This window comes from Pituophis catenifer, unplaced genomic scaffold, assembly GCF_029215685.1.
Source record: "Pituophis catenifer annectens isolate HBS135680 unplaced genomic scaffold, rPitCat1.0.hap2 SCAF_14, whole genome shotgun sequence".
Taxonomy (NCBI): domain Eukaryota; kingdom Metazoa; phylum Chordata; class Lepidosauria; order Squamata; family Colubridae; genus Pituophis; species Pituophis catenifer.
Window position 1 is genome coordinate 13,802,620 of NW_027256894.1, and position 70,481 is coordinate 13,873,100.

Here is a 70,481-nt window from a genome sequence, read left to right on the forward strand (position 1 = left end):
TATGACTGTAACCTTGTTGCTTGTATTCTTACGATTTATATTGATATTGTTTCTTGATTGCTTATTTGTACCCTATGACCATCATTAAGTGTTGTACCTTGTGATTCTTGACGAATGTATCTTTTCTTTTATGTACACTGAGAGTGTATGCACCAAAGACAAATTCCTTGTGTGTCCAATCACACTTGGCCAATAAAGAATTCTATTCTATTCTATATGATATATGAGATATGATATGATATGATATATGATGCAATGCAATGCAATATAATGATAGATGATATATAAAGAGGCTGGGTGGACACAACCACCATACTCAACCAAAAATCAAATTTTGCAAGGCTGGCTGAGGAGTTGAAGTGTCCACACGTCTTACAATTAGCCAGGTTGAGAAACATTGAAATAAGTAGAGCTTTGCGGCTCCTTTAAGAAAGAAAGAAGAGGGAGGGGGGAAACCTAGCGTCGAGTTCGTTCTTCCGCCTGCGAAGGCGCCTGCGCCAACGGCGGTAGCCAATCCGAAGATCAAGAGGGAGGAGTCCACCTGTCGAGCGGAGAGGGGCGGAGTTTGGGGGGAAAAAAAAACACACCAGGCACAGCCAATGAGGAGCGGGCCAGGCTTCCTCTCCCGAGCCAATGGGAAAGCAGAGCGCGAAAGGCGCCATCGGTTGGATGGGCTGGGGCGATGGCGGGCGTAATGGCGGCGGTTGGAGCGGCTCCCTCTGAGTAGCTGGCGGCTTCTCTCCGACGGGAGGGCTGCCCGAGAAGGACTGGAGACTGGGAGAACCCTCGGAGGGGTCAGGGACTCCTGAGAATTCCTCCCTTAACCCTCTTTCCTGTGGTTAAGATCTCGAAAGTACTGGGGAGGCAGGCAGGCAGGCATCGAGGTAACGGAGGGGGACATTTACCAAGACCACCGGACGGGCAGGAGGATAGTTAGTTACCAAGGCAACTGGGCGGGGGCAAGAGAGTAGTTATCAAGGTGGGGGGGTAGTTACCAGGGCAACCAGGGGGGCAGGAGAGTAAAGGTGGGGAGGGCAGAAGAGTAAAGGTAAGGGGGGGTAGTTACCAGGGCAACCAGGGGGGCAGGAGAGTAAAGGGGGGGCAGAAGAGTAAAGGTAAGGGGGGTAGTTACCAGGGCAACCAGGGGGGGTAGGAGAGTAAAGGGGGGGCAGAACAGTAAAGGTAAGGGAGGTAGTTTCCAGGGCAACCGGAGGGGCAAGAGAGTGAAGGTAAGGGGGGGAATAGTTACCAGGACAACCAGGGAGGGCAAGAGAGTAGTCTTCAAAGTAAGGGGGGTAGTTACCAGGGCAACGGGGGGGGGCAAGAGAGTGAAGGTAAGGGGGATAGTTACCAGGGCAACCCCGGGGGGAGGGCAGGAGAGAGAAGTTGGGTGGGCAGGAGAGTAAAGGTAAGGGAAGGTAGTTACCAGGGCAACTGGAGGGTGGGGCAGGAGAGTAAAGGTGGGCAAGAGAGTGAAGGTAAGTCGGGGTAGATAGCAGGGCAACAGGGGGGTGGGGGCAAGAGGGGAGTCATCAAGGTAATGAGATAGTTACCAGGGCAACCAAAGGAGCAGAGGAGTCATAGGTAAGGGGGGCTAGATACTAGGGCAGCCGAGGGGGTCAGGAAGATAGGCATCAAGGTAACAGGTGGGAGGGAATAGTTACCAGAGCGGTGGAGAGGGCAGAAGGGTAGTTATCAAGGTAAGAGAGAGGGGTAATTTCCAGGATAACTGGGGAGGAGGGCAGAAGGGTAGTCCCTCAGGGCAACTGGGAGCAGAGCCATGGTAGACCTTCCAGGTTGCGCCTCCATTTGCAAAAAGGTCCAGTGGCTAGAGTAATGGGGCTTGCTTGACTTTTTTTGCAAATGGGGAGAGGGCATCGCTTTTCTTTGAGAAGCTTTGGAGATGGACGGTGCTGCCCCATGCCTGTGAATGCCAGCAGAGGCTTAGGTTCCTCGGTTTGCAAGCCCTACTGTGAGCATGTTTGTTTGGAAGGGCGGCCCCAGTGACTGTAGAGCCCAGGGATCCATTTCTCATCTTTAAGCCTGCTCGGATCGGATTAGGATGCTGAAATAAGCGGGGCTCCACCTTTGGTTCTCGGTTCAGGCAGATGACCTCTCCTCGCGCTTGGGAGCTTCCAGGTTACCAGCGGCTGAAGCATCATGACCTGCTCTCACAATGTGGTTTTCCTCTTGGACACGGCGGATTCTGCCGAGAAAGATCACCTTCACCTGGCCGCCTTGAGGATCTTGAACTTCTTGGGTTGCAAGTTTGGTCTGGCTAAGGTCCGATGGGATTTCAAATTCTTTGACTCCATGAGAATCCGTGGCCGGGCTTCGCGAGTAGGCAGTTTCCGGGAGCTTGGGTCCCGCAGCTGGGAAGACTTTGAGGAAGAGCTGGAGGCCAGGTTCGGGAAGCAGCTCTGCCCTCCGTGCTCCCCTGGCCCGACACCACGATCCACCGTCACTCGGAACATTCTGAAAGAAACCCTGCTGGACTATCAGTGGGACCGCCCTGAAATAGTCTCTCCTACCAAACCAGTGCTGAGGAGCCAGAAAAACAAATTAACGGTGATTGTGGACAATCCTCCAGCGCAATCCACTCACACGGGCTTTGCTAATGCCATTTTCGTCTTATCTCCCTGCCCTCATTCCCAGAGGGAACTATGGCAATTTATATCTGGGATCTACGCTCCTTTGCCAGAAGAACTGCCTCCTTCGCATGACCTGGCTGAAAAATTCCTCCCTAAGGGGATCCAAGACATGATGGTCAGTCATAAGGTCACTCTGTATTGGATGGACACCACTGAATGGTCCAAGGTAAAAAAAAAAAAAAAAGTCTCAGATTATCATTCTGATTATCATTCAAACGAATGTTGGCTGCATTCGTTTTCCCTCCTTCGAAACTCATACGTTATTATTTTATTTGGTACTACCCGAGCTATAAAACTAATAGAGCAAATGGTTCCATGTTTATCTAGTGGGGTTTGATCTAGTGGGGTCATTCATTCATTTTTATTTATTAATTTTAAAAAAATATTTGCTGCCCATCTCATATTGAAACAACTGGAAGGTTCATGTAACGTGCAGGTGCCCAAGAAACCATATTGCAGCTCAGCATCATGGTCTGATTCAAAGGTCACAGCAAGTGAGTGGATAAGTTCCCACAACCTGCTGAGTCATAAATCGCGCAGCTCAATGTTAACCTAGTCTTGCATACTGTACTGTTCTTACCTGTGACGATCAGCCTTATTCCGGTCATCGTTGATTTGTCTCCTTTCAGCTTCTTGATCCCCCCGATCACGTTGGCTACCTCACGTTGCTTGAAGTGATGCACATTCTGGGAGGCACCATTTTGCCCTCGGAGGTCTTAACGCAGCATTTAGATCATCAGAAAAAAAGGACCATCCATTCATCTTCTGATCTTCCATCGTTCACTCCTTGGACTAAACTGCTGCCTTTGGATTCCGCTTTGAACGGCTTGTTTTCCTCACGTTCTTCTTTACAAACGTCCTTCCCAAATCTGGATGGAGTCCTGCTCCTGAAGGCGGATGGTAACGAAAAATAATATATATGGTTTGTGGGGGGGTTTACAGGTAGTCCTTGATTTAACAACAGTTCATTTAATGACTGTTCAAAGCAGGGGTGAAATGCTCCCGGTTCGCCCGATCTGGTAGCGATGGCGGTGGGTGGTTCGGAGAACCGGTAGCAAAAATCCCTGCGGTCTCCCCCCTCCCCCCCATTCCCAGCTGAGCCACGCGATCATCAGAGGCTTTTTAAATTATCTTTAAAAGCATTTTTTCTACAACCTTTTCTGCCGAAAAAATGCTTTTAAAAGTAAAAAAAAAAGTTTCTGATGATCACGTGGCTCAGCTGGGATCATCAGAGGCTTCTAAAAGCATTTTTTTCTTCAACCTCTTAAGGTTGTAGAAAAAATGCTTTTAAAAGTAAAAAAAAAAAGTTGGCCACACCCACCCAGTCACATTACCCCCCCACACCAAGCCACGCCCACAGACCCGGTAGTAACAAATTTTAGATTTTACCCCTGGTTCAAATTACAAAGACACTGAAAAAAGTGATTTATTATTTATTTATTTATTGAGTTTATATAGCCGCCTATTCACCCATGGTGGCTCACAGAATATAAAACCACATTTAAAACAATAAAAACTAACAATGAGAATCAAATAAATTAATATAGTACAATATAACAAAACCACCTCACACGAGCCATTGAATGGGGTCCATCCCACTTGGGCTTGTTATCAGGGGATGTCTTATTTTGGGGGAAACGGTCTCATTTTTTTAGCATTTTTCTCAGCTGTTATTCTTTATTCTTTTATTCATTACTGCATACAGAAATTCTAGAAAGAAAGTTTGCTTGCTTGATTAACCTTTCTGATCTTCAAAATGAGCAGGAAAAGAAGCAGCCTGGAGTTGCGCTGTGGTGCTGGAGCCCTTAACTTTGAACCAGAGGCACTTCGAAGGGACAGTCACGATACAACTTAAATGCACCATGACAGACTGGAAGTCAGCGCCCGTTAGAAATCTTCACACAGAGAGCTGGACCCTCCAGAGCAAGCCATTGGGACCTTCAGCTCGAGAGATTCGTTGGTTCCAGCAGTTTGTAAAATATATTCTGGCTCAAGAACTTCATATGGTAAGTCTCTCTTTTCATTCTGCAAAGCAAATCTACTGATAAGTTCTGTATGTTTTGGACTTTAAGATGCACCGTTTTTCCACCGAAAAGTGGGCGAAAATTTAGGTGCGTCTCATAGACCGAATACGGGCATTTTTGGCCTCCCGAACCCTCTGCGCGTCGCGTTTTACCCTCCCCGGCCCCCAGAAGCACTCTGCAGTGCTCCACATGGCCTCTTTTTGGCGAAAATGGGCTGTGTGGAGCACTGCAGAGTGCTTCTGGGGGCCAGGGAGGGTGGAAACGCAACGCGCGGAGGCCAAAAACAATTTTTTTCTTGTTTTCCTCCAGTAAGTTTAGGTGCATCTTATAGTCTGAAAAATACGGTAATTGATAAGCATGGTGATGTTGATTATGTTTCACAATCAGGTTGTCCTCTGCTTACGACCACAACTGAGCCCAAAATTTATGTTGTTAAGTGAGAAATTTGTTAAGTGAGTTGTGCCCCATTTTACGACTTTTCTTGTCGCCTTTGTTAAGGGGATCACTTCTGTTGTGAATCTGGTTTCCCCGTTGACTCTGCTCGTCAGAAGGTCACACGATCCCAGGAAACCGCAACGGTCATAAATATGAATCAGTTATCTAGTATCTGAATGTAAATCATGGGACACTAGGGATGCTACAACGGCCGCAAATGTAGAAAAACGGTCATAAGTCAAGTTTTTCGGTAATGTTGTAACTTTGAGCGATCTCTAAATGAACTGTTGTAAGTCGAGGACTACAACAGTATCTGGTAGGAGCTCTGGTAGGAAGAATGTCCAGTAGAGAGGTTTTTTCCAAGAGTTTGTTCACTCTGAGTAAACTTGCACTGTGCTTTCTATTAACATGGTGCAAACTGGTTTTTATTTTTGAAAAGGCAACTTGGTCTGGTTTTCTTTTGAGGAAGAAGATGTTTCGCTTCCTATTCTGGAAGCTTCATCAGTTGTATTGGATAGTGCGGGAGATGGAAGGACAGTTAGCGACAGTTGGGATTAGCTGGTGGGGGTGGGAAATGATAGGTTCTGACAGGAGGTTGGTGGGGTCGGAAATGGATGTTTCACCATTCTTGAAACCAAGGGTTATGCAAGCCGCTGAAAGTTTGAGAGGCAGCTCCCAGCTCTCCAAAGGCTGCCATCAACCTGTAATTCTCAAGAGAGAAGGAAACAATGGTGACATATGTTTGTTTATTTTATGTTTTATTAAATTTGTATACCGCCCTACTCCCGCAGGACTCAGGGCGGTGAACAGGCACAGGATAAAATACAGAAATAAAAAAATTAAAAACAATTTAAAACCAAATTAAATAATTTAGCCCACGACAATTAAAATCCCAATAAATTTAAAACAAATTAGAATTTCAATTTAAAATTTAAAAGAAAGGGGAGAAAAATTATTCCAGGCCGGCTTGCTGGAATAAGAGGGTCTTAAGAGCACGGCGGAAGGTGCGTAGATCCGGGATCCTCCATATCTCCGGGGGGAGCTCGTTCCAGATAGTGGATATATTGGGGGGAAACCAGGTCAGCCTTTAGGCCTCTTCAAAAACGACTTTGCTCCATGGAAAATGAAATATTTGCTGAGTCCGTAGCATCATTCACCTCACTGAAGTGCCTTCACAACGCCTTCTGGGGTCTTGTCCAACCAACAGCTTTATGGGACTCTAGACATTAAACGAAGCCACAGAGCAGCTTATCTGTTTCAAAGGATGCTTTGCTGAAAGGATGGTCGAAACAAAATCCCTCCTTCAAAGCATCTTTTTTTGTGTGTGTTTCTCAGGAAGGTTTGTGCCACCTCTCATTGTTCTCATGTTTCTCTTCTGTTGGAAAGGTCGCTGAAGTGACATTTTCATCCGGAGCTCATTCTCCTTGTACCGGAGTTTTCTCCCCCATCTCTGGCACCACCGCACTTCTTTCTCTGCTCTTTGCTGAAGAAGTGGCAGAAGATGAAGGGTCCCTCCTTCAACCCTCTCCTGTGGCAGAGAACTTTTCCAAGGAGGAGGACTTCTGTTTGCCAGAAGTCGTGAGCAGCGTGTTACGTCAAGTTATGGAGGACTCAGACGAAGACCACCAAGCAAGTCCTGGTAAGCCTGATCTTTTTTTTACCACTCTGGTTTTCAGATGTTCCAAGAAGTCCCACAATATTTTGTCCGAAAAGGAACTGTTTGCAGTGTCTCAGGCAGATTTTCTTGGCCAATGACCTGTTCGGAATTGTTGTGGCCTGTTGGCCGCCAGCCCTTCCAGCAGCTGAATCAGAGGAGGAAGAGGAGGCGTGGAAGTCAGGGCCAGCATCAAGGCATCCTGAGAGCTCCGAGGGGGAAGAGAAAATGGAGCTGTCAGAGATAGAGACAGGTGCCTGGACTGTCTGTCACCCTCAAATGGAGAGTCAACAGCCCCCAGGACTGGAGGTAGCTGATGAGGAAGAGGAGGAACAGCTGGGTCCAGCCTGATGCGCGGATGCGCAGAAGGCAGAGGAGAGGAGAGCAGTGGAAATCTATGGGCTGATCCTTGGGACGGAAGAGCCACCACTGCTAGCGAAGCCCCACCCTAGTTCTGGGGATAAAAGGCAGGGGGCGGAAAGAATAGGTGTTACAGACAACTATTCATCTCCTTGCTGGACAGACAGGATAGGATAGCCTTTATTGTCATTGTACATCATATATACAACGAAATTGGTTTAGCCTCTGGTGCAATCCATTACGGAAGATTATGGAGAAGGAGATTATCGATTTTATTACAAGCTCATCTATAATATCTAAAAGTGTTTCTTGCTCAGGGTTGGCTAAAATAGGTTCTATCTAGACATGTGTAGAGTTGATGCAGTTTCTTTCTAATAAAGTAGGATTTGTCTTTTTGTTTTTTTTAAAAAAAATGTTTCATCTATACATGTTATACAGAGAGTTTATGTCCAGGATGGGTCCAGCAGGAGCTTTTCTGTACTCAAACCTGGAGTCCTGCAGTCCTTGAGGATTGGTACAGTGTGTCAAATCTATGCGGTGCAAGCTCACGCTTGATGGAATCATTCAGGTAATTCCTCTTCCTTCCTTCCTTTTTTTTTTTTTTTTTGGCTTAATTTAGTTTAGCGTTAATTTGGCTTAATTTAGTTTAGAGAAGAGCAAACCCAGACACCAAATACTCCACAGTTACTACTGCTGCTATAACACAATTAAATTGGAATAAATTTCCTTCCCATAGACTCTTCCAAAGGGTTTAGTTTAGTTTAGTTTTAGTTTTATTAAATTTGTATACCGCCCTATTCCCGAAGGACTCAGGGCGGTGAACAGGCACAAGATAAAATACAGAAATACAAAAGTTAAAAACAATTTAAAACCAAATTAAATAATATTGGCCCACGACAATTAAAATCCCAATAAATTTAAAACAAATTAAAATTTCAATTTAAAATTTAAAAGAAAGGGTAAGCATTTGTGCTCAGTAATGTCATACCATATGTCTAGATAAAAAGAAGTGCATCTGGACAAAAAACCCTCATCTGGGTTTGTTTCGAATGTGCAACCTTTACAGATGTTTTTCATTCTGAGCGGAATAATTCGGGGTGAAAGGAATGTTTAACTGTTAGTTCGACCTGCGGAATTTTGCTAATTGTTAAACGCAGTGGAGAAGGGCCATTACTTTTTGGCTTTTATTCCATTTTCCTTGTTTGTTTGTTTTTCTTTCTCTCTGTATAGGATGCTGCAAGCAAGTTCTACTCAAAACGAAGAGGAACCCCCAAAATCAGAAGCAGAGCTGAGACAATCCCTAGCAGAATTTTACCAGAAAAAAAATTCTGAGCATAGAGTTTCATCTCACCCCCGAGATCAGAAAAAGAGATGTACGCAATTTATATATAAATTTATATATATTTTGCAATCATGCAGATGAAAGCACAGGAGAACACATCACCCTTACTTAAATATAGGCAGTCCTTGATTTATGACCACAATTAAGAACAGAATTTCCATTGCTAAGCAAAGCGGTTTGTTAAATGAACTTTACACCCAATTTTATGACTTTTTTTTTTTTTTTTGCCATGGTTGTTAAGTGAATCACTGCAGTCAAGTGACTCATGCAGTTGTTAAGCGAATCTGGCTTTTCCCGTTGACTTTGATTGATGTACGCCAGCAGGGAAGGCGACAAATGGCCATCCCATGACCCTGAGATTTTGCAACCATTGTAAATACTTGCCGGTCTCCATGTGCTTACATTTTGATCATGTGACACGGGATGCTGCAACAGTCATAAGTGCGAGGACCGGTAGTATGTCGCTCTTTTTATTGCTGCTATAACCTTGAATAGTCACTAAACTGATACAGATAGTTCTCAACTTACGACCACAATCGAGCCCACAATGTACGTTGCTAAGCGAGACATTTAAGTGCTTTTGGGAAAAGTGTATTTTTGAGGTTTGATGGCTAATAACACCACTTTTGTTTTGAGTTTCAAGATAATCCTATTCCACTGCTGGAATGGCCTGGGAATAGCCCAGACCTTAACCCAATTGAAAATCTATGGAGCCGACTAAAGAAACGTGTTAGTCAGAAGCAACCCAGCAATAAAACCCAGTTAATAGAAGCAATCCTTCAATCTTGGTTTCACATGATAACAGCTGCAGAACTAAAAGACTTGGTTCACTCCATAGGAAGAAGTTCTAAGGCCGTCATTCATGCTAAAGGTTACCCAACTAAGTATTAACTGACGTGGTGATCATTTTTGTATATCTCATTTTTTCTGTGTTTCACTTTTCTTCTTTATGCTGTAACAGCTATTCTAATAGCAAATCCTTCATAAAAGTTATTCCATTACATTCTTGACCATTCTTTCCATTGATATATAATTTTTTATGGTACTACTCCCCCCCCCCCCCAAAAAAAAGTGGTGTTATTACCTAGTTTCAGAAAATACACTTTTCCCAAAGGGTTTCCACAATTTTGGCCACTACTGTAGATTAAAAGAAGTTAAATGATTCCATACGTTCTATATCCATGGTTCTCAACCTGGTGGTCTGTGGACAGTTTCCACAATTTTGGCCACTATTGTAATGAACCAAGTTCACATTTCGCTTTTGTTTTCCTCTTGGACAGGCGCGGTTCCCCGGACACCCATTAGGCGGAAGATGAAAACCATGCCCCGTTCTCTTCAGATGCTGAACACTGCCATGTTCAACGTGAAAGCTCAGAAACACCAGCCGGAGGGAGAGCTGCCAGTGCATAAAAAGCCACGCCAAAGGCTGCTCTCCAGAAAATTGGATGGCAAAGGGGAAGGAAACGGAAGGAAACGGAAAAGCAAGATAAGTGCGTGGAAATCAGTTCTCTGTCATGTGTAGTAGGGAAACCAAAAGTCCTGTGTTTCAGAACAAAGAGTAGGAGTCAAAACTGGGTGTCTTGGTGCAGATTTAAGGGAGAATTGCAAACATTCTAGAACAGGGGTCTCCAACCCCCAGTCCACGGCCCGGTACTTGTCTATGGCCCGTTGGGAACCAGGCCACGCAAGCCGCAGATGGTGTGGTCTACCAGCAGCCTGTAGAGCTGGCAGCAGAGTCGGACAGTGAGGAGGCATGCCTACCAGAGCTGAGCTCGCGTGCCCACCAATATGGCTATGTGTGCCACCTGTGGCACATGTGCCATAGGTCCGCCATCATGGCCCTATACCATTCCTGACAGATGGCAGCCCGTCTGTCTTCTTAAAAGCCTCCAGTGATGAAGTTCCCACAACCTCCGAAGGGCAACTTCTGTTCCACTAGTTGATTGTTCTCACTGTCAGAAAATTTCTCCTTATTTCCAGGTTGAATCTCTCCTTGGTCAGTTTCCATCCATTATTCCTTGTCTGACCTTCAGGTGCTTGAATTATAAGAGGCTTCTTAGTCAGTGTACTAGGTTAGTCCGCATGGAGAGGTCTGGCTTGTTAACGGTGGAATTGTGAAGTTTGTGAGTGAATAGAAATGCGTTAACACTGGGGAGGAAAAACTCAACAAATGAAAAGAGGATTATTTGCCCCATCATTTGACCCTGGTCTTCGTACCTCAAGGTTTTCCTGATCCTCTTGCTGTAAATTCACTGTTATAACCTAAGCAATTATGTTAACATTCAACTGTGAGACATTTATATTCCAGCAAGATATTTCATGCTTCTGTGTGTTTTTGCAGACTTCAGTACTGAAGATGAAATGCTTTCTTATCTCAATGCAAACTACCAGAACGCTGTGATGGACGGAGAAAATTTGTTTGCACGTTCTCAAGATATGGTGACAGCTGTTAATACGTTTCAGAACTCCAGTGAGGTAGAGTCATTGCTTAGATACACTTCTCTTTGCCTCCCAGAGGTTTTTCAAAGGTCTTTATGGGTCAAAGGCAGAGGTGGTATTCAGCCGGTTTGGGCGAAGCAGTAATGGCGACCTGTGGGTGGGCCCGCGCGGGCGCAATCCTGTCCTATATCGCTGTGTTTTTGATGCTGCACACATGTGGACGGCATGCACGAGCGATTTGCCGTGTTGTTTGATGTTGCACGCATATGCGGATGGTGCGTGCGAGCGAATTGCTGTGTTTTGTGATGCCGTATGCATGCGCGGATGGCGCCCGCACACATTTCCGGTGCTGGGCGAACTGATTGCTACAGTATGTGAAACCCATCTCTGGTTAAAGGCACTGAAAGGAAGGCTAAAGAGAACAAGCTTACTGTATTTTCCGGAATATAAGATGCACCTTTTTCCCCCCTAAAAGAGGCTGAAAATTTGGGTGCATCTTATACTCCGAATGTAGCTTTTTCAAAGCTATTTTTTTTCAGCCCTAACGAGGCGCTAGCAAGTGAAGCAATCTTCCCAGCTTTGCCTGCTCCCTCGACTCTGACTCCTCCGCTGTGCTTTAACGAGGCGCTAGCGAGTGAAGCGATCTCTATGCTTTGCTCCGACTCTCAGCTGTTCTCTTTTTTTCAGCCCTAACTAGGCGCTAGCCGAGTGAAGCGATCTCCCCCTGCTTTGCCTGCTTTTCTCATTGCTTCTTCCTCTCAGCTGTGCCTTAGAAGCTGTTTTTTATCCCCAAGCAGGGGATAAAAAACCAGCAAATTAATGTGCTGAAGCTGACCAGACTAAGGACGCTAGCCAGATGAATACCTAGTAGGCAGATTTTTTTCCTATTTTCCCCCCCAAAAAACTAAGCTGCGTCTTATACTCCGAAAAATATGGTATATTTCTATATTACAGAAGCATAAATCCCCTGTCTACATGGTGAAATGACATTAGCAATCAAGAAAAAGTTTATACTGTATTTTACCATTCTTTTTGACTCCAGCTAATCGCCTGCCTGCCTATACACTAGCATTAAGGAACATCCTGCAAGGCAGCTATTGGTCATGGCCCTTTGTAAGATGGACAATCGAGTTTGTTTTTTTCTCTCCCAGATCTTTTCCACATTATATGCTTTTGGTTTAGAGACCACAAGAAAGCTGTAGATGCTAGGATAAGAGCTGAAATTCTTCCGTTCCAGAGGAGAATGCCTCCCCCCTCCATATATATATATATATGTATATATATATACTTTCTACTGCAGAAACAATAAACCTGATTGGATTAGAACAAGCCACCTCCAGCGAGACTTGACTTTGAAAACAGTCGTATCATGTTTTCAGCACAGCACAAATGACATTAAAAGTTACTGAAACAGAGCAATACAATTTTGTTCTGAAGCTTGAGAAGGACATCTTGACGGGAACATCCTGTGGGTATTCCCTTTTTCTATTCAAATGTCATCTTCCATATAAAGGAAGAAAAAAAGGATTTCATTCTGTCTCAATTCGTTTGCTCCTTAGTACAAGGCTCTTAAGATTTAGCAGTGGCATATAAATCTATTAAATAAGTGTCTCTTTGATATCTGCTTTGTTGTTCGCATTTAATTACCGTATTTTTCGGAGTATAAGATGCTCTGGACTATAAGATGCACCTACCTTTTTTGGGGAGGAAAACGAGGAAAAAATCTGCCTCTGCCTCCCAGGAATTTGCCTGCTTGCAGCAAACAGCCTGTTTTAGTTTATTTTCATTTTCAGCATAGCCTGATTAGCACAAGAAAAAAAATCTGCTCCCAACAATTTACCTCCTTGCAGCAAGCAGCAGAGGCCCGCGCAGCAATAGGCAATGGCAATCCCTGCAGCCTGAAACAGTTGAGAGTCAGGGCGGCCGATGCAACCGACAATCAACTGCTTGTGCTAATAAGGCTGTGCTGAAGCTGAAATGGGCTGTTTGCTGCAAGGAGGCAAATTGCTGGGAGGCAGAGGCAGATTTTTTTCCCTTGTTTTCCTCCCCAAAAAAGGGTGGGGGCCAGCGGATGGGCAGAGCTACATTCGGTGTATAAGACCGAATTTTCACCCTCGGGGGGGTGCGTCTTATACTCCGAAAAATATGGTAGGTAGCCTCTCTCTTTTTGTGCAGTTATTCCAATGGGCTATTTTTGTGATTGCCACTTGTATTCGGTGCATATCTGCAGTAACACCTTTGTGTCTGATGTTGTGTTCATAGGCAACTTGTCTAGACACGATCCAAAGACATCTCCTGAAGACCACCAACACTCTTCGTCAACAACTTGCCGCTGATCCTGATAAAGAAACCGGGATCAAAGAGTATGAAGCCTGATCTTTGCTTCTGAAATAATATGACTCAATTAATTTTTAGATGAAGGGATTCCTCTGTGTATAAGTGGAGGGATTTAGTTGAATGCTTGATGTCGTGTTGTCCTTGATTTAAATTTACTCCCTTTATGTTGTTGCATACCCATCCTGTAATTAGCCTTGGCAAAATGTACTATTTTGTACATATGGTATATGGATAAAACTGAATTATAGAGCCCTGGTGGCGCAATGGTTATAGAATGTAGGATTGCAGGCTAATTCTGCCGACTGCCAGCAGTTCGATCCTGACCAGCTCAAGATTGACTCAGCCATCCATTCTTCCAAGGTCGGGAAAATGAGGACCCAGATTGTTGTGGGCAAATAGGCTGACTCTAAACTGCTTGGAGAGGGCTGGAAACCTCCATGAAACGATATATAAGTCTAAATGCTATTGCTGCTATATATGTACATTTGTAGACTGGTTTTCCACTAGAATACTTGATAGTAATTGATTGATAAACAATTAAAATACCCTTAGTCCAAACTGCTACTGTAATTGGTATTAATTGAGAACATTTGCAACTTTGGGCACTGTGTGGAAAATTACTTTTCAGAGTAATTTCTTCTGCACCCCCTCCCCACAGTCCATTTTTATTGCTACAGTTGAAGGAGAAATAGAAACAAGGAATATTCTCAATCTGTCTTTTCCTTTTTTTTTTTTTTTTTTTTTTAAGGTGCCGACTTCAGGTGTATTTGCGCCTGGAGATGTGCCTGCAACATCCTTCTTTGCAAAATAACACAGACAGAATGGAGCAGCTTATGCAAGAGGTAAATAAAGTGTGTGTGTGTGTGTGTGTGTGTGAGAGAGAGAGAGAGACAGAGAGAGAGAGAGAGAGACATCTCTTGAGTCCTGGAAAGTAAGACTTCGTTTTTTACTTTGAGTATCATGGATTTGAAGACTTTTACTCTCTTGCAGATGACGGAGTTACTTAGGATGCTGTGCTTGAATAAAGACCCAGGATACCTCAGCAGTTTTTTGGAAGAAGTTGTAGATATGTAAGTGATCAAAAATCAGAGGCAATTGATTCGTATTTATGACTCTTGCGGTGCCCTAAGGTCTTGTGATCAACTTTTGCGATCTTCTGAAAAGCAAAGTCAACGGGGAAACCGGATTCTCTTAACAGCCGGGCTTCTAACTTATCAACTGCAGTGATTCACTTAACCAGTGGGACAACAAAAGTCTTAAAAGGGGGCAAAACTCACTCAACAAATGTCTCTCTTAAGAACAGAAATGTTGGGCTCCATTGTGGTCGGAAGTCGAGGACTACCTGTACGTAGTACATGAATATACATGAAATTCGCCAAGATTTAAATCCTGTGGTTTTGCGCTCTCCCTACAGATATCTGGAATCTATGCCCAAGACTCTTGGTGATTTGTACTACAGTCTGGGAACGGAGATTCCCGCTAAGTTAGCTTCCGTCCTCCCAACGGATTTCTTTAGCGATGATTCCATCGCTGAGGAGACACAGAGTGTGTCCCTTCCTGCTTCTGCCGCCTCCCTTCCACTTTCTAAAGCAGCTTCTTTAAGCGCTGAAGCAGACGAGCTGGAAGAACTGCGCACCCGATCTGCCAAGAAACGGTAGGTGTATGTGAGAAAAAGGGGATTGACAGTGTTGAGTTTAATTCAGGCTAAAACGTAGGAGCAACTTTGCAAGATCCTTGCAAAATGTTAGTTCTATCTCCTTTTTTTTTTTTCTTCCAGTGTTGCTTCTGCTTCTGTAATTGATTTCTATATAACCACAATATTGGTTGAATCCGTGATGGCAAACCTGTGGCATGCAGAGCCCTCTCTGTGGGCATGCATGCCAGCCAGCTGGTCTTTGTGCGAAGATCAGCTGGCTGGCGTGCGTGCGCGTGACGAAACCCAGAAGAGCAGCTGGCCGCCGTACACATGTGCACTGGCCAGCTGCTCTCTTCCGGGTTCTGGTGTGGGTACTCCTGCACACGCTCTCCAGTTTTCACGCCGAAAAGGTTAGCTGTCACTGGATTGGGTTATTGGGTGGAAAACAGAGTTGGGCTGTTAATCTGTTGGGTTTATTGTGTGGGAATATTCTGAAGTCAGTGTGTGAGAAACTCAAGTCTTGCTCACCTTAAAAACAGGCTTGATTCATATCAAGAAGGGAAGTAAACGTCCTACATCTTTAAAACAGTAGCTAGAATCTAAATGATTTTGCTTCCCTTGCTGAAAACGTTTGTCTTCTGCTTTCAGAAAGCATCCGTTAGCCAGACATAGGAGTATCACAGAAATGTCACAGAATTTACGCCAAATAGAAATTCCTCAAGCATCGTGGAACCACAGGAGAAAGGTGAATCTTCCAGTGGGGAACAAATAGCTTGCGACATTAAAGGGAGGGGAAACGTGCACAACGGTTAGAAAAGGCAACTCTGTTTTATAAAGAACTTAGTCCTTTGGAAAGTGTGATCATTTTTGTGCATAGAAGGGAGAGGCGTCCTTTTACTTTCTGTAGAACCTGGAATGAAGTACCGTATTTTTCGGAGTATAAGACGCACCTTTTTCCCCAAAAAAAGAGGGTGAAAATCTGGGTGCGTTTTATACTCCGAATGTAGCCCCGCCCAGTCTCTCAAACAGGTTTCAGAGGCTGAAAAAAGCATCAGAAAGAAGCTTCAGAAAAAAAGCCTCCAAACAGAGCTTCAGAAAAAAAGCCTCTGAAGTTTCAGAGGCTTTTTTTCTGAAGCTCTGTTTTGGAGGCTTTCAGAGGCAGAAAAACAAGGCGTAGAGCTCACAACCAACAAACCTGTTGCTAAAATTCACCTCTGGGAACAGCTGAGTGGGGGTATTCCGATCCACCCGCCAATCAGCTTTATTTTCGCCCCCAAAAACGAAGGTGCGTCTTAAATTCCGGTGCGTTTTATACTCTGAAAAATACGGTAGTTTTTATTCACCGATATTAGTTTTCTACTGACGCCTTGTAAATGATGTGAATTTTGAAGCCTTTCTAATGCCGTGTTCTAAATTTTCAGGACACCTCTCATGGGCCCCTGGATGCCAAACTAGCACCCATTTCCAAGAAAATGGGAGTACAAGGTAGGTCTTCTTTCCTAGGTTTCTCTCACCATGTACATGTATACATCCGAACTAGACTGTGTTGTTTTTCGTGTCATATAATATTTGTGGGTACATGCATAATTTTGTATTTATTTATTTTAAGTTGTAATGTTTATGTTTACATTAGAGCCCTTTGAGAGCTGTATGCAACGTAATTTCATTTTAATATAATGCCGATTAGCCGATTCAAAGTGACAATATTCTATTCTAAGCAGGAAGTGAGGTGATATTTCTCTCACATTGCAGGGAGCTAAGATGTTAGACAGCGACTGCGTGTCCTAAAAACGACATTCTCTCAGTGAATATGTTTTTTATTACAGTCGCCGATCAGCGTTGCAAACTAACAAACAAAAACCATTGAAAATAAAACAAAGCAAGATAAAACACTGCAGTTGGTGGCAGGTTCATCAGTGCATAATCGAAATCTGCCTAATTTTGCAAGCAGCATAACAAAATTGAGCTCCATGCAAGGGGGCTCAATCGTACTGATCTGATAACTGTACATAAAAAAGATTATTAAAAAGCAACCTCTCCACTCGGTCCACTTGCTACTTTCACTACTTCTTCGGCATAACTTAATGGCTAAACAGAGGAAATTTAGGCTAATTGGTAAAGTTAATCACTGCATAGCTAAAGAGATGACTCCTTCACAGCATATGTATTATATTTATAAACCGTTTTTAATCTTTATTTTTGAGCACCCTTAATTCTGCCCTTTGCTTCCATGTAATACGTACATCCACAAATTGTATCCGTTACCTCACTGACTTGACGAACTCGAGCAATTAGACGTTTGTCTTAAAAGATGTTTTACTGCTGTTTTTCTTAAATATTTTACTGATGATTGGTTTTGTCCAGTTTACGCTTGCACACCAGAAAACCTCTTGTTTTTGTTGCTTTCAGAAGTGACAAAGGTGAGAAGAAATCTTTTCAATGAAGAAACTCTACCTCTGGGGAAAAGTTCCTTACCAAAGATGGCTCGGAGCCAGTCAGTTTCCATTTTAGAAGATCTAAAACATAAACGCAGCAGATCTAAGGAAGATATTAGAGGTAAAGGGAATAATGGCTAGAATACTAAGAGCCTTGAATAAAGGTCAATTGGCATAAATCACTCCTATTCCATGAGTGACTTTTTATTTACAATGACTATATTACTTGCTGTTTATATGTACACTGAGCTTATGCACTGGCGATAAATCCCTTGTGTGTCCAATCACCCTTGGCCAATAAAGAATTTTGATTCGATTTCTAGTCTATTCTGGTATATGGAATTTATTTTCACAGCACTATATTCCCTAAGAGACGTGGTGGCTCAGTGACTAAGACGCTGAGCTTGTAAATCGAAAGGTCGGCAATTCAGCGGTTCGAATCTCTAGTGCCGCATAACGGGGTGAGCTCCTGTTACTTGTCCCAGCTTCTGCCAACCTAGCAGTTCGAAAGCACGTAAAAAATGCAAGTAGAAAAATAGGGACCACCTTTGGTGGGAAGGGAACAGTATTCTTTGTGCCTTTGGCATTTAGTCATGCCGGCCACATGACCACGGAGACGTTTTCGGACAGCGCTGGCTCTTCGGCTTTGAAACAGAGATGAGCACTGCCCCCTAGAGTTGGCAAACAACTAGACATATGTACGAGGAAAACCTTTACCTTATATTCCCTACATCTGATAAAGTGGAGTTCATCCACTATAGCTTATATGAGAAAATGTGATTGTGTTCAAGATGCTACAACATTTGTCATGATAACATGGGGGAGTAGCAGCTGCTTTCAATACAAATTCAGTCCTGAAAAAGAATCTCTGTCCTCGCTTCCCAAACAGGAAGCAAACAGATTGCTTGCTTAAGTGTGATCTTATTTCTCTACACAACTTAACTCTGTTTCAGCTCATCACAAGCTATTGACCAAAAGGGTGGCAGAAACCCCTCTGCACAAGCAGATGTCCAGGAGGCTGCTGCAGAGGCAGATTACAGGCCGGTGAGTGAAAGCTTCAGATTCGTTTAATAGCAATTTACCAATCTTACTTTGGAATAAAGTCAAAATTCCTTCCTTTCTTCCTTTCTTTACTTCTACACCTCTTACTGCTCCACTAAGTCTCAAACATTCTTTTCTTCAAAGGGGTTCAGATCCTGGGTCTGATGTTGGCATTGTAGAAGAATCTCCTGAAAAAACTATAACCTGTAAGTACCGATTGGCAGGCTCTTGCAAATCAAACTGACTCGAGGATTGAGAGATGCTGGTTACAGGAGTGCAATTAAAATTATCTTCATAGCAGAGCAAGAAGGAGAAGCGCTTCTTATGAATCTCTAACCTTGGCCTGTTATAGATTACTTTAGTTTATACACAGGATGTGGTCTGAACCCTCAACAAGAATTTGAGAAATAGCAGTAGCACTTAGATTTATATACCGCTTCATAGTGCTTTACAGCCTCTCTAAGCGGTTTACAGAGTCAGCCTATTGCCCCCCAACAATCTGGGTCCTCATTTTACCGACTTTGGAAGACTGAGTCAACCTTGAGCCGATCAGGATCGAACTGCTGGCAGTGGGCAGAATTAGCCTGCAGTACTACATTCTAACTGCTGCGCCACCCCAGCTCTTATGACTAAATTCTGGCTTTGGGTAAGAGCCATGTACCAGGTACAGCATTGTTATCTCAGCTACTTTCATCTTTTCAAAGCAGCCAAGTCACAGGATGAAATAGAGACTCAGCCTTTCTACTCTGGTGCAAAGTGGCTCCAATTTCATCTAGATCATGGGGAGGGGGGGTGTTGTGGTGGGTCTCAAAAATTTTTACTGGTTCTGTGGGTGTGGCTTGGTGGGCATGGCAGGGGAAGGATAGTGTAAAATCTCCATTCCCTCCCAATCAGCTGGGACTCGGGAGGCAGAGGTTCTCTGAACTATTCAAAATTTCCGCTACTGGTTCTCCAGAACTGGTCAGAACCGGCTGAAACCCACCTCGGGGGTGTGTGACTGTGAGAGAGCGAGAGAAAGGCAGTTTGAAGGACACGGACCGACGCTAACCGCAGCCCTTTGTAGTCACGTCTCCAAGTTTAGTGTTAATTCTGCCTCTTAGTGGTGGTGTCTAGAACCCTTATTTGCTAGAGGCAGAGACTAGCAGTCTTCCACCTTGCCAATTTATGCTTCTGAAAAATGATAGTATCCAAAGAATTTGTCATGAGCTTTGAAGTGTTGTTTCTTTTGATCAGTGGGGCTTCCAGTCCTCAGTATTTCTTTCCAAGGGTGACATACTCTATATCCATGATGGCGAACCTACGGCACGCGTGCCACAGGTGGCACGCTGAGTCATATCTGTGGGCACGCGAATGTTGCCCTAGCTCAGCTCCTGCATGCATGCGCACGCCAGCCAGCTGATTTTTGGGCCTTCCGGGCCCGGAAGTCGAGAAACGGGCTGTTTCTGGCCTCCAGAGGGCTTCTGGGGTGGTGGGGAAGGCCGTTTTCACCCTTCCCAAACTCCAAGAAAGCCTCTGGAACCTGGGGAGGGCGAAAAATGGGCCCACTGGGCCATCGCCTGCCAAAAGTGGGGGAGCAGGGCGCAGAGGGGTATTGAGTGTGGGCACGCGTACACATGAAACCCCCGCGCTCCTCCCGCTTTTGGCACGCAACAGCAAAAAGTTTAGCCATCACTGGTCTATATCAAGCATTAACGCTCCTTGATTCTCTCCCCTTTTGTTCTCTCTTCCTAAAAGATGGTTTAAGAAGAAGTCCGCGGATCAAGCAATTGATGCAGGATAAATTTCTCTCCAGCAACATCCGCTCCCTAGAGCCAAACCAGAAGAACACACCACAAGTGCATTCTGCACATCTGGAAGAACCAGGTAAGGAAGGAGATCTAATAGAGATGCAAGCAAGGGAGAGATTGAGTTTCCTCACTTGTATCAGTATTTATGTCTGTACTATTTAGAACAGGTTTCTTTTTGATCTCCAACTTAAATTGACATCAAAGCCTTTCCTATTTTCTAATAGAGTAAACAATGGCAATAGCACTTAGACTTATATACCGCTTTACAGTGCTTTACAGCCCTCTCTAAGTGGTTTACAGAGTCAGCACATGGCCCCCAACAATCTGGGTCCTCATTTTATCCACCTCAGAAGGATGGAAGGCTGAGTCGACCTTGAGCCTGGTGAGATTTGAACTGCCAAATTGCAGGCAGCCGGCAGGCAGCAGAAATAGCCTGCAGTACTGCACTCTAACTACTGTGCCACCGTGACTCAAACAACCCCAGCCTTCCAGATATTATTTCCTTGAAGTTCTCAGCATCCCTCACCAATGACTAGGCTGGCTAAATGATGCTAGGAGGTGTAGTTCAGTAGTATTTAGAAGGACATGGGGTTTTCATTTTGATTTATATCAATAATAGGTAGAGTTTATCCTGCAAACTTACAGATAACATTTGTTTAAGCTTGTCTAAACTGTTGAATCTTTATTCACAGGTCTGGCTTCACCTCCCGTAAAAGCCCCCCAATCTCCAAAGAGTATACTTTTTGGAGAAGTTTTCGGTGGATTTAGTTTGGGGAGAACGAGCTCTCCCCAAACGAGAAGAAAACAACTCACCTTTGATGAGCCTGTTCCTCAGGTAGAATTGCCATCTTTCTGTTTTTCTCAATATTCTTCTGGTTTCTTAAAATTTATTAATCAAATGTATGCCCATCTCACCAAAAGTAATTCTAGGTGATCGACACTGTTTTTCCCTGTTTCTTTGCTCTTTTTAAAAGTTCTTGGATCTAGACTAACCATTTACAAGGCATCTGCTTGGCAATTGTACACTTACAAATGACCTCAGCCTACTGATAGGTAATATATTCTTCAGTAGGTGTTTATCTAAAATATATTAGAATTCAATGATATGAAGTTGCTGTTCATAGAAGAAGGTACATGCCATCTTTAAAGAGGGTTGTTAAGTGAGCTCCAGCTAATTCTACAAAGCAATTATTACACACCGCAGTTCTGCTAAGATCTTTGTTTTCAACATTTCTTGAAAACATCGAGCCGCGGTGGCACAGTGGTTAGAGTGCAGTACTGCAGGCTACTTCTGCTGACTGCTGGGTGCCTGCAATTTGGCAGTTCAAATCTCACTAGGCTCAAGGTTGACTCAGCCTTCCAAGGTCAGTAAAATGAGGACCCAAATTGTTGGGGGCCTCTGTAAACTGCTTAGAGAGGCCTGTAAAGCACTGTAAAGCGGTATATAAGTCTAAGTGCTATTGCTATCATGTTTCCCCGAAAATAAGACCCTGTCTTATATTTTTTTGAACCCTGAAATAAGCACTTGGCTTTATTGTCATGCACTCAAAAGCCCAATTGGGCTTATTATCAGGGGATGTCTTATTTTGGGGGAAACAGGGTATCTTCATGCTTAAAAAAGGGCAGAGTTTATTCTGTCCTTTTCTCTGTATCTCTGACCTTTTCCACGCTTCTTTCACAGGCACCAGGGAAGAGTTATTTTCAGTCTTCCCAGGAGCTCTTAAATCCCAAAGGCAGCACGCTGAGAAGATCTCCTCGGATTCAAGAAAAGGCACGACGGACTCCCCAGAAAACTCCAGCCGTTAAAAATTCGGTGGCCAAATGTTTGGGAAATCTTTTCTCCCCTGTGAGACAGAAGAGCAAATCCTTGCCTATATCCACTGAAAACCAGGAATCCTGTCTGCCTTGGATTGCGGAGAAGAAGAACGGGGATCCTTCCTCACCCAAGGCAGCAGAACTCCAAACTCCAGAGAAACCACCGCTCTCTGACGTGCTGGATGACGTGTTTGCTTTGCCTGCAGATGGTCCCGATTCGCCCATCATTCTGTCGCCTCCTTCGTCCCCGTTTGCTCTTCAGAGGAAGCCATACTCAGAACTGCAATCTCCAAGGCTTTCCTTGAGAATCGCGCCCCCATTAATGCCTATGGTTTCGGCTGAGAACCGGACGTTTGAGATACGAAGAAATACCTGCCCTGAGCCAGTCTCATCTGTGGACTTCCCCTCGCTGTTGACAGGAGCATCCTCTTCAGCCTTCAAAGATGCTCATCCAGAACTGGGTTTGACACATATCCAGAACAGTCCGAATATTAGGACCGTTTCCGAATCCGCTTCAGAGATTCGTTCTGCTTTCCAATCAGACGGTATCCCTTCGTCCTGTAATGGGTCTGCAAAAGCTGGGAGCCCTTGCACACTTTTTCCAACTAGGGAAAAGCTGGGGAGAAACTCTTGCAGTCCCCAAGAAACACAGAGTGTCCGAAAGACCTCCCCCATAAAAACCCTGGGCTCCCTTCCTTCCTTGCCCAGAGAGGAACATCCCTCTATGGGTACCAGAAGCCTTGGGGCTGAAACCAGCCCATTTATTAAACCTGGCAATACGGAGGATGCTTCACTGGATCAGAGACCTGAACCAACAACTAAAATAATAAGTCCAACTAAGAGGAAGGATTTAGAGAGACGCCTGTCGCCTACCTTCTCTTCCAATAATCCCATGCACTTTGCGCATGCCGTAGTATTGTGCGAAAAGCTGGATCTCAGCAAGTCTCTTTCAGATGGTTCTCCTGTAGATCCAGGCTCTAAGAGTAGCCCTTCTTCAGCAGAGGACGCTGCAGGTAGGCAGCCTCTGCTCTTCACAAGTCCTCCCAGGCGAGATCAGGACTCCCCGCTTGCAATCTCAAAGCCAGGGTCTGGCGCCTATGCATTGCGCTGCACCGCCGACAGAAGGCAACGGGAAGCCGCCGCACGGCTGGAGAAGGAAGAGAAGGCGGCCTCCTCTCAAAGTCTCGGGGCCACAGCTACGCCGCTGACCTATGAAGTTGAGCTTGAAATGCAAGCTTCTGGTTTGCCGAAGCTCCGCATCAGAAAAGTGGCTTCCGAGCTCGCACAGCGGCCTCTCAATTTGTCTGACAAACTCAAGGGGGAGGAAAATGATCGCGCTGTGGGGGACGTTTCGGTGGCCTGGTGTAGTAGGCACTTGGAGAAATTGGAACCCGTCTCCATCTCACCATCCTGCGTTCGCTCTGCCCACAACACCCCTGGGAAGTTTGGGATGGGCGGGCAGACTTATATATGCCATTCCTATTCACCCACCACTCTCTGTACCTCATCTACAACTTCCCCTTCCCAGGGCAGCGCCGGCATCCCTTGGACCCCGTCTCCGAAACGTAAAGGGAAGGTTACCCCCGAGGCCATCAAAGATTGGCCGCGAAGGAAAAGGGCCACAGTGGGCTACAGCAGAAGCGAAAGGCCGGCAGAAGCCGTTGGAGAAGAGCCAGCCCCACCTCCCGGGGCCAAGGAAGCATCAGAACTCTTCAGTAGCAGAAAGGTTCGGCTCCTGGGAGACCTGGAACTTGAAGGAATTGATAAGCTTCAAGATCAGCCACATGGGAGTGATACAGAAGGCAATAAGGACGAGAACATCTTCAGGAACACTCGGGTGCTAGAGTCTAGAAAAAGGGCTCAGGAGCAGAGAGCACTGGGTGAGGAGGCTAGCCAAGAAACGAAAAGGCCATGCCTAGCAAAAGAGAACCCCGGAGCAGCTCAACTCTACTCAAATGAACTGCTGAGCATGGGAGAACAGACGGTATCCTCAAAGTCAACGATCTTGGAGGACATCTTCAACTTCTCAGGTATCGTATTTTTTGGAGTATAAGATACTCCAGAGTATAAGACGCACCTTAATTTTGGGGGAGGAAAATAAGGAGGAAAAAAATATCTGCCTCTGCCTACCAGCATCCATCGGTATACTAGCGTCCTTAGCAAGCAGCCTGGTCAGCTTCAGCACATTAGCCTGATTCAGCACGAGCAGCTGATTGGCGGGTGGGTCGGCTTCCCGGAATACCCCCAATCAGCTGTTCCCAGAGGTGAACTTTAGCAACAGGTTTGCTGGTTGTGAGCGCGTGCGTGCTCTCTACACTCGTGCCTCGTTGGGGCAGATACGCAGCTTCAAAAATGCAGCTGATCATCGCAGGGCACTCCAGTCAGTACAGCAGTTGTTCCCAGTTGCCGTTTTGGCCTCTGCGCCTTGCTTTTTCACCCTCCGAAAGCTCCGTTGGAGAGGACGTGCGGAGGCCGAAGGGTGGGGGCTGCTGGGTGGGTATTCAGTGTATAAGACACACCCAAATTTTCACCCTCTTTTAGAGTGGGGGAGTACATCTTATACTCTGAAAAATACGGTACTTTTGGACTGTCAAGGCAGCTATTAAATTTAAGTCCCATCCGCCAGACCTTTTCATACGAGTCTAGTTAAGAATACAAAGCTTAGTTGCAGGAATCCAAATTAAAGCATTTCCAAGCAGGTGTCTGTTCAGACTCTCTTGGTCCTTGGTTCATTTCTTCTGTGGTTTGTTGATGTCATGAGAACCTGGATCTTGATCTTTAATTTCAGTGAGCTACCAGGATAAACCTATGCAGAGCTATTGATACCTTGTTTTATTTTCTACTTATGGCCGGTGGACTCCCTGAAAGCCGTTTTATCTCCTGTAAATAGCTCCTTAGATTTTTTTTCCTTCAGTGCTAGATGCAATTTTTTTTTCAATTAAGTTTAAACCTCCTGTTTTCCCAACTCCAGATACGACTCCACCCAAATCTTCAGGAAACGGCGTGATCTCTGCTAGTGGCCTTTGGGCCCTGGAACAGTCCCCTCTCCTCTACAAAGGCCCTGCTGCAACCCAGAGGAAGTGCCCAAAAGGTATGCCAATTTGCATTTCAAACCCTTGGGGTAACGAATAACAACGTTTCAAGGGAGCTCGATTTCTTGCCACTCAATATTGTGACGATGCAAGTTCTCGGTGCCCTTTCAAAATCAACCCGAGGCTTGCTTACTTGAAATATCTCGGCTTTCTTTTGAGCCGAGAAAGGGTTTTTCGAGACCAATAAAAGCCCCTGCTCTCTCTCTCAACGTGGCTTTAAAAACACGAGAAGCGAAATGATGTGACGTGAGAAAGGCAAAAAGGCAAATTCAAGGGCTGGCAATTACAATGGCTTTGGAGAACATTGTCAGCGTTCCAGAAAAACCCCAACTCCAAGTAAAGACTCTGAAGCAAGCATTTTTCAAAGTTCTATTTACCAGAATAGGTAAACTGGCACATCTGGGAAAACCCGAATCTGAGAGGTCAGAGTTTTCCCTCAGTAAATCAAAACCCCCAAAACATCCCTTCACTTCTCAGTCGATCACATGCTCCAATCACCATCCGTCCCATTTCCAGACCTCACTCCAACTACTCCTTCTCCAGATGCAGGATTGGCCTGACCTTAATTGACAGGACGTATGCTATTATGTCTAAAGACAACCCCTCTACTAAATCCCCCCCTCCTACTTTCCCACACAGGAGAAGGTGGCAGCATGGAAGCTTCCGGCCTAATATGGCTTCCAAAGCTGACAAACATATTCATACAGCGTAAAACCAAGTTGTAGCTAGGCTTGATTTCCTGAGCGGCGATCGTAGCTGAAAAAACGATGACCTGTTTGAGGTTAGCTTTCCTCAATCCTGCCTTTGAATAGTAACCAGTTTTAAGCAAAAACTCTGCAAATCACGGCCGCATAACCAGGGAATGCTTCAAACAGCCATAAATGCAGGCCGTTGCCGAGTGCCCAAAACCGGCCACAGGACTGTGGGAGAGACAGCTGTGTCAGAACTTCAGAACCAGGTCATAAGTACTTTTTGAGGGGGGGTCCATCATAACTTCAAAAGCTCGCGAAGCAACTGGTCGCTACCTGTTTAGCCAAATTAGAATCAATAGAGGAGGAGGACGCGGATTCCTTTTCCCCTTCCGCTACACACGTCACACTAACCTAGATGACGGCAAACTGTTTTTCTTCTTTCATTTGAAAAGACATTCCCTTGAGTGGTGCGGTGGCCTAGAGGTGGAGCTCTCGCCTCACAATCAGGAGGCTGTGAGTTCGATCCTAGGTAGAGGCTGATATTTCTCTCTCCGGGCACACTGAGAATATATCTGCTGAAAAAAACTCCGCATTGGCGACAGGAAGGGCATCTGGCCAGTAAATACTCAGTTCCATTCAGTTGCCCAGACTCCGCCCCACAAGTGATTATGGGATCGTCAAAAGAGGATGATGATTTGAAAAGACATTCCCTTAAGAAAGCTAGAAAGTCCTACACACCCTTCAAACAAATTGTGAGTTCCCCCATTTCTGTTCTTAACAGTTGTTCCATTGGGATTTTTCACACCTATTTTCTCCTATAGGGGAAGACCAGGATACATTTGGAGCTGCGTACGAGGACTTCTCTCTTTTCCGCAGCACGCCGGCTAGAAAGAGATCCATTACCAGGACCTACTCACGAAAAAGGCCACTCTGCTGAAACGAGATGGCCTGTGGGAATATTTTGGAGCCAGACCTTCAACCTCTTCAGGACAAACTTTGCAATCCAAATCAGGATTCAGTCACCAAAAGGCATCGCTTGTGTGTGGCTGACAGCAATTCCTTGCTGAATTCCAAGAAGAGGAGAAATGAATTCTGTATTTCAGGGGGTCTCCAAGCTTGGCCCCTTTAAGACGTGTGGACTTCAATTCCCAGAATTCTGGGCGTTGAAGTCCACAAGACTTAAAGGGGCCAAGCTTGGAGACCCCTGCTGTATTTTATATAGGTTTTTTTAAAGTAAGGGCTATGCCACTGTATGGCCTTTGCAAGGTTTTAAGAGGAATGTCCAGAACTGAGAGCAGTAAAAGCAACCACTTTTAAATTGTTCTTTTGTAAAATAAATTAATTTCTTTTGACAAACTGATTTTTCAAACGGCCGCTAAAGGTTTAGCACATCTTAGATTTGTGCTTAAGTACTCCAAGTCGCTAACTTTGACTCAACCACACTTTTGAAGTCCTAATCCTGAACCTGTTGGCTGTATCTGCAGGGAAAGAAAAGTCAAATAGCAGTTTAGCCAAGTTTATGACCAAACTTTCTCAAGGGCAAACTGTAGACAAATTTACAAAGAGCCATCTAGTTTATTGAAAGAGCAGTCCAAGAAGCTACTTAAAATATGTGTACATATTTGCAAAGGGATCAAATTTACCGTCCCTTTGTTAGAATGGCATTCGTTCTGGGAAATCCAGATTTGCAAAGAAAAGTTTCTGTAAAGAATGGAAACAAGCAGTTTTTGCCGTAAAAGGCAATTATACAAAAATAACAAAGCCAGTGAAGTCCAGGTAAAAGATCTGCGAAGATGTCAACATTTGACTGGGTTCATTCATTATATTAAAGCAGCATGTGATTTGTACAATCTGGAGATTGTATATGCAGGAAGGGATCTTCTCATCATCTCTAATCCACCGATATAGTATTTCTGATAGACAGCTATCTAGCCTCTGTTTGAAGATCTCCAGTGAAGGAGACCACCAACTTCTGAGGCAGTGTTTTCCATGATTGGACATTTTCTATCATTAGGTAAAGATTCCCCTCGCATATATGTGCTAGTCATTCCCGACTCTAGGGGGCGGTGCTCATCTCCGTTTCAAAGCCAAAGAGCCAGCGCTGTCCAAAGACGTCTCTGTGGTCATGTGGCCGGTATGACTAAACACCAAAAGCGCACGGAATGCTTTAAGCTTCCCACCAAAGGTGGTCCCTGTTTTTTCTACTCGCATTTTTTACGTGCTTTCGAACTGCTAAGTTGGCAGAAGCTGGGACAAGTAACAGGAGCTCACTCTGCTACGCGGCACTAGGGATTCGAACCGCTGAACTGCCAACCTTTCAACCGACAAGATTAGCATCTTAGCCACTGAGCTACCACGTCCCTTTTTTCTTTTTCTATCATTACAAAAGCGATAATGAAAAATCTATGGCAGAGGTGTCCACCACCTTGGCAACGTTAAGACTTGTGGACTTCAACTCCTAAGAGTGGCTGGGGAATTCTGAGAGTTGAAGTCTACAAGTCTTAAAGTTGCCATGGTTGGACACCGCTGATCTATGATTTCTTGTCCTGTCTTCTGGAGCAATTCTGCCCCATCTATGCGACAGTCCTTCAGATACAAAACGGCTGTCATGGATCCTTTTGTTAATCCCAGTTACTTTCCTTCAGATTTTTGCATAATGGATGAACCCACCTACTGCCTTTTTGGTGATTTATGAGCAGTTATCTTCAGAAGGTGCTTAGTAGCTTATTTTAGATGGAATAGTCAACATCTCAGAACTAGAGTGGATTTTTTCTGACATCAATGATTTCTGGATAAGACAACCCAGGGATGATGTTCTGGCTGACCCGGTGCAATTCTTTACGGGATCTGGGTGGCAAAGGAATCTCCTTGCCTGTTTCCATTTGACGAAACTCTTCTACTATCAAGTTATTGGCACTAGAGAGTGAGCAGCGCCTCCAGGTGGATGGTAACGGCGTATGCACCAAGTCCCGGGGTTCCTCTCTCTTTCTTTGACTCCTTTCTGAGGGCTCCAACTGCAAGGATGGTTCCAGCTGGCTATTTTTGGTAAAATCTTCATGTGTGCTGAGTGAACTGGCTCTATCCCCAACTGCAAAGATGCTCCTCTCCATACCTGTTGTGAGAAAAGAAACTTTTAGTGAGAGTGATGGAACAACATGGTTGGAGTGGTGCAGTGGCCTAGAGGTGGAGCTCTCGCCTCACAATCAGCAGGCTGTGAGTTCGATCCTAGGTAGAGGCAGATATTTCTCTAGGCACAATGAGAATATATCTGCTGTGAACTCCGCATTAGTGACAGGAAGGGCATCCGGCCAATCAACACTCAGCTCCCTTCGGTTGCCCCAACTCCACCCCGATGCAAGGGATTGCGGAGTCGTTAAAAGACCAAAAATAAAAAAATGGAACAACATGATCGATCTAGTAGCTTTGGTTTGGGTTTCACAAAGCCAGTTGCTTTGCATGCAGTAGAACCATTTTGAATATACTTGAGTGGTGTACCTAGGAGGTACCGTATTTTTCGGAGTATAAGATGCACCAGAGTATAAGACGCAGTTTAGTTTTTGGGGAGGAAAATAGGAAAAAAAAAATCTGCCTACCAGGTATTCATCTGGCTAGCGTCCTTAGTCTGGTCAGCTTCAGCACATTAGTTTGCCGGTTTTTATCCCTTGCTTGGGGATAAAAAAACAGCTTCTAAAGCACAACTGATCTTTGGAGAGAGAAGCAATGAGAAAAGCAGGCAAACCACGGAGATCGCTTCACTCGCTAGCACCTCCTTAGGGCTGAAAAAAAGCTTCACAGCTGAGAGTCGGAGGGAGCAGGCAAAACACGGAAGATCGCTTCACTGAAAAAAAGCTTCTAAAGCACAGCTGAGAGTCGAAGGGAGCAGGCAAAGGACGGAGATCGTTAAGGCTGAAAAAAAGCTTTGAAAAAGCTACATTCGGAGTATAAGACGCACCCAAATTTTCAGCCTCCTTTAGGAGGGGAAAAAAGTGTGTCTTATACTCCGAAAAATATGGTACATTATATCAACTAGTCAAGTGACCTGGTGGCTCAGCAGACTGATAGCATTGTGATTAACACCAGCTGTCTGCAATTACTGTAAGTTCGAATCTTACCAGGCTCAAGGTTGACTCAGCCTTCCATCCTTTCTAAGGTAGGTAAATTGAGGACCCAGTTTGTGGGGGCAATAAGCTGACTTTGTATAAATATACAAAAGTATGAAGGCTATTGCTTAACGCATTGTAAGCCGCCCTGAGTCTCTGGAGAAGGGCGGCATATAAATCAAATTAAAAAAAAAAAGTGAAGTGGCAGGTAATGCTCGAACAAGGACCAAACAGGATCCATGTACTCAGACGTGATACACCATAGTGCAACCTGCGTGTTTAGCTCCTGGTGATTCTGGGACAGCATTGCCCGACACAGTTGGTGCCATGGCTCCTTTCCCAAGATGCCTGTTTGTAGAGATCCTGAGTCCAGATGCACCCAGTTCCCATTTGGGAGCATGACTAGATGAACTAATTCTACTTTACTGCAAGTCTACACTAACAATCTTGCGTGTCTGAAAGCACAAAACTTCCCATCTCCTTTTAACTGCTTGATCTTTCCTAAGTTTCTTTCTCTGACCATTAAACAACTGCAGATTCCTTTATCTTGTCTGATGGTTTCCTAGGCAGTATCTCGTCCTCTCTTTCCCGCTAAGTCAGGGGTCAGCAACCCGCGGCTCTGGAGCCACATGTGGCTCTTTCATCCCTCTGCTTCGGCTCCCTCTCGCTGGTCGTTGCCACAATTTTGAGAGGAGCTTCCGGTTTTGGGGGGGGGGAAGCATGGCATGCCAGGAGGAGACTATGGCAAGGGGTGGGTTTTCCAGTCAGCTCCACAATTGATAGGGCTTTCGGTTAAGATAGGTAGAGAAAAAAGGACGCTGTGCTAGGAGAAGACTCTATGGTGGGGGAACCGGACTTCCGGTCGGCTCCAGAATTGAATGGGGGCTTCCAGTTAGGACCTTTGTGGCTCTTTGAGGGTTTAATATTGCCGACACCTGCCCTAAGTTATTCATTACCTTCCTGCCCCACTTCCTGTCCTCTCTTATCTGAGCATTTCCTCCTGTCCTCAAGGCCATTTCCTCAGTCCTCTACAACCAGCGGAAAAGCAAAGGCAAATTCACCACATCAGAAACCTTTCCTCACCTCCACTGTGTCCCTCCGACGGCTTTAACTTTTGGGTTAATTCCTCATTTAGCCATTTGTAATGAGCCAATTCCTTTCCCAATGTCTGGATCTTTTGTTCATACTGAAGTCTGCTGTTTGCCTGTCCTTCTTCTATGTGTTCTGCAAAAGAACGAAGAAAATCTTGTTAAAAACACAAGAGATTTGGACAAACCATGGGGATGATTACTTGCACAGTAACCGAGACAGCCCTTTAAAAAAAAAATTACAAAATTAAAATAAGTAGAAGATGAAGGAAAACAAAAGGAAACTTCAAGTGTGTCTGTATGGATACATTTATCTTAAGGATAAACATGCATTTCTATATGCAACAAAATGTAAGAACAGCTAATAAATAATGAGCTTATTCTTATGTCACAGCAGAGAGTAGCACTTTAGTTGATCTGACTGAATGTCAACTCGCAAAGCAGCCCTGCTCTTGAGTTGCCATAGGCAAGGGGGATGGGAAACCGACGAAGCAGTACGGCAGCCAAAGACAGGAGCACATTCCAGACATATTTTTCTCAAGGCTGTCTCCCAGGGTTACCCACAGCGGCCGGAGGGGAGTGATCTCTACAACCCACGAAATTGTTCTCTTGGTGAATGTGATTGATGACATACCCTGGGGGGAGGGGGGAAACAAGGTCATGATTAGGGCTGTAAATTAACGTGGGGTCAGAGTTGGCTTCATTTGGGAACCTGCTGACATGGAGCTCCTAATAAATAACTGGATTTCTTTTAAAACTTGGCTCGAGGCTCATGATTTAATTAGGGTATCCGTCGGAACTCTGACACTGATCTTTAAAAGGCACATCAGGGTTGGAGGTACTTAAATGTGGGAGCACAAGAAAACCAGAGCTGTAGATTTGTTTGCAAAGTTGGAAAAATCACTCCAGAAGAGAGAAATGACAAGCCCTCCCTCACTGTTATCTGAGATGTTTACACGGTTGGGTCCATATAGTCTCCTAAAGTCCAATTTTGATTAGAGGCTTAACTTTACCATTCATTGTAAGGTTATTCAAAGATCTCTGCTGTTGTGTCGGGTTTTTCAGCTAAGTACATTTCTACAGATTCAATGGAAGAGGCCTTTCAGTTTTCCAAATTGGCAGGAGACAAGAATGGAATCCATTTCTTATGTGGCATCAGTTTATATGCCTTAGGAAATATGGATGGTAAACCATTGGCAGGGTTCATTTCAGATGAGAAGGAGGTGATTTTTCCCAATTGAAGAACTCTTCAACAAAGCAGAATGGTTATTTAGGGCATGGCCACCACAGATGTCTACATTTTTCTTACAGTTTCATCTAAACAACTGGAACAATTATTAACTTATGTAGTGTGTTTTTAGGAGAGGCAGTGCCACCAGTGATCAAATAAGGATTTAACAGTAACCAGGATTGCTCCTCAGTCCTATTTATTACCCCGACTCTGCAGGAGCAGGAGCTGAATGTCCTGCTCATGTTCCTTCTGTTGCAAGGTCAGCTGACGGTCCATCTCCAAGCGCTGACGTTCCAGGGCCACCTCCAACCAAAACACCAGCTGTAGCTGCTCTTCCAGCTGCATCTCCAGTTCAGAAAATGCCACACTCTGTTTGTGCTGGTCTTCTCGCAAGGTCACCACCTGATCATTACAGGAATATTTGGAAGATTTCAACTCGTCGTGGTTATGAAAAAGGCAACTGGCAGTTTCACGAAGCCAAACTCTACAAACAGTTATCCCAGAACTGAACAGGTACCCAGTGGTTTAATTAGCTAAATGTTCTTCTACAACGCCAATCAATTTCTCAACAAGGTAAAGTGACATGCAAGAGAGAAGTCTACAGTGTCTCCTCTGACATGCTATCTTTCTATGGTTAAAGGTAAAGGTTCCCCTCGCACATATGTGCTAATCGTTCCCGATTCTAGGGGGCGGTGCTCATCTCCGTTTCAAAGCCGAAGAGCCAGCGCTGTCCGAAGACGTCTCCGTGGTCATGTGGCCGGCATGACTCAATACCAAAGGCGCACGGAATGCTGTTACCTTCCCACCAAAGGTGGTCTCTATTTTTCTACTTGCATTTTTTTACATGCTTTCGAACTGCTAGGTTGGCAGAAGCTGGGACAAGTAATGGGAGCTCACCCCATTACGCGGCACTAGGGATTCGAACCACTGAACTGCCGACCTTTCAATCGACAAGCTCAGTGTCTTAGCCACTGAGCCACCGCGTCCCTGTTTCTATGGCTCTATGGCCCACTGTTTCTATGGTTGGGGTCACCCATTTCTGAGCCATGCATTATTGGATGCCTACCTTATCAAAGTATTTGCAGAGAAGTGCCCGGGTCTCGGAGGAAGAGAGGTAGCTGAGTTTTGCCATAAGGTTCATCTCACATTGGGACAGAAGGCTGGCTGAGGATCTCAGAACTCGCTGCCTGCAAGTAATGGACTCGTTCTTATATTCTATGGCAGCATCCAGAGCTTCAATGGCTTCGTCCAACTGGAAAAGAATCCGCTCCTCCTAAAAACAGACCCAAGAAACAGACCCACCCTGAGAAATCATTTGATCCACTTGAGTGGTAAATTGATACTTCAGTTGTCTAGAATCCCAATCCTCACTTTTCTTTCCTTCCTTCCTTCCTTCCTTCCTTCCTTCCTTCCTTCCTTCCTTCCTCTCACTCATCGATTTTTCCTTCCTTCCTCTCTAATGCATCGATTTTTCCTTCCTTCCTTCCTCTCACTCATCTATTTTTTCTTCCTTCCTTCCTTCTTTCCTCTCACTCATCTATTTTTCCTTCCTTCCTCTCTAACTCATCTATTTTTCCTTCCTTCCTCTCTAATGCATCTATTTTTCTTTCCTTCCTTCTTTCCTTCCTTCCTTCCTTCCTTCCTTCCTTCCTTCCTTCCTCTCTCACTCATCTATTTTTCCTTCCTCTCTAAAGCATCTATTTTTCCTTCCTTCCTTCCTCTCTCATCTATTTTTCCTCCCTCCCTCCCTCCCTTCCATTCAGTTACTGTTACAGTATGGCCATTGGTAGAACAAAGGGAGATCATGTCCTAAAGCAGGGATCTCCCAATTTGGCAAGCTGGCTGAGGAATTCTAGGAGTTGAAGTCTTACAGTTGCCAAGTTTGGAGATTCTTGTTCTAAAGTATCACCAAGTCCCCCGTTGAGCACCATGGCATTCATGGTTCAGTACAAACTCAAAGATACCTCATTATCCTAATGACTATTATTTAAATGGTATTTGGTAATCTCAATCCAAGCTTTTTCATGGAATTGCTGGTGTGAGGATAAATTGGAAACTTCCATACAGAATTCAGTAAGCACAGCATTTACCGACTTCCATGATGCTTCAACCAAACACTGATTTTACATCTGTCGTTTTTTGTGTGTAACGGGATTATTATCTATTTTCAAAATAGAACGACCAGATCTGCTTACCTCAGGTGACAGCAAGGTGCCCTGACGTAATTTCTCATCGATCTCCAATCTCTGCTTGAGCAACTGGTCCTTCTCCTGCCGCAAATTATTGATTTCTTGCCGGATGAGCTGCTGGTCCTGTGCGCTGCTGTGACAAAGCTGCCCACTCCTCTGGGTTAGCTCTTTCTCCAGGTACTCCAGGCGGCTGGAGACACGGAGAATGTCATCATTCAGAGCCTGAGGCAGAGAGAGAGAAGAAAAAGATCTTAAGGAACATTCAGTGCCCAACAGTCAGGAACCGGAGTCTGCACATTTGCCAGACTTCAATAGCTTCAATGGCAAGTAAATGTTTACTGAAGACAGGTTAGGAAAACAAAATTAGAGAAGGTCAACAGATCCCAGGAAGACACAGCTGCTTTAAAGAGCTGCAGAGAGATGCAGTACTTACAACACCTTCAATGTTCTGAAATTTCTTTCTGAAGTCAAGTCCAAAGCATTGCTCAGTAGTAGCGGTAGAATTGCCTAAGCTTAATCAAACTGATTCAGAGGTAGTTACCCAATGGTGGAATTCAAATTGTTTTATTATCGGTTCTGTGGACGTGGTGTGGCTTGGTGGGCGTGGCTTGGTGGGCGTGGCAGGGGAAGGATACTGCGAAATCTCCATTCTCACCCCACTCTAGGGGAAGGATATTGCAAATTTCCATTCCCACCCCCCTCCTGGGGGAAGGATACTGCAAAATCTCCATTCTCACCCCACTCCCGGGGGAAGGATATTGCAAAATTTCCATTCCCACCCCACTCCTGGGGGAAGGATACTGCAAATTCCATTCCCACCCCACTCCAGGGGAAGGATATTGCAAAATCTCCATTCCCACCCCACTCCAGGGGAAGGATATTGCAAAATCTTCATTCCCACCCCACTCTGGGGCCAGCCAGAGATGGTATTTGCCAGTTCTCTGAACTACTCAAAATTTCCGCTACCAGTTCTCCAAAATAACTCAAAATTTCTGCTACCGGTTCTCCAGAACCTGTCAGAATCTGCTGGATTTCACGTCTGCTGTGGACCCCTGATTTAGATAGCAGAAAGATTGCTCATCTCAAAAGCCAAAAATAATAAGGCGGGCTTGATTCAAGATACTGGCTGCCTGTAGTAGAATAACGGGACTGCTTTACAAGGTGGAAAATATGACCAAATGGAACCAGGGGCACTGAAACTAGGAACTTTCTCCTCCTGAAGCCTGGCAGATAAATATCAAATTAATTTTAAAAAAATAAAAATAAAGTAATATGTTGGCCTGAAATTGCCTCTTGCAAAACCTAGGGCCAGCCCAACCTGCTTACGGATTCCTACCTTACATGAATACATTGTATGTAACTCGTGGCTTTCCGCTACTGGTTCTCCAGAACCTATCAGAACCTGCTAAATAGCACCCTTGCAGTTACCCCACACTTAACAGAACTTAAAGCTAAATCATGGTAGCAGAGGATTTAGAAATCTGTATGTTTTGTATAAATAGCAATAGCACTTAGACTTATATACCGCTTCACAGTGCTTTACAGCGCCCTCTAAGCAGATTACAGAGTCAGCCTCTTGCCCCCAACAATTTGGGTCCTCATTTTACCGACCTCAGAAGGATGGAAGGCTGAGTCAACCTTGAGTCTGGTGAGATTCGAACTGCCAAACTGCTGGCAGCCGGCAGTCAGCAGAAGTAGCCTGCAGCACTGCATTCTAACCACTGCGCCACCGTGGCTCTTCATTCGTCATTCGCTCAGCATCTCTTACACAAGTTATCTGTGTGATCGTCTTTCGTTTAATCTACTTTCTTAACCAAAATTGATCCCTATAATATAACTCAAAAACGCAAAGGGACAATTTTGCCCACCTGGCTAGACCGGAGTCTCTTGTTTTCCAGGTCATTCTTCTCCTGGAGGAGAGCTTCTTTCTTGGCGACGATGGCTTCTCTCTTCGTCAGTTCATCTTCCAGGTCACCCAGGGCCCGTCTCTGCTGGAGGATTTTTTCCATCTCTACATCCAACCACTTCTTCTGCTCTTCAATTTTCTGATGGACAAGCAGGAGAAAAGGAAACCAGGTTGTCCCAGTGACCAGACATGCTAAACAATGTGTAAGTTTTTATTGTCAACTGCCTAACAAGAATTCCTACTCCAAAAATCCCTATATGGCCAGACGAATCCCCAATCTTCTGCCTGTGGGGTTCATGACTCACGCCTTCCAGTTACTTCAGAGAGCGGAATATGTTTGTGATACTGTTTTTATTTATTTATCCATTAATTTGAAATCAAATTCAAAATTAATGAAATGAAATTTTACCAAAATCTGAAAAACCACCCCCTAAATCCGTGATGGTGAACCTATGGCACGAGTGCCGAAAGTGGCATGCAGAGTAATCTCTCTGGGCACGCCAGCCATCACCCATTGCTCTTCTGGGTTCTGGTGCGCAGCTGGTCTTTGTGCATGCGGGAGTGCCAGAAATTGGAAGAGCAGCTCCCTGGCGCGCATGCATGCACCGGAAAGCTGAACTTCTAGTTTCCGGCATGTGCATGCACGCCAGCCAGCTGTTCTTCGCATGCACATGCTGCCAGAAACCGGAAGACCAGGTGACTGGTGAGCATGCGCACAATGGAAACCAGAAGCTCAGCTTCCCTGCATACACATGCGCACCTGGGAACTGCTCTCCTAGTTTTTGGTGCTGCTGCGCGTGCACGCCAGAAAGCTGCTCTTCCCGTTTCCAGCGCTCCCATTTTGGTACTTGGTGCCGAAAAGGTTCGCCAACACTGCCCTAAATACAGCATCCCCTTTGCTTTCCATGGTGGCAGTCACCTAGGGAAGAAATAAGTACAAGCCGCCATTTTAAAGGGAGTATGTCTGCTGCTGTTCTAGACTGATCATTGAGCCGTCGCCTTTACCTGCTGCTGTTCTAGACTGATCATTGAGCCGTCGCCTTTACCTGCTGCTGTTCTAGACTGATCATTGAGTCGTCGCCTTTACCTGCTGCTGTTCTAGACTGATCATTGAGTCGTCGCCTTTACCTGCTGCTGTTCTAGACTGATCATTGAGTCGTCGCCTTTACCTGCTGCTGTTCTAGACTGATCATTGAGTCATTGCTGCCACTCCTGTGCTTCCGCTGGTAGGCAGCTACCTCCTCCGTTTTGATCCTCAGAATCTTCTGATGCTGCTCATGTTTCAGTTCCAACTCCTAAAGATAGAAGGGAAAAAAAAATACACAATTCAGCTACTGTTGGTGTATCTGTTTAAAACAAAGGAGAACAGCCTGGATCTTCTGGACAGCATATAGCTTCTAAACTACTTTTAATAATTCCTCAGGACAAACTCCAACCATGACTACTGAAAATTGATCAACATTTCAGAGTGAGAATCCAACCTGTGAAGCCTCCATAGATGGGGATGGAAAGCCACCCAATATTGTCCTCCAGAAATATAAAATCCAGGGGGAAAACATTAATTTACTGGCCCTGCTCTCAGATAGAACCCAACCATGTCTGCTGTACCCATCCCGAATGTTAATTGTGGTTCTCAAATGCCAAAAACGTACTGGTTCCCAGTTTAAAAGATTCTGTGCACACATGTATTCTCTAAATTCATCCTTTGCCAGCCTAAATGCCCTGTAAATGGATCTCAGAATTCACCAGCTAGTTTACTCTACTACAATTACAAAAGACCCCATTACTTGTATCTGCACATAGAAGAACGCTGGTGGCGCAGTGGTTAAAATGCAGCATTGCAGGCTAACTCTGCCCACAGCCTGGAGTTCGATCCTGACAGGGCTCGAGGTTAACTCAGCCTTCCAACTTTCTGAGATCGGTAAAATGAGGACCCAGATTGTTGGGGGCAATATGCAAATAATTCTTCTACCTTGTAAACCACCCAGAGAGTGCTGCAAAGGGCTATGGGGCGATAAGTGTAACGCCTAAATGCTATTGCTATATACCATACCAATCCATTATGTCACCCTAGATTCTTGGGAAAAACTTGATGCATATGAGGGCCAACACCAGCTAAAGAACTGGCAGCTGTGACTTCACAATGTTGTGTATATAATAATATCTTCCCCTGCCGTGGTGATGCAGTAGTTAGAATGCAGTACTGCAGGCTACTTCTACTGACTGCTGGCTATTAGCACTTTGGCAGTTCGAATCTCACTGGGTCAAGGTTGACTCAGCCTTCCATCCTTCCGAGGTCAGTAAAATGAGGACCCAGATTGTTGGGGGCAAGAGGCTGACTCTGTAAACGGTTTAGAGAGGGCTGGAAAGCTCTATGAAGCAGTATATAAGTCCAAGTGCTATTGCTATGTAAAGCACTATGAAGTGGTATATAAGGCTAAGTGCTATTGCTATTGCTATTGCTATTGCAAGCTAACTCTGCCTATCGCCAGCAGTTCGATCCTGACCAGTTCAAGGTTGACTCAGCCTTCCATCCTTCCGAGGTGGGTAAAATGAGGACCCAGATTATTGGGGGCAAGAGTCTGACTCAGTAAACAGCTTAGAGAGGGGCTGAAAAGCACTGTGAAGCGGTATATAAGTCTAAGTGCTATTACTAATGAAATAAATACAATTCAAACACGATCGACAAGCTCTGCCTATCACCAGCTTGTCTCGCTTGGATGCTGCTGGAGCCCAGCCGTCTCTACCTTGACCCGATGCTGTCTCTTCTGCATCTCGGTTTCCAAACGTCGCTTCTGCTCCACTTCTTCCCGCAAACGCTTCTGGAGCTGACCTTGCTGTTGCCGCATCAGCTGCACGTTCCTCTCTAGCTCCAGCAGGCGCTTCTCATTCTGGGCAGAGAAGGATGCCAGTCTCTCCGTCGCCCGCTTCTTCTCCTGCAGGATCTGTCCCAAGAGAGATGACACAGGGAGGGTAGCAGATGGTGGGACCAGACATGCAGCTCCGACAATGATTAGGGTCAATGGAACCACGTCCTAATTAGAGGTACTCCTCGACTTACAGCGGTTCATTTAGGGACCGCTCAAAGTTACGACGACACTGAAAAAAAATGACTTAGAACCGATTTTCACATCCCTATGGTCGCTTGGTCAAAATTGGCATACTGACTCATATATATGACGGTTGCAGTGTCCTGGGGTCATGTGATCTCCTTTTTGTGACCTCCTGACAAGCAAAGTCGATGGGGAATTCACTCAACAACCATCCTATTAATTTAACAGCTGCAATGATTCATTTAACAACCAGCGGCAAGAAAGAGAAAGAGCCTTTTCTGTGGGGGCACCTACCCTTTGGAACAGGTTACCCCCAGGAATATGAATGATCCCAGATCTTCATACTTTCCGTCGTGCACTTAAGATCTTTCTATTTCACCGAGCCGGGCTGGCATAAATCTCTTCTAATTTTTCTAAATCTTTATGCTGAAAATTCCTAACCGATGAACCAAATTGGCTTAATCATCTTATATTCACATTTTATATGTATGTTATTTTAACTGTTCACCGCCCTGAGTCCTTCAGGAGAAGGGCGGTATAGAAATTGAATGAATGAATGAATAAATAAATAAATAAATAAATAAATAAATAAATAAATAAATAAATAAATAAAAGGTCGTAACATGGGGCAAAAGTCACTTCACCAATGTTTCACTTAGCAACCTAAATTTCGGGTTCGATTGTGGTCGTACATCGAAGATCAGCCGTACTTGGCTGCTCTTCCTTCTAAGTCTGAATCTCCAAATGATTCCAGCATCAGGCAGGGAAATGCCTAATCTATGGCCTAGAACAGTGTTGGCGAACCTTTTCGGCATTGAGTGCCAAAACGGGAGTGAGCACATGCGCAGGAGTGCCAAAAACTGGAAGAGCAGTTCCCTGATGTGCATGCCCACTCCGGGAAGCTGAGCTTCCGGTTTCTGGTGCGTGCATGCACACTGGTCACCTGGTCTTCCGGTTTCTGGTGCACATATGTGCACGTAGAGCAGCTGGCCAACACACATGCACACGCCATAACCCAGAAGAGCAATGGGCAATGGCTGGTGTGCCCAGAGAGATGGCTTTGTGTGCCACTTCCATCACACATGACATAGGTTTGCTATCACAGGCCTAGAATTCGCATGTCACATTTAAATTCAAAAATTCAAATGACTCCGTCTTGGCCAAAAAACAAGTCAGATTTGCGCTGGCACATATGATTACAAGCCACAACAGCTGGGTGCCTTTAACATGTTAAACTAGAATAACTTAAACTATTTTACATTGATAAATAGTTGGCGTCACACAGATTACGCTATGCCATAACACCCAGTTTACAGTGGAGGTCGGGATTCGCTAAACAATCTAAGCCATTTTTTGGCTTCAGGACCTTATGTGTACCTCCTTTTTTTCTAGGCTACCTTTGCCTTGCTCTGAGCGGCTTCCACTTTGCTGCGATATTCCTGGAGTTTCCACTTTTCGGCAGGGTCCCGAGGTTCTTTGCCTTCCAGCTCTTGCAACTGCCTCTGGCCATCATTCAGTTCCATCCGCACCTGCTCGGCTTCCTGCTCCAAATGTTGGATCTTCTGCTGGTACTGTTTGTTCATGGCTTGAGCATGCTTGCCTGAAACAAACAGATTTCTGTGACAATGGAAGAAGATCAGCCCACTAAGCTACTTCCTGAACAGAAAAGTTGGATATCAAATGAATGAGAAAGAAGAGGAAGAATTTACGCTGAAGTGTCAACTCGTAAAGCATTCCAGGCCTGCTCTCCAGTTGCCATAGGCAAGAGGGGGGAGAAACTGATGGAGCAGCTCGGCTGCCATGACCAGAAGCACATTCCATGCATACCTTTCTCCAGATTGTATCCCAGGTTACCAGAGCCAGCAGGAGAGGCGTGTTTTCTACAGCCCGCAAAAGTGCTCCATTGGAGAATGTGATTTATGACACACCCAGGGAGGAGTGGGGGAAACAGGGTCATAGTGGGGCCATACATTATGTGGGGCAGAGTTGACTCCATTTGAATAAGTGCCGACATGTTGCTCCTAATAAATAATTGGATTTCTTTAGAAACCTGACTCGAGGCTCATGAATTAATTAGGGCATCTGTTGGAACTCTGACATGAAGGATACAGCAAACAAAGGAAAAGGAAAAAAAAGGCAAAGTCTGATGTTCCAAGAGAAAGCTCTGCTAGCCTTTTCCACAAGCAGTGAAGAAGAGAAACAGATGACCAGGGGAGGTAGTATTGTTGTAGAGGCCATAAAGAATGGCCTTGAAGAAGAGGAGGAAAAGGATCAAGCATGAGTTGAGTTCAACAACAGCTCAACAGCTCCATACCTGTTTTAATGAGCTCTCCTATCAGGTCCTCTTTCATACGGATGTTGATGGCCAGCTCACGGATCTTCTGGTGGGCCTGAAGTAGCTGCCATTCTGAATCTTTGCCTGGAAAGCTCCCTGCTGGACTGCTCAGCTCTTGTTGCCTGCCATCTGGGAAAGAAAATGTAAATGAGAGATGTTTGGTACAAATTTTATCACGATAAGGGATGGAACCAATAGTAGAAAGACAATCAAGCCTTCATTTCAAATCTTGATTCTGCTGATTCTGATACAGCAGCGTTTCTTAACCTTGATAGTTTTAAGATGAGTGGACTTCAGTCCCTACGTAGACTGTTTTGGATGCAGGTAAGTGTAGGGTGTGCGCGGAGGTTCAGGGAGGGCAAAAAATGGGCCTACTGGAAGTTTGGGAAGAGAAGGCCAGAAACGGACCCGTTTCCGGCCTCCAGAAGGCCTCCGGTGTCGGGGAGGCCATTTTGCCCTCCCAGAGGCTCGAGGAAAGCCTCCGGAGCCCGGGGAGGGCAAAAATGCCCCCCCACACCCACCATGGCCACGCCCACCCAGCAACCAGGCAGAGAACCCCTTGCTAAAATTTTTGAAGCCCACCCCTGAATGGAACCAATGACAGAGGGAGATGTTGGGCTCTCTTTTCTGTGGATGGAGCTGCTATCTCTCAAAACTGCTGGAATTTGGATTCCTGCATGAAGCAGAAAGGGCCAACCGAATGACTTTTTCCAATTCTACTATTTTCTCCACATTTCTCTTTGGTGAGTATTCAGAACTTGGAGAAGGAGAGGAATGTCTGAAATAACATTTTTATTCCCAGGATTGGGAAAACGGAATAAGTGTTCCTGGGTGTTCTTTGCTTGGCTGAAAATATGTCGTACCTTTAGATAGTTCCAAAGATTTCTCCTGGACTCCCTCTGGGGATTTTGAATTGTATTTTTTATTCTTCTTGGTTGAAACCTCTTCTTTGCTCCAGCTGTGGGTTCTGTTCCTACAAGAACATCCAGTTGTTGGGTTTAATAAAAAACGTGATCAATAAAGCAGAGGAGACAAGGAACAAAATTGCAAATCCTTTGAGAACTGGCTAAATCAGGGGTCTGCAACCTTAAACATTCAAAGAGCCATTTGGACCCATTTCCCACAGAAAAGAAAACACCAGGAGCCACAAAAACCTTCCTGTGCCTGACTATTTCTTGAGCTGCCACAAAACTAGCATAGGTAGTTGAATTAAACGTTCTGTTTCCTTCTGAAACTTTTCTTTTCTTGGATTTATCCATGGTTAGCCTACCGGGGGTTTAAAAGTTCAATAAATCGCGTGCCGGCAGGTGTCGCACACTGGCAGTTGTGACGCATATTTTGAGTGACGGGGAGCCGCAGCAGAGAGGTGAAAGAGCCACATGTGGCTCCAGAGCCGCAGGTTGCTGATCCCTGGGCTAAATTAAGTCAACTTATCTTACATATTTCCATGAGATAACTGAAGGTGTTATACAACAAATATGAGAGATAAAAGACTGTAGTGAATTTCTGTGATTGGATTGTATGTGGTGCTAAGGCAAAAAATACAAAGTCTCTTAATCCAAGAGACTCAAGCATCATCCTTTGTAGATGCAATGTATAGCTTTGATTTGGACTTTCAATAAGAAGGCAATTTGATTGAGAGTCCAATCAGATCCGATTGGCTGATCAGGCTGAAGATGGGGCTGGAAACAGATGTTTGCAGAAAGTTTCCTTCTTTTTTAAAAAAAAAAATCAGAAAAATCAAATCAGTATCTAGAATCAAGTAGAGGATTTCAGTGGAATCAATGTTTCAAACTTGAAGCAACCATTTTAAATTCAAGGCAGATGCTTCCTATTTAAAAAAAACAAGCCATATTTGAAACATTGTGGATACCACCAGATCCAAAACAATCTACAGGAAGCTGTAACAATATCACTCATGACTCACCTGTACTGCTGAAGGGACCAGATTGGCCAACATCTATTCTCGTCTTCCAAAGATGAATCAAAAACGTTGTCCAGTGATTTCATCTGTGACATATCCTTTGCCCCCAGACTGTGCATATTATCTTCAGCGAGACTGTGACTTTGTCCTAGTGAGTCTTCTCCATTGTGAACTGTGGCACTCTGGAGCTATTTAAAGGAAAATGTGCAATGAGGAAAAGGCTGGTAGGATGACTGTTAAGAATTTGCTTACAGCTCTAAGCTATTTGCCCCCCCAAGAAGGTTTGCGGTTACTTATAGCTACTTAATTGAAGTTTAATTATCTTTTCTTTGTTTCTCTTTATCTACTTCCCGCTGGGAGGGGAGATAATTTATTACAACACAAATATGAGCCACTTGCTAGCCAATCACATTTTTTGACAAGTAAGTTGCAGAAGACAAGGTCATGTAATTAGGTCATGGTTCAGTGTGTCACGTAAACCCCCAAAATTGGGTGAATTGAGAAAACTATTACTAAGTTAGTAATTAGTTAGTCCAGGGGGAGAGCCTTCTTTGTGGGGGCACCCGCCCTCTGGAATGAGCTACCCCCAGGGATACGAATGATTCCAGACCTCCGTACTTTCTGCCGGGCTCTGAAGACTTTCTTGTTTCAGCGAGCCGGGCTGTCTTAAAATTTTAATTGATTAATTTTATGGGTAAGGGGTTTTAAAATTGGAAAGCCAAATTGGATTTAATTATTTTTAAATTATTTTTTTATACTGCATGTATTTTAACCATGGCTGTTCACCCCCCTGAGTCCTTCGGGAGAAGGGCGGTATAAAAATTTAATTAATAAATAAATAAATAAATAAATAAATAAATAAATAAATAAATAAATAAATAAATATTAATATATAATAGGAATACAGTCAACGTGCCTCACTGGCACTCATTATGTTCTTGTTTTTATTTTTCATTAATTCTTGCAATGCCCAATAAACTGATACTCAAACCGCTTGCCCTATTGTTAAGAAAAATGTATTGGGCATATTTTCAGTGGAGAGAGATATGCAACCAGGCCTGGGGCTCAGAATATGTTAAGGACCCTGTGAATTTACTATTAATTGATTAATCATCATGGCTGCCATCTATACTTATTTATTTTGTGGATATTTTTATGTTATTTTAATGGCTGCCATTTATACTTCTTTATTTTGTGGATGTTTTGATGTTATGTTTATGTTTTATATTAATGTTTACAATTTCTTTCACTTTTAATTTAATGAGCCATGGTGGCGCAGTGGTTAGAGTGCAGTACTGCAGACTACTTCTGCTGACTGCTGGCTGCCTGCAATTTGGCAGTTCAAATCTCAAGGTTGACTCAGCCTTCCATCCTTCCAAGGTGGGTAAAATGAGGACCCAAATTGTTGGGGGCAAATATGCTGACTCTGTAAACCTCTTGGAGAGGGCTGTAAAGCACTGTGAAGCGGTATATAAGTCTAAGTGCTATTGCTATTAATTGTTTTATGATTTTAGAATTGTAAGTCACCAAGAGTCAATTGGTTGAGTTGGATGGCTACAGAAAGCAAATTACAAAAACTTTCAAGAAGGAGCTATCATCCTTTCCTCTTCCCCAAGATTATTATGTGATCTTGCACAATAGCTTCCAAATTCCTGAAGCATCACAAGATTTTGGCATCCTTTTGAGAGATTTCACAAGTGTATGCAAAAATGTTTGAGCCTGGACGTTTGAGTTTGAGCCTGGACATTTGTCCCTTGAATAGAATAGTATAACAGAGTTGGAAGGGACCTTGGAGGTCTTCTAGTCCAACCCCCTGCTTAGGCAGAAAACCCTACACCACTTCAGAGAAATGGTTATCCAACATCTTCTTTAAAACTTCCAATGTTGGAACATTCACAACTTCTGGAGGCAAGTTGTTCCACTGATTCATTGTTCTAACTGTCAGGAAATTTCTCCTTAGTTCTAAGTTGCTTCTCTCCTTGATTAGTTTCCACCCATTGCTTCTTGTCCTGCCCTCAGGTGCTTTGGAGAATAGCTTGATTCCCTCTTCTTTGTGGCAACCCCTGAGGTATTGGAAGACTGCTATCAGGTCTCCCCTGGTCCTTCTTTTCATCAAACTAGACACACCCAGTTCCTGCAACCATTCTTCATATGTTTTAGCCTCCAGTCCCCTAATCCTCTTTGTTGCTCTTCTCTGCACTCTTTCTAGAGTCTCCGCATCTTTTTACATCGTGGCAACCAAAACTGGATGCAGTATTCCAAGTGTGGCCTTACCAAGGCCTTATAAAGTGTTATTAACACTTCACGTGATCTTGATTCTATCCCTCTGTTTATGCAGCCTAGAACTGTGTTGGCTTTTTTGGCAGCTACTGCACACGGCTGGCTCATATTTAAATGGTTGTCTACTAGGACTCCAAGATGTTAATTCGAATGTGTATCACAACCTCTTCTAAAAGTGAGTTTATTTAATTGGATGAGGGTTGGAGGGTGGGGTAGGAAGGAAGTCATCCGAACTGTCTCCAATCCAGACCTAAGAAAAACATAATATCCTGTTTATAGGGTGATGAAACAACTCACAAACCTTACTGTGGTTATTACAGGCAAGCTTGAGCCAGTGATGGGACTGGTATGCATCCACAGGAGCTGTGTGTGGCCTTTGGTCAAGCTGCACCAGAGAGACGTTCCTTAGCAGTTCAGGCATGCCCAAATGGGGCATCTCCATCTTTAGGTACTTCTGAAGTTCAGAGATGATGTCTTCCTGTTCTCGCAATTTGGCACCCTGAAAAAAATAATAATAGCGTGAGACCAAAAGTGATTGTTTGAAAGCATAGCTGGTAGCTTCAGGGCCACAGGCACCCCAGTTCTTTATTGTTCCTATTGTCTGGTGTTTCCCCCTTCAGCAAAGTGACTAAACTATCCATTTTTATGAGCCGCAATGGCGCAGTGGCACAGTACTGCAGGCTACTTCTGCTGATCACCAGCTGCCAGCAGTTTGGCAGATCGAATCTCACCAGGTTCAAGATTGACTCAGTTTTCCATCCTTCTGAGGTGGGTAAAATGAAGACCCAGATTGTTGGGTCTGACAAGAGGCTGACTCTGTAAACTGCTTAGAGAGGGCTGTAAAAGCACTATGAAGCGGTATATAAGTCTAAGTCCTATTGCTATTTTTAACATGATTTATTGTCTTGTTTTTAAAGAGGGTCAACCTATTCTCCAAAGCATATGAAGGCAGGGCAATAAGCAATGGATGGAAACTAATCAAGGTGAGAATCAACCTAGAAATAAGGAGAAATTTCCTGGCAGGGAGAACAATTAATCAGTAGAACAACTTCCGTCCAGAAGTTGTGAGAACTCCAACAGTGGAGATTTTAAAGAAGAGATTAGACAACCATTCATCTGAAATTCTATCTGGTCTCCTGCTTGAGCAGGGAATTGAACTAGAAAACCTCCAAAGTCCCTTAGTATTCTGTTTATCCACTAACATAGCTCCGTGTATACTCCACACACCTATTAAAAACTGTAGGAAGGGGGAAAATAATGGTCAAACACCAATAATTTTGGCTTCACCTTTTTTGACATCATCTTCAGCTAGCTTCCAAAGCTGTAGAAATACTTTATTTTTCTGCGTTTCCCTGACCTCCTGCTCTTATTTATAGCAGTCACCGCTGTCTAGCATCTTCCAGATGTGCTGGGATAAGAACACTTCAAATCCCTCCCATGTTTTCAAAGAAGGACTTCGCAGAACTTGCGGTCCGTCCCAGCACTTCAAGGAAGAAAACGGCTTCCAAAGAACTACATGAGAGATGCAGACTGGCACCAAATGCCCGGTTGCATATTCTCTACCTATTCCCATTGATTGTTGGAGTGGACATTCAAAGAAACTTTGGGATTCGGATGTAGCAAGGCAAGTATACCGCAAAGGCAGGCCTGTAACAGAATGGAGCTATTGACCCAAATTCCAAAGATGGGTGACTTCTGTTCTGACCTAGGCTTACCTCAAACCACGAAGCAGACTCCTTGTTCTGACAAAAACCCCTTTTTATTAAGTTACTGTGAATTCTTCACATTCACATCTAGCAAAGTCTTTCAAGGGAGAATTTACAGTCACAGATCTTATCTGATTTGGAGAGCTGCCAGGCCGATATCTTCAAAACTTGGCAAGGAGGCTCTGAGAGTCACGAACCAATTAAGCGAACTAATTGTCTCCTGCAAACTCTCCTCCCCTTTCACTCCTCTTTTATTCCCTCTGGGAGGGGCCATTCATCGTCCACCTGTGGCTTTACTCCTGAGTCGACCCTTGTTCTTTAGCTTCGTCTGGCAACTCTCCGCATGCGCACACTGGGAACAGGCTCCAGCTGTTCATCTGCCTCACTGATGTCTGATTCCAAAGGCAGCTGATAGCTGGCATATGGCCCTGGCCCCCTCTCTGCCTCTGACGCAGAGCCCTCATCAGAGCCTTCCCCAGACTCCAGGACTGGCCCACGTTCCTCCCCAACCTCCTCACTGTCCAAATCTGCTGCCAGCTCTGCTGGCCGCTGGCGGGCCACAACAACTTCCTTCTCCCAAATGCAGCTGAAAGAAGATGAATTGTCAAGGAGACCAAAGTGGAGAAAGAGAATCTGGCTGCAAAGATCAATGACTTTTTTTTAAATCAGCGGACGCCAGGCTGAGGGAGGAGAAGCTTGGCAACCTAAGAAGGAGATACCTGTGCTTTGTACTGCTCCATAGCATCCTCAAGGGCTGCCAAGAAATCCTGGTTCTCCCTCTCTAAGCGCTCTACTTGCTCCTCCAGCCTCACCACCTCCTCCTGTCTCACCGTCTCAGCTCCTCGTTGATGCCCCTCCTGGCAAAAGAAGAGAAAAAGGAGGGGAAGGTGGGATCGTCTTCATGGGATCTTCAGAAGGTTCTTGGGTCATCTCCCCAGCCACACCAAAGAAGGAGAAGAGCATCCTCATAACCCACTCTCAGTATCATCCCATGAGATGCTGTTGGCAGAAACAACTCCATGTCTTGTACCCCGAGGGAGGCTATTTAATTACATCTCCACTGCCTCTTTCCTCCCACAAATGGGCCCCCTGCCCTTCAGTTGGGGGTTCCACCACAGTACCTGAGTCTTGACCAGCTTGGAACTGGAAGTTTTGGAGCGTGGCTCCTCAGCCGAAGTGCTTCCAATCCCACTGTCTACGCCAGACGTCAAGCTCGGCTCACCTGCCCCATTTTCCACCGCACACAGCCAGTCCTTCACCTGGAGCCCCTGTTCCTCTGTCAAATTGCCCTCCCCTTGCAGTTCCATCAAGAGCTGATAGGCGGCGTCTGTGCAAGTCCGGTAGTGGTTGCATTCAGCTCGTAAGCGAGCCACGCTTTCCTCCAAGTGACCCTTGATGGGCACCTCCGATCGGCGGATGATGCGAGTCTCTGAGCGGTGTCTCTGTTCCAAGGCCCTCTGAAGCTTCTTGAGACGCAGCTGTAGGGCTTCTACGGGCTCCACCTCCTTGCTGCAATTCACCACGGCCCAATTTTTGATATTCTGAGCCCATCTGGCATAATTCAGAGTAGTCAGACTCTCATCGAAGTCGGAGGAGGAAGGGCTGACGCAGGCAATCATCACGGTTTTGGCGTTCCCACCTAAAGAGCCTTTCAGGATCCTGAAACCAGAGCAGGACCTCCTATTAGCAAGTAGAGCGGGAGGAATCGCACTTAAAGAAGGAACAATGAGATCCAGTTCTTGTTTTTGGGTCATGAGTAGCTCTCGGGAAGGAAAAACCTATTGGAGGCTGTAAATGAAAACAACGGTGGCCTTGAAGTTCATTATTTATACAGGTCTTAGCTTTTAGGGATGCGATGGCTCAGTGGCTAAGATGCTGAGCTTGTCAATCAAAAGTTCGGCAGTTTAGCGGTTCGAATCCCTAGTGCTGCGTAACGGGGTGAGCTCCTGTTACTTGTCCTGGCTTCTGCCAACCTAGCAGTTTGAAAGCACGTAAAAAAAAATGCAAGTAGAAAAATAGGGACCACCTTTGGTGGGAAAGTAACAGCGTTCCATGCACCTTTGGCGTTGAGTCATGCCGGCCACGTGACCACGCTTTGGACAGCGCTGGCTCTTTGGCTTTGAAACGGAGATGAGCACCGCCCCCTAGAGTCGGGAACGACTCACACGCATGTGTGGGGGAATCTTTATCTTTAGCTTCAAATCAATTTTACCTGTTAGGTTGGCAGAAGCTGGGAAAAAGTAACGGAAGCTCATCCCATTACGCGGCACTAGGAATTCGAACCACTGAATTGCCGACCTTTCTGATCGACAAGCTCGGTATCTTAGCCACTGAGCCACCACATCCCTTAAACTATAAACTATAATATATAATATATAGTCATTAAATACTAAAAAAAATATTTGTACTGGTCTCTGACGGTAATAAACGTGATTTGATTTGAATACAACCAACAGCAAAGCAGGTAAGAGGATAAGAGTACATCCTAACGGTGAGGAATCAGAAGGAGACTACCTGGTGATTTTGGAATCCCGATACGGGATGTGGCTGCTTTTCCGGCGGGGGTCTCCGAGGGCACTGATGACGTTGCCCAAGGCCAAGAGGCTGGCATTGATCTGGATGGTCTCCTTCAGCCTCTCCCCAGTACACCCCGACTTCACCACCCGCTCAGAACCGGCCAGATCCACAAAGTGAAACTTGGACTTCAGAACCTGCCCAGAATTTGGTGCCACCAAAGTCTTCTCTGGGCAGGCGAAGCGAGTGAGACAGTTGCTGCTCTGTCTTCGTGCCATGGTCACAGTGAAGATGGTGTGGGAACGACTGGACCTCCTGTTGAGGTGGGTGCTTCCCGTGTGCTTGGCTGCGTTGCCCATTTCCAGAAGGCTCAGAACCTCATCCAGACCTTCCACTTCAGTTTCCTTCACCCCGTGCAGCACTGCAACAAGAGAAGGAAAGAAAGAGACTGGGCTCCCTTGTGGTAATAAACCACGCTTTGTCTAATCGTGGTTTCAAAGATACACCTGGTTAACTTCTCATAAAATTCGATTCAGAACATAGCAATCTTTGTCCTAGATCAGGGGTCAGCAACCTGCGGCTCTGGAGCCGCATGTGGCTCTTTCAACCCTCTGCTGTGGCTCCCTGTCGCTCAAAATATGCGTTACAACCGCCAATGTGCGATACCCCCCGGCATGTGATTTATTGAGCTTTTCGATCTCCCGGTAGGCCAAGAAAACAGAACGTTTAATTCAACTACATATGCTAGTTCTGGTGCCTCTCAGGAAATAGTCAGGCATGGGAAAGGTTTTGTGGCTCCCGATGTTTTCTTTTCTGTGGGAAACGGATCCAAATGGCTCTTTGAGTGTTTAAGATTGCCGACCCCTGTCCTAGATCAACATGAGAAAGGAAGCTGGGTAAAAAACCCAGCTAAGATGGTTAAGCCATAGCTAACAACCACCACAGATGATATGAGGAGAGAATGTAGCTCTTGAACAAGGCAGGTATGGATTCAAAACTTCTCTGCCCTTACTCAGTGGCTGCTTTGGCCTTGTCTGTGATTCATCAATTTTATATTAGGGTAAATCACTGTGCAAAAATGGTACTGCGGCGTCTGGTTTCACAACACATCTTTGTGCCAAGGAAACAATAAAATTAGGAAAGAGAAGCAAAGTTGTTAATGTACTAAAACAAAGCAGGCAATCTTTCCCAGCATTTTATATACTATTCTGGCAGCCTTGATTTTTAAAAAAAGAGGGACTAATAAAAGAAGTGGATAATATATTACTGATAGTAACAGCTACCTCAGGTGCAATCCCAAAACAACTGCAGGACCACTTAGACCACCATCGGCATTGACAGAATCACCTTCCATCAATTGCAAAAGGCAGCTTTACTTAGAACAGCTTACATCCTGTGACGATGCCCTTAACACCTGCAAATAGCAACATATGCTACCCCCTGATCTTTGGGAAGGATTCAAAAGATGGATAAAAGTGCCAAATCCAATCTAAACATCTGGTTGACTGTGCAACCAACCATAGTAACAACAACACATAGGGGACAATAACAAAAAAAGAGGGGGGAAATAGCCAAATCAATTTCCAAAAATCATACTGGACAATCGAACGCTTAGCAAGAGACAGATGTTGAAAACTACTTCTCTGGCCCCAAACTTTGAGCAACAAACTGTGCTATCAGACTCTTACAAAGAAGGAAAAACACATGTCCTAAGGCAGTGGTGGCTAACCTTTTCCAGATTGAGGGCCCAAAGCGTGCACATGCGTGTGAATGCATGTGAGCACCCCAAACCCACAAAACGCAATGCACACACAGCCCCCCCCATGTGCCCCACCCCCATGCATGTGTGCGGGCCCCTGCATGCCCCCCACCCCTCCCGCACATGCCCCCCACATGCATGCCCCCACATGCACACCGCCCCCCCCTGGACATGCGCAGCAGAGACCCAAAGACCAGCTGGCTGGCAGGAAGCACAAGCGCATGCAACTGGGGCGACGGCTCGCAGCATCACGGTCCTAAGGGGTTCCTTATGGACGAAGGGTGGAGGGGGAGAGAAGAGTCCTTTGGCTTATACCTGTATTTCCCCGGTCATCTTCCCATATCTGGATGTCCTTGCTGGCCGTGTCCACCTGCAACAAATCTCGGAACTCCTCCTTGTACACTTCCAGGTAAGACACGCGGACAGTGTAATTGAGCAGATCGTTCTCATCCATCAGCTTGAAGGCCTCAGCCATGGCACGAGGGATGATGCCCTGCTCATCCTCATTGATGGAAGCTGGATGGGAGAAATGGAGTTGTTAGAGGCACTGCATAAATTAAGCAGTGCATAAATTAATAATAAAACAAGAGTGTTTTCAGGGTTGTTTTCAACAAACTAGAGGAAGGAAGGAGGGAGGGAAGGAGGGAAGGAAGAATGGAAGAATACAGTACGCAAGTTATAGCAAGTTTGTATAGCAACCAGAGAAGCAAAAATGGAGTGATTAGAGGCACTGGCTGCAAGCAGGGTGTATCCCCTCCCTAAGGGAAATGGTCTGATGCAGCTGAACAGTTGTGTTCTTGGAGACACCCCTGGCACACATGCTCACATTTCCACCAAAGGTAGACCTTCTAACAAGGGCACATAGCAGGGGTGCCATTCAGCAGGTTCTGGAGAACCGGTAACGGAAATTTTGAGTAGTTCGGAGAACTGGAAAATACCACCTCTGCCTGGCCCCCGAGTGGGGTGGGAATGGGGATTTTGCAGTAACTGTTCCTTGGAGTGGGGTGGGAATGGAGATTTTGCAATAGGTTGTAAAATGAGGCAAAATCCAACTTAAGAACCGTCTCACTTAGCAACAGAAATTTTAGGCTCCCTTGTGGTCGTAAGTCACGGACTACACGTATTCATGCCTTCTAAAGTAAGAGAAACTTTAAAGGACTTAATTTATGCAAGAAAACCAGGGAACTTACAGACGCGTGCTTCTCCGATGGTGTAAGTCTTCCCCGAGCCCGTCTGGCCGTAAGCAAAGACTGTGACATTAAAACCTTCCAGGAACGCTTCCACCAGTGGTTGGATACAGGTGGCATAGACAGACACCTGGTCTGATATTTCGGTGAAGATTGTGTCGAACTGGAAATGTCGGGTGTGGCCCAGAGTCACTTCCTTCTTCTCGGGGTCTCCCTGGAGGCAGATCTGGTGCCCGTGTAACTGTTCCTTGGGCAACAATGGCCGAATGCGCACGGCTACCCTGACCGGGGTCTCTTCCATCAAGGGCTGGGCCTTAGCTTTCAGACCCATGATTGGCCAAGGCAGGAAGTCAAGAGAGTCACCAAACAAAAGAAGGAACCATCTCTCTGCTAGGGAAAGAAAGAAAGAGGTAATCACAACAGAATAATAATAATAACAACAGATTAACAGAGTTGGAAGGGACCTTGTAGGTCATCTAGTCCAACCCTTCTGCCCAAGCAGGAGACCCTACACCATTTCTGACAGATGGCAATCCAGTCTCTTCTTGAAAGCCTCCAGTGATGAAGCTCCCACAACTTCCAATGGCAACTTCTGTTCCATGGGTTGATTGTTCTCATTGTCAGAAAATCCCATATCTCCTTGATCAGTTTCCATCCATTATTCCTTGTCTGGCCTTCAGGTGCTTTGGAAAACAGGTTGACCCGCCTCCTCTCTGGGGCAGCCCCACAAATATTGGAAACCTGCTCTCATGTCTCCCCTGGTCCTTCTCTTCACTAGACTAGCCATGTCCAGTTCCTGCAACCAACCGTTCATTGTATGTTTTAGCCTCCAGTCCCCTAATCCTCTTGGTTGCTCTTCTCTGCACTTTTTTCTAGAGTCTCAAAAAATCTTTTTTTATATAGTGTGTTGACCAAAACTGGATGCAGTACTCTAGGTGTGGTCTTACTAAGGCTTTACAGAGTGGTATTAGTACCTCGCGTAGGTGTAGAAGAGGAAGCTATGTAGGCAGCTCCTCTGCTCTTCTTGACTAGTCCCATGATATTCCCAAGATCTAAGAGGAAGATAGACCCACAAATAGAAGGTGGGACCTGCAGCATCCCCCGTCCCAAAGATGGGAACTGTGGACAAGGAGCTGCTGATTCAGTTCTACAGAGGAATGATTGAGTCTGTCATCTGCACTTCTATAACTGTCTGGTTTGGTTCTGCAACCCAACAAGACAGACACAGATTTCAGCGGATAATTAGAACTGCAGAAAAAAAAAACAATTACTACCAACCTGCCTTCCATTGAGGACCTGTATACTGCAGGAGTCAAAAAGAGGGCTGTGAAAATATCTACAGACCCCTCACATCCTGGACATAAATTGTTTCAACTCCTACGCTCAAAAAGACGCTATAGAGCACTGCACACCAGAACAACTAGACACAAGAACAGTTTTTTTCCTGAACGCCATCGCTCTGCTAAACAAATAATTCCCTCAACACTGTCAAACGATTCACTAAGTCTGCATTACTATTAATCTTCTCATCGTTCCTATAACCCACCTCCTCCCAGTTATGACTGCGTGACTGTATCTTTGTTGCTTGTATCCTTACGATTTATATTGTTTCCCGATTGCTTATTTGTACCCTATGACTATCATTAGGTGTTGTACCTTATGATTTTTGACGAATGTATCTTTTCTTTTATGTACACTGAGAGCCTATGCACCAAAGACAAATTCCTTGTGTGTCCAATCACACTTGGCCAATAAAGAATTCTATTCTATTCTATTCTAGGGTAGAAGTTGGTCTGTTGGACCCCACCTCTTCGGTCCTTCCACTCCCTTCCCAGGGACAATCCCTGAGTCCTCTCCATAGGCTCAGAGGCATCCTGTATCCAAAAAAAGGGAGCCACCTTTGGGTTCCGACTCACCTTATTATGCCAGTCTCCTCCTTCCGAACCACAATCTCTCCCCACCCGCCCCCCAAAGTCCTGGGATAGCCGACGCGGAGCTATGGCGTCAAGGGGCGGCTCCTTCACCCCCCTCTCCGTCCGAGGAAGGGCTTGGGGGGAGGAAGAGGGTGGAAGGAGGAGGAGGAGGAAGAGGGAGATTCTGGGTCCAGTACGCGCCGCTATTTCTGGGAAGAAGATGGAGCGGCTGCTCTCTCCAGAGCCGGACTACAGGACGCATCTGGAAAGCAAACAGGGGACCGTTTCGGTTTTTTCCAGATGTTGACGAACTACAGTTCCCAGCAGCTCCAGTGGAAAAGCATGCCGGGAACGGTCCTGCATCAACATCTGGGAGGGGAATGGGATGGGAGTGAGGAAGGCTCCTCCTTGGAAAGGAAGCGCATCCTCTGCCTTCTCTTTGAAGGCGAACGGGGGTGATGGACGCAGCCTGGCTTTGCTTGTTCGCTCCGGGACGGGGAAAAAAAATTCTCTCGGGCGATCTGGGGTTTTATTTTTAATTTTTTTTTCCTTTTCCCCTTCGGTGTAAAACCTGTCCTGCCCGCAAGCCTGCGACGCCTCTGTACTAGCAGCGTTCATAGCCTCTGTTGAGTCGAAGAGTTTTGTGAGACGGGTCTCTTTGCCGTTTAGGCGAAGGGTAGTTTTTCATTTTGAATGGTTTATTTTTATTTTTATTTTATTTTATTTTATTTTTTGGACTTCTGAAAAGTCTTGCCCGCGTGGTCCTTCAAAGGGACCCCGAAAACCGCAGGGAAGAGAATCGGGCGCTGGGATGGGGGGAGGAAGGGAGAATCGGACGCGACTGAAGGGAAGAAAAAAAAAAGAGAAAGTTTTGATTTTTATTGTGAAATGCGCGCTAGGAAGACGGAGGGAATTCTCGAGGCGCCTCTGGTTTTTAAGAGCTAAATCCTGGATTTTTTGAGGGGGAATAAGTGTCTCCTTTTTCAGGTTCTTCCTACCTAAAGAGAAATTCCTGGCTAAAGAGAAATACACATAAAGGCCTAGGAAAAGAAAAGAAAACACACACACACGCACGCACACACACACACACACACACACACACACACACACACACACACACACACATATATATATTTCTCTTTAGCCAGGTTCTTCCTACATAAACCAAGATTTTTATGCAGCCCTAGTTCAGTGAAATCCCAATCCACTAGGGCTGCATAAAAATCTTGGTTTACATAGGAAGAACCTGGCTAAAGAGAAATTCACATAAAAACCTACGAAAACAAAAGAAAACATATATGTGTGTGTGTGTATGTGTGTGTGTGTATATGTATGTATGTATGAAAAGAAAAGAAAACGTGTGTGTGTATGTGTGTATTTGTATATGTGTGTGTGTATGTGTATGTGTATGTATGTATATATGTATGTATGTATGTATGTATGTATGTATATGTATGTATATAAAAGTGAGGAACAACAGATCCACCTTCCTTCCTGCATTTGAAAAAGGAGCTACTTCTCCAGCTATTCAAAAAAAAAAAAAAAAAAAAAAAACACCAGGATTTAGCTCTTAAAAAGCAGAGGTTGTGTGTATATATATACACACACAACGGTTTTAACATTTAAAATCACAATTACACTTTTATAGCTTTCCGATATCGGAATTTTTTCTTAATTTCAACTTATCCATGAGCCTGTTGTTTTATACATATACATTCTTATTCCCTCATTGCTTGTTAGTATAATATATACAATATTTACATATCTACTATACTCTAAATATGTATATTTTTCCCCGTTTTATTATCTTTCCTATATAATCACTTTTAAAAAGCAGTGGCAGAGGAGGCAGCTGAATGCTTTATGTGACAAAACACGCTGGGTCCCTTTTTTTTCTCCAGCTTCAGTTAGCAACGTTCCTTCGATAAGCCACGATCAGCCAGGTTTAGCCAATAAATAAACCATGGGTGATGGGGGAACCTGCCCCTTAGTTCCTTAAAAAGGAAGAGGAGAAAACAGACATACAAACACTTATTTAAAGAGTTGTGGCTTCCTTAGTAAACCTTTTCACAAGGTTTATTTTGGAAATAATGTGATTTCAAAACTAGAAACATAGTGCATGAAGCTGTGTTCCTATCGTGCATAACTGTGATAGAAATAATATTGTACCAAAGAGAAGGGCTAATGCAATAACTAGTGTGGGAAGTTAGCGCCCACCCCTCTCCTAGAAGAATGAAATATTTTAGGAAATATTAAAAAGGCAGAATATTATATTTCCATGGATGAGGAATGGAGAAACATGTTTTAAAGACAAAGCAGCTCCCTGCCTCCCCCCACCTTTGTCAATGGGCCAGAGGCAGAAACAGAGGCATGGCTTGGTGGGCATGGTGTGATTTGGCTTGGTGGGCGTGGCAGGGGAAGGATACTGCAAAATCTCCATTCCCACCCCACTCCAGGGGAAGGATATTGCAAAATCCCATTCCCACCCCACTCGGGTGCCAGCCAAAGGTGGTATTTGCCAGTTCTCTGAACTACTCAAAATTTCCGCTACCAGTTCTCCAAAATACTCAAAATTTCTGCTACCGGTTCTCCAGAACCTGCTGGATTTCATGCCTGCTGTGGACCCCTGATTTAGATAGCAGAAAGGTTGCTCATCTCAAAAGCCAGAAATAATAAGGCGGGCTTGGTTCAAGATACTGGCTGCCTGTAGTAGAATAACGGGACTGCTTTACAAGGTGGAAAATATGACCAAATGGAACCAGGGGCACTGAAACTAGGAACTTTCTCCTCCTGAAGCCTGGCAGATAAATATCAAATTAATTTTTTAAAAAAAATATTAAAGTAATATGTTGGCCTGAAATTGCCTCTTGCAAAACCTAGGGCCAGCCCAACCTGCTTACGGATTCCTACCTTACATGAATACATTGTATGTGACTCTCGTGGCGTGGCTTTTTTGCATAGACCCATTGCTCTGCCTGTGCGCTTTGAAGATTGGTTAACTGGCTCATGGGAGCCCCACCCTGTATGGGAAGTGTGTGCAGCACACTGAAAAGACTTGAGTTCCTACAGATACAGAAGACTATGAGTCCCACCCGAATCCTTTAGTTGCTCTAAGGTGGGTCCTGTCCATCGTTAATTTTCATTCTATCCATGGATGTGGGGTGGAGTAGAATTAGCCTGCTAGATCTGTTAACTGAGTGATGACCACTGGCATTCTGGTTTTATTGCTCTTAAGAATATGTTGGTTAGTAGTTTCCAGGAAGGGAACCCCTTCGGTTCCTCTGGCTTGGTATGATCCATGCAAATAACTCCCACTGGTGGCAAGTGAGAAAGACTCATTCTTGTTTTGACTGAACGGGGGAAAACAGCTGAAACAGTTTCCCCAGCTGATATAGTCTGGACGAAACAAGAGATCTTTCTCAATGGTCCTCCGAATCCCCCTTCGCAGGAGTGCCAGCTTCACTCCTGACCACCAGCCTGGGGCAGAGGTCTCCACTTCTACCCCTGTGAAAATGGAAGCCAACGTGGTGGTCCTAGGAGCAGACAGCGTGGGAAAGTCAGGTAAGTTGGCGACAAAACTACTCCAGGGCGTTTTGCTATTCTAGGCTGTGAAATAATCTCTCTCCGCTTTTAAAAAAAAAAAAAAAAAAACCCACAGAAAGAAACTTGCAAACATGCAATGCAAGCTTCAATGTGCAGGGTATCAATGAAAAGTGAAAGGTGCCCTGTCCAGAAATGGTAGACAGGTAAAATGCAATGCTGCAACATTTAATGAGTAATACTATTTATATATGGCTAAACAGTTCTCTGCTTCATTAACCAAACAAATTACTAACCGGCTTGTCAGATCCCGTAAGCGCTGCAGAAGAGCGAAAGGGAATCACGGTGGTTGCTCACACCACTGGTCGTGGTGGCTCAGTAGCTAAGAGGCTGAGCTTGTCAGTCGAAAGTTCGGCAGTTCAGTGGTTCGAATCCCTAGTGCCGTGTAACAGGATGAGCTCCTGTGACTTGTCCCAGCTTCTGCCAACCTAGCAGTTCGAAAGCAGGTAAAAAATGCAAGTAGTAAAATAGGGACCATCTTTGGTGGGAAGGTAACAGTGTTCCGTGTGCCTTTGGCATTGAGTCATGCCGGCCACATGACCACAGAGACGTCTTCGGACAGCGCTGGCTCTTCAGCTTTGAAATGGAGATGAGCACCACCCCCTAGAGTCGGGAACGACTAGCATATATGTGCCAGGGGAATCTTTACCTTTACCTTACACCACTGGTCACAATTCTGATCTTCCACAGCACTTCCATTGCAATTATCTGCATGTTTAAGACTGAGTGAGTCTTGTTGAATTCAGAGCTCTTCTGCCCAGCCACAATCTGGATCTCTTAACCTTCTGAGCTGAGATGTTATGATCGGATTTGCACATTATGTGCTTTTTGTAAGTTGCCAACCTTAAGATGTGTTTGGGACGAAAGGGAATTTTTGAGCTTCCTTTCCCCTCCACTCCCCCACAAAAAAAAATAATAATAATACGTGGGTTTATCATTGAGTAAGTAAGTCTAGAATAATGCCTAAATGTGTTTAGGATGATAAGCAAAAATTTGAGGCAGAAATATAGTGTTGCAAACGAGCTGATCGCTTTTTAGGGCAATTAATTTTCAGCTCTGCAAAAATGGAATAACCTGGAGAGTGCTGAAAACATGGATTCTACAAAAGTTTGAGCGTTATTTTCCATTGAAAATAAATTTTCAGGGTCTACATGAAACATAAAAAATAGGGTAACGTGTTACGGTACAGAGGTAAATTTTGAGGAAACGGGTCTTTAAATATTTGAATTTGATTTGGAAGCTGGTTTTATTTTTAATGTGGGGTGCGAGGGAGAACAGCTTCCAATTATTTTTTTTTGCTGTTGAATGATAACATCCTTTTCCATTCCTCCTCCTGCCCCATCTGTTCTATATAACAGTTTCAACTCCCACTCTATTTCACAGCTCTGACGGTGCGTTTCCTTACCAAAAGGTTTATTGGGGAATATGGAGACATGGGTGAGTGTTCGGACCTTTACCCAATTTTGGAGCTGGTTAATAATGTCTTTCATCCTGGGAACGGTGGATAATGGATGGACCATCGCATTGGACACCCACAAGAAACCCCTCAAGAATATCTTTTGGGGAGGGCAGTGTTTTTAACACCTTGGTTGCTTTAACATATCTGGACTTTAACGCCCAGAATTCCCCAGTCAGACTTGCTGTCCACACATCTTAAAATAGTCAAGGTTGGGGTTAGGGGGTGATAGGGAAGAAAGGAAATTCATAGGGACATGAAAAGCAAACTAAAAATGCTACCCTGTTTATCCTTGATTAAATCATTTGTTTCTTTTGATTAGCATCTATGGCTTTCAGAATAGAATAGAATAGAATAGAATAGAATAGAATAGAATAGAATAGAATAGAATAGAATAGAATAGAATAGAATAGAATATAGAGTAGAGTAGAGTAGAGTAGAGTAGAGTAGAGTAGAGTAGAATAGAATGTAGAGTAGAGTAGAGTAGAGAAGAGTAGAGTAGAGTAGAATAGAATAGAATAGAATAGAATAGAATAGAATAGAATAGAAATAGAAATAGAAATAGAACAGAAAGAATAGAATAGAGTAGAGTAGAATAGAATAGAATAGAATAGAATAGAATAGAATAGAATAGAAATAGAAATAGAAATAGAAATAGAAATAGAAATAGAGCAGAGCAGAGCAGAACAGAACAGAACAGAAATAGAAATAGAAATAGAAATAGAAATAGAAATAGAAATAGAATAGAATAGAATAGAATAGAATAGAATAGAATAGAATAGAATAGAATAGAATAGAATAGAATAGAATAGAATAGAACTCTTTATTGGCCAAGTGTGACACACAAGGAATTTGGAAGGGACCTCGGAGATCTTCTAGTCCAACCCCCTGCTCAAGCAGGAGACCCTATACAATTCAGACAAGTGACTGTCCAGTCTCTTCTTAAAAGCCTCCAGTGATGGAGCGCCCATAACTTCTGAAAGCAAGCTGTTCCACTGGTTAATTGTTCTCCCTAATTCCAGGTTGCTTCTCTCCTTGATTAGTTTCCATCCTTTATTTCTTGACTTGCCTTCTGATGCTTTGGAGAATAAGCTAACCCTCTCTTCTTTGTGGCAGCCCCTCAAATACTGGAATACTGTTTTCATATCGAATTGGCCTTTTTAGTCAACACTAGATGCTGTTTTAGGACCTCTTTCCAGAGCACGATACCATAGTCCCTTGAGACGGAAGGATGCCAATGATGATGTTTTCATATCACATATGACATACATCATGCCATATATCCTATATGACCACATATGTAAAATGGCTAACAACTTGAAAAAGAAGATGGATTAAAGTTTTAAAACGCAATTTCAAATCAACAGTTCCTTAGGCTTCAAAATCATTTAGCATTTAAAATCCCAGCAAAAGAGATGTTTTTTTTCCCCCAAAATACTAAGAGTGGGGGAACTGAGCAGCACCAATTTAAGCAGCACAGTAATTGACCAAGATCACATGAAACTCTGAAGTGATAAATGATTATTTTAAGATCACAGCGGGTATTTTCAGAACGCTTGAGGTAGAATCTAAACAAACCCCAGGCCAATTTAGCCAGGCCATTAGCAAGCTTTATACATCTTGTCCAAAAGGAAAATAACTCTTATTTTAAAGCAATACCCCCAAAGACGAAATTAGGCTGAAAAAAGCCAGGTTTGCTCACCGTATGTCATCCTCAGACCCTTTCATTTTAAAGGAACATTATTTATGTAAAACATGTTCAGATAAGCGCACAATAATATTGGTAAGCTATAAGCCATAGTTTATATTTTCCAGGTAAGGACGATTTGTTTCATTTGACTTAGTGCAGTGTTTCTCAACCTTGGTAGCTTGAAGATGGGTGGACTTCAACTCCCAGAATCCCCCAGCCAGCAGCGCTGGCTGGGGGGATTCTGGGAGTTGAAGTCCACCCATCTTCAAGTTACCAAGGTTGAGAAACACTGACTTAATGGAATGTGCAAATACAGTCACTTGTGGTTTATTTAAAACCATTATCAAGCAAATCTTGGCTTGGTCACCAGCTTGTTTGAAGACAAAATGCTGTTTCTTTCCTTCTGCCATGAAATTAACCAATCTAATATCACACTTATTTTATTTGTCAAATTTTTTTATTTTATACACAAACAAACACACAATACATAATCAGTCGTTCAGTGCATCATCTAGGTGTTTCTTCGGTGACTTCTTCATCTTATTGCTACCCCTATCTTTATCCTTTCTTAATATTTTCCATTCCTTTGTTACAACATTCTCCCCACCATTCAATTATTATAACATTCTCTTGGTTACTTTTAATACATTTATCTATATCTCTTCTCTAACTATTAAGAGCCCTTGGTGGCGCAGCAGACTAAAGTGCTGTTAAGTAGCACCAGCTGCCTGCAATTACTGCGAGTTCAAATCTCACCAGGCTCAAGGCTGACTCAGCCTTCCATCCTTTCGAGGTAATTAAAATGAGGACCCGGATTGTGGGGGCAATAAGCTGACTTTGTATATAAAAGAACACCACTTAGGGGGGGCCGAAAGCCCTACTAAGCAGGTATATTCAAAAGTATGAAGGCTATTGCTTAACGCATTGTGCGTTACTCAGCTGCCCTGAGTCTCTGGAGAAGGGTGTCATATAAATTGAACCAATAAATAAATAAATAAATAAATAAATAAATAAATAAATAAATAAATAAATAAATAAATAAATAAATCCAATAGTAAAATTGTCTCCATATCTCAAAATATTCCATATCCTCTCTGGAGAAGGGTGTCATATAAATTGAACCAATAAATAAATAAATAAATAAATAAATAAATAAATAAATAAATAAATAAATAAATAAATAAATCCAATAGTAAAATTGTCTCCATATCTCAAAATATTCCATATCCTCTCTTTCTTTAATTATCAAAGTCAATCTATTCATTTCTGCAGTCTAAAGTTTTCTTGATTACTTCTCCTTCTGAAGGGATTTTCTCTGCTTTCCATCTTTGCGCAAATACTATCCTCGCTGCGGTTATTACATGTATAATCAAACATATATTTTCTTTACTAATTTTCTCTGGTAGGATACCCAATAGGAACAGCTCCGATTTTAAATCAATATGTTGTTGAAGCCTTTCTTCTAACCATGTTTTAATTCTACTCCAATAGTTTCTGGCTCGTGGACATGTCCACCACATATGTAATATCACACTTAGATGGTGAAAAAAAATTTTTTTTAAAGAAGACCAATGAAAAGCCAGCACAGGACATGTGTTAGGGTGTTGAACTGGGACTGGAAAAATGCAGGATCATGTCTCAACCATGAGGCTCACTAGTTTGTCTTCAGCTAAATCCTATTTCTCTTTCATAGGATTGTTGTTAAGGATAAAATGAAACAAAACATTTTGGTACTTGGATCAGACACTCCAGTTCTGCAGGAGATAGATGATAGATGATAGATAGATAGATGATAGATAGATAGATAGATAGATAGATAGATAGATAGATAGATAGATAGATGGATAGATAGACTTACCCTCAAAACGATGCTATAGAGAACTGCACACCAGAACAACTAGACACAAGAACAGTTTTTTCCTGAATGCCATCACTCTGCTAAAGAAATAATTCCCGCAACAGTCAAACTATTGACTAAGACTGCATTACTATTAATCTTCTCATTGTTCCTATCACCCATCTCCTCCCACTTATGACCGTATGACTGTAACCTTGTTGCTGGTATCCTTAAGATTTATATTGATATTGTTTCCTGATTGCTTATTTGTACCCTATGACTATCACTAAGTGTTGTACCTTATGATTCTTGACAAATGTACTTTTCTTTTTATGTACACAGAGAGCATATGCATCAAAGACAAATTCCTTGTGTGTCCAATCACACTTGGCCAATAAAGAATTCTATTCTATTCTATTCTATTCTATTCTATTCTATTCTATTCTATTCTATTCTATTCTATTCTATTCTATTCCATTCCATTCCATTCCATTCCATTCCATTCCATTCCAATTCCAATTCCAATTCCAATTCCAATTCCATTCCTATTCCTATTCCTATTCCTATTCCTATTCCTATTCTATTTTAGATAGATAGACAGACAGACAGACAGACAGACAGTTAGGCAGTTAGGCAGATAGTGAGGCAGACAGACACTGTAGACAGATTGATAATAGATAGACACATAACACATACAGTACATACACATATACAGAGATATCTTTTTTCACAAATGAAGGCAAACATACATGTCCCAGGATATTGTTGCAGGATCCAATCTGGGTCAGTCACTGGGACCTGAGGTTTTGTCTTCGGACTCATGCTGGAGCCCATCTTCAGGGAACTTTTCTCTGGCAGACTGGGTACTCCTCTGCGTGTGGTCTTTAGAGTGCCTGTTGTATCTTTTTTTCTCATCCAAACAACTCAATCAGGGCAAATCATGCAGGGGTTGGGCAAATGCATGCTGTGTGTAAAACTCTCGGGCTTTGCTCTGTGGAGCTGCCCTCTCCTTACACCCAAAGCTGCTCAAAGAGAGAGGCCCAGGAGGAAATAGTACAGCCTTTATTGTCATATTGTACATCATGTATACAGCGAAATTGGTTATACATGGAATACATGAAAAGAAGGAAGGAGTTCTTGAGAATGGCTTGTGGCAACCTGAACTTTCTGCTTTTTCCAACCCAGAGTCTGTCTACACTCACAGTTTGGCAATAGAAGGCAAAGAGATTCTTTTCCACATCTGGGACATTCCTTGCTCGCAGGTAAGGAAGCAAGGATCACTATAAATATGAATGGGTGTCTGTATTTGGGTGCATGTATAGTCTAACGGAGTTCTACAGTTACCTTTCAATCACAAACTACCTGCCTAATTAAATCATTCTTCCCCTCCTCCTGCATTGTTGTTTTGGAGCTAATGACCATTCACAGACTAATAAGGTAAATATCTCCAGTAGGGTTGTGCATCGCTTCGTTTTAGAAGAGGATTTTGAGAATAAATGGCTGCGCAAACACAAGACTTTTTTTTGGAAACTCATTAAAGCATAGGGGACATAGTGGTTCAGTGGCTAAGACGTTGAGTTTGTCGATCAAAAGGTTGGCAGTTTAGCGGTTCAAATCCCTAGTTCTGCATAACGGAGTGAGTTCCCATTACTGCTTCTCCCAACTTAGCAGTTTGAAAGCAGGTAAAAAATGCAAGTAGAAAAAATAAGGACCACCTTTTGTGGGAAGGTAACAGTGTTCCGTGCGCCTTCGGCATTGAGTCATGCCGGCCACATGACCATGGAGACGTCTTCGGACAGCGCTGGCTCTTCGGCTTTGAAACAGAGCTGAGCACTGCCCCCTAGAGTTGGGAACGACTAGCACATATGTGCGAGGGGAACCTTTACCTTTACCTAAAGCACCCATGCCTGCATCAACCTGGAAAAAGACATACTTCCCTTAATGAGTTCCAGATAAGTAGTGTCTTTGCATTCCCATACATTCCAAAGCAGCTTATTTTACATCTAAGGCCCTTAAGTTGACATATATCCCATAGTTCTTCACTATCGAAGGATGGAAGAATATAGAACGTGATAAAAACTCCATGCTGGTTGGTTTTATATAAAAAAAAATATCTTTCCTTTTGCATCCTTTGAGGGGTGAATTCGTTGTTATCGAAATGCCTCCTGGCCCAGGGTTGAAATCCAGCAGGTTCTAACAGGTTCTGGAGAACCGGTAGCAGAAATTTTGAGTAGTTTGGAGAACCGACAAATACACCTCTGGCTGGCCCCAGAGTGGGGTGGGAATGGAGATTTTGCAATATCTTTCCCCCAGGAGTGGGGAGGGAATGGGGATTTTGCAGTATCCTTCCCCTGGAGTGGGGTGGGAATGGAGATTTTGCAATATCCTTCCCCCAGGAGTAGGGACGGAATGAGGATTCTGCCACGCTCACCAAGCCACGCCCGCAGAACTGGTGGGGAAAAATTTTGGGTTTCACCACTGCTCCTGGCTACTTACCTATACTTTGGTTTAATTTTGAGGTCAGTTTCCTTTTCAGTTCAAGCAACCACATAGTCGTATGTCAATGCTTAACTCCAAAAAAGGCTTGGGGAAGAAAAAGTGAGAATAAAAACTGGGTGTGACTTTTAATTTCAATTTAATGAAAATTAAATTACATTAATTAAGTACAATTATGTGAATGTTTCCGATGCAATCAGGAATTTTCACCTTCTGACATGTTACGATTTGGCAGATCCTTTTGGAAGGATGCTGGGGGCCATATCCAAAGATTTAGAGAACTGCATTCAGCCTGGGAACACCGGCTGAATGTGGTTCTCTGCGTTTTAGCTAACATAAGATGTCTCTCACAACAGACTTCATTTTGGAAGAAGTTGTGCTTTCACATTGTACCAAGCCATAATATGATTTGCTGGTTGGTCATTTCACGTAACAGAGTTCCGTGCACCTTTGGCGTTTAGTCATGCCAGCCACATGACTATGGAGACGTCTTCGGACAGCTCTGGCTCTTCGGCTTTGAAATGGAGATGAACACCGCCCCCTAGAGTCAGGAACGACTAGCACATATGTACAAGGGGAACCTTTACCTTTACCTAATTTCACATATCTTGTGAATATTGTGGTTTATAAACCACATTGTACCAATTTTTATTCTATTGTTGTTGTTGTCAGTATTTTCATGCAGTTTATCAGAAAGTTCTGATTGGATTAGATAGTTTTTAGTATCGTATCCTTCCTAAGGATCTAGGAGAGCCAAAGACATTGTGATAATATTTGTGCTGAACAGCCCAAATGGCACAGCTTTTGTAATACATGAGTAGAGGTTCTATCCACTTTTTCCAAGTGTTTTTCCAGAACTTTTGGTATGACGCCAAGCACACCAATCAGGTGTGAGATCCAGCAGGTTCTGACAGGTTCTGGAGAACCGGTAGTGGAAATTTTGAGCAGTTCGGAGAACCGGCAAATACCACTTCTGGCTGGCCCCAGAGTGGAGCGGGAATGGAGCAGTGGTAGGTTTCAAAAAATTTTACTACCGGTTCTGTAGGTGTGGCTTGGTGGGTGTGGCTTGGTGGGCGTGGCAGGGGATGGATATTGTAAAATCTTCATTCCCACCCCACTCCACAGGAAGGTTACTGCAAAATCCCCATTTCCTCCAGATCAGCTGGGACTCAGGAGGCAAAGAATAGATGGGGGCGGGGCCTGTCAGAATTTTTAGTACCGGTTCTCCGAACTACTCAAAATTTCTGCTACCAGTTCTCCAGAACTGGTCAGAACCTGCTGAAACCCACCTCTGGAATGGAGATTTTGCAATATCCTTCCTCCTTGAGTGGGGAGGGAATGGGGATTTTGCAGTATCCTTCCCCTGCCATGCCCACCAAGCCACACCCACAGAAGCTGTAGTAAAAAAAAAATTGGATTTCGCCACTGACACCAACCATTATTGGCATGACTGCTTTTGTTTTCTGCATTTGCTCAAATAATTATGATTTTCGGTCCAACCAATCTATTGGCCAAATGTGTTTTCTTATTTAGGAGAAGTCAGAGGACAACTCATCCAAAGATAAGCGCATCCAGTGGGCTGATGGCTTTGTCTTGGTCTACAGCATCTGTGACCGCGCCAGCTTCAACAGTGTCCAACCTAAAGTCCAGTTCATCAAAGCCACCAAGGAAAGTCCAAGCCAGGAGAAAGTGCCCATTGTTATTGTGGGCAACAAGCGAGATTTACACCATCACCGGGAGGTTTCCAGTGAAGAGGGACGTCTCCTGGCCCTCTCCATGGACTGTGAGTTTTATGAGGTATCAGCAGCCGAAGCCTATCATGGAGCACTCATGGTCTTCCATGGCTTGGCAGAACGCATCTGCGAGGCCAAACTGGCCCTGAAAAAAGGCACAGGAATCCGTAATATCGTCAAGAGTGTATCTGCTGTCTTTGCTCGGAAAAGAACAGACTCAATGTGAAAAAAAGGTGAATGTTCTGTAAACACTGTGGGAGAACATCCTGTTTTTCCCCTCTCTTATTTGGGCAGAGTGGAGCATGGATTTTGCCGATGTGGAGTGTCAGCCTCCTCATTCTGCTAATGCCGAAGGAGAATCAATCCAAGAGTTGGTCTAGATGGCTCTCCCGGATGCAAATTCAAAGAAGAATGGGGCTCTCAAAGGAAGGAAATGGCCATGCTTGAAACACCAGAAGAAAAGGATTCGCCCAAGAGAAAATTAACTTCTTGCCCAAATCCACCCAAATAAGTTGGAATTGGAATTTGGGAGTCCCGTATTAATGTGGTGCTAGTACTGTACCAACTCCAGTACTTGTAGTCACTTTGATATTTACAAAGAGCTTATATGGATGGAACATCATCACTCTGTCCTTATGTCAACAGGACTAAACCAGAGCTCATCTAACCATTGTTTACTAGATTAACAACAGCTTAATCTTTAACACTGATCTGAAGTCTTAAGGGGACATCATATGATGACACCCTATTATAAAGTTCTACCCCTGGATGTCCAGGAGATGTGGTAGAACAGTGGCCCCCAACCAGGGGTGAAATCCAGCAGGTTCTGACAGGTTCTGGAGAACCGGTAGCGGAAATTTTGAGTAGTTCAGAGAACCGGCAAATACCACCTCTGGCTGGCCCCAGAGTGGGGTGGGAATGGAGATTTTGCAATATCCTTCCCCCAGGAGTGGGGAGGGAATGGGGATTTTGCAGTATCCTTCCCCTGGAATGGGGTGGGAATGCAGATTTTGCAGTATCCTGCCCCTACCACGCCCACCAAGCCACGCCCACAGAACCGAAAGTTTAAAAAAATTGAATTTCACCACTTTCACCAACCTTTTGGGCACCCAGGACTGGTTCCGTGGAGAGGGGTTTTTCCATGGACTGGAGGGGGTTTGGTTTTGTATGCTGCCTATATCCCATGGATGGGGTTTCGCTTGCTTGTGTGGCCCGGTTGCTAGCATGCCACAGTCCAATGCTGGTCCAATGCTGGTTGGGGACCCCTGTGGTAGAAGGTCCGTCTGTGTACTTGGAAGCTACCAGTGTGGATGAGGAGGAGCAAAGTGAGACACAACTCTAACAAGATGAAGCGATTGTCCATTCAGACAGTGATTGACTCGGAGACCACACCCTTTTTAGGTCTGGATGAGGGGGCTTGCTTCCCCCGAAAAAAGCTTGTTTCCAAATTAGAATGCCTGGGTTCATACTACATACTGTAAGCCAAAACTAATTAAATGTAGCTTAATGCAATGGATGCTCCCTACCCATAACAGGTTTGTTTGCTGATTGGGAAGGCAGCTGAGTCCACAGAAGCTAAAGCAGGAGTGAAATCCAGCAGGTTCTGACAGGTTCTGGAGAACCGGTAGCGGAAATTTTGAGCAGTTCGGAGAACCGGCAAATACCACCTCTGGCTGGCCCCAGGAGTGGGGTGGGAATGTAGATTTTGCAATATCCTTTCCCCAGGAGTAGGGAGGGAATGGGGATTTTGCAGTATCCTTCCCCTGCCACGCCCATCAAGCCATGCCCACCAAGCCACGCCCACAGCACTGGTAGTAAAAAATAATTGGATTTCATCACTGAGCTAAAGTCTATTGATTTCAGAAGGATAATTTTAATCATCTCCTGCAACCCCTGCCCCCACAAATGGACAACATCAAAACATAAATACCCTGTTTCCCCCAGAATAAGACATCCCCTGATAATAAGCCCAATCGGGCTTTTGAGCGCATGGCAATAAGGCCAAGCGCTTATTTCAGGGTTCAAAAAAATATAAGACAGGGTCTTATTTTCAGGGAAACATGGTACTATTGGACTAGTAGAACTTGTGCTTTGCATTCAGAAGGTTCCTGACTTAGTTTGACTGTTTTTAATTGGCAGCTGTGAGGCCAGTTGTTGCCCCATTCCCTACCTCTGGATGCCCCATTGGATGGAGACCCCTTGATTAGATATGCCAACCATGGCAAACTGGCACCACGTTTTAGCAGGAACCATTCCATGTTCTGGTGGGCTCTGGAAGGTTGACTGATCTACTTAATAGTGCTGCTCTACTATCTAGCAAACTAGAGGTTAGCTGCCAATTTAATATCACCGTAACCAGAAGTATGAACTGTCTATAAGGTTACTTTAAGCTAATGTTGCACCTGCAAGGATTTAATCTAAATAGTCCAGTAGAATTTGAACATAGATAATTTGTTTGCTGTCTTAGTGGCCTCTCCATGTAGATCAAAGGCAACCAATCTCTTCTCCAATAAGCAGCTGTGTGAAAGGAGACAAAAGAGTCTATTGAAGAAAACGGGAAAGGGGGAAAGAAAAGGACAGGAAAGGAAAGGAAAGGAAGAGAAACAAGGAAAAAGAAAAGGAAAGGAAGAGAAATAAGGAAAAAAGAAAGGAAAGGAAGAGAAATAAGGAAAAAGGAAAGGAAAGGAAGAGCCTTGGTAGTACAGTAGTCTAAAGCACCCTGTTATTAAAGACCAGCTGCCTGC

The 70,481-nt window shown here is 44.3% G+C and overlaps 3 protein-coding genes across 3 annotated transcripts; 2 read left to right on the forward strand and 1 right to left on the reverse strand.

The window, feature by feature from the left end:
• Window positions 1-2,130: 2,130 nt before the first annotated feature.
• On the forward strand, window positions 2,131-26,940 carry TICRR (TOPBP1 interacting checkpoint and replication regulator). The gene is made up of 22 exons (XM_070953654.1): window positions 2,131-2,817; window positions 3,281-3,551; window positions 4,416-4,657; window positions 6,497-6,749; window positions 7,563-7,692; window positions 8,355-8,497; window positions 9,747-9,956; window positions 10,808-10,941; window positions 13,168-13,268; window positions 13,991-14,084; window positions 14,233-14,312; window positions 14,657-14,896; window positions 15,527-15,623; window positions 16,300-16,363; window positions 17,288-17,434; window positions 18,267-18,357; window positions 18,499-18,560; window positions 20,089-20,217; window positions 20,834-20,976; window positions 21,823-23,986; window positions 24,928-25,047; window positions 26,562-26,940. The coding sequence occupies exons 1-22, from the start codon at window positions 2,161-2,163 to the stop codon at window positions 26,675-26,677; spliced, it is 5,688 nt and encodes a 1,895-aa protein (XP_070809755.1). The 5' UTR covers window positions 2,131-2,160; the 3' UTR covers window positions 26,678-26,940.
• Window positions 26,941-28,460: 1,520 nt separating this feature from the next.
• Window positions 28,461-53,343, reverse strand: KIF7 (kinesin family member 7). Its single transcript, XM_070953552.1, has 18 exons — window positions 53,016-53,343; window positions 52,141-52,341; window positions 50,067-50,487; window positions 48,674-49,211; window positions 48,272-48,409; window positions 46,148-46,345; window positions 43,570-43,754; window positions 42,506-42,615; window positions 41,622-41,771; window positions 40,705-40,907; window positions 39,002-39,199; window positions 37,424-37,549; window positions 36,217-36,393; window positions 34,355-34,570; window positions 33,226-33,432; window positions 32,363-32,561; window positions 30,924-31,064; window positions 28,461-28,852 (listed from the first exon to the last, which is right to left on the reverse strand). The coding sequence occupies exons 1-18, from the start codon at window positions 53,341-53,343 to the stop codon at window positions 28,497-28,499; spliced, it is 4,092 nt and encodes a 1,363-aa protein (XP_070809653.1). The 3' UTR covers window positions 28,461-28,496.
• A 5,004-nt stretch (window positions 53,344-58,347) lies between these two features.
• On the forward strand, window positions 58,348-67,963 carry LOC139324096 (ras-related and estrogen-regulated growth inhibitor-like protein). The gene is made up of 4 exons (XM_070953754.1): window positions 58,348-58,486; window positions 59,909-59,962; window positions 64,694-64,770; window positions 67,538-67,963. Exons 1-4 carry the CDS (start codon window positions 58,348-58,350, stop codon window positions 67,961-67,963), a joined length of 696 nt encoding a protein of 231 aa, XP_070809855.1.
• The last annotated feature ends 2,518 nt before the right edge of the window (window positions 67,964-70,481 follow it).

What these genes read in the sequence shown, in the direction of transcription:
- TICRR (XM_070953654.1), top strand. Translation starts at nt 2,161, where the DNA reads ATGACCTGCTCTCACAATGTGGTTTTCCTCTTGGACACGGCGGATTCT. An exon ending in CAAGAAAATGGGAGTACAAG is followed by an intron (nt 16,364 to 17,287) that starts GTAGGTCTTCTT and finishes TGTTGCTTTCAG; the next exon opens with AAGTGACAAAGGTGAGAAGA. An exon ending in CCAGAGGAAGTGCCCAAAAG is followed by an intron (nt 25,048 to 26,561) that starts GTATGCCAATTT and finishes TTTCTCCTATAG; the next exon opens with GGGAAGACCAGGATACATTT.
- KIF7 (XM_070953552.1), bottom strand. Translation starts at nt 53,343, where the DNA reads ATGGGTCTGAAAGCTAAGGCCCAGCCCTTGATGGAAGAGACCCCGGTC. An exon ending in ATCTTTGGAACTATCTAAAG is followed by an intron (nt 41,772 to 42,505) that starts GTACGACATATT and finishes TTTCTTTCCCAG; the next exon opens with ATGGCAGGCAACAAGAGCTG. An exon ending in AGAGACTCCGGTCTAGCCAG is followed by an intron (nt 34,571 to 36,216) that starts GTGGGCAAAATT and finishes TCTCTGCCTCAG; the next exon opens with GCTCTGAATGATGACATTCT.
- LOC139324096 (XM_070953754.1), top strand. Translation starts at nt 58,348, where the DNA reads ATGGTCCTCCGAATCCCCCTTCGCAGGAGTGCCAGCTTCACTCCTGAC. An exon ending in AGACAGCGTGGGAAAGTCAG is followed by an intron (nt 58,487 to 59,908) that starts GTAAGTTGGCGA and finishes TCTATTTCACAG; the next exon opens with CTCTGACGGTGCGTTTCCTT. An exon ending in GGGACATTCCTTGCTCGCAG is followed by an intron (nt 64,771 to 67,537) that starts GTAAGGAAGCAA and finishes TTTCTTATTTAG; the next exon opens with GAGAAGTCAGAGGACAACTC.